The following is a 71,248-nucleotide window of genomic DNA, read 5'->3' on the forward strand; positions in this document are numbered from 1 at the left end:
TTCAAGAAATAAAAATTTAAAAAAAAAATGTCGTTTCATTTAATCAGCTCTATGAGGCAGGCGTTATTGCTGATGTCTATTTTACAGATAAAGCATCTGGGGCGCATATAATTAAGAACTCGCCCACCATCACGCAGTTGGTACAGTTGACCGTGAACCACCCCGAGCTCATGTCCTTGACCTCTGAGCTGCCAAGTCAAAGCTCTGTAGATGGAAGACCATATCCATGGACTGGCTGCGGGCTGCACTGCGTTATACTCACCTTTCATCTCCATCACGCGACTACCACAGGCCCTGGTACTGTGTAAGCCAGTGGTTCCCAACCTTCCTAATGCTGTGACCCTTTAATACAGTTCCTCATGTTGTGGTGACCCCCAACCATAAAATTATTTTCGTTGCTACTTCATAACTGTAATTTTGCTACTGTTATGAATCGTAATGTAAATATCTGATATGCAGGATGTATTTTCATTGTTACACATTGAACATAATTAAAGCATAGTGATTAATCACAAAAACTATGTAATTATATATGTGTTTTCCGATGGTCTTAGGCGACCCCTGTGAAAGGGTCGCTCGACCCCCAAAGGGGTTGAGACCCACAGGTTGAGAACCGCTAGAAGCCTACACTTATCAGTTACTCTAACAAGTAAGGATTATTTTTATTCAATGGTGTTGACTCACTGTTCAAAACTTAAGCCAGTGCGCTGTACTGCTTGGTTGGAGAAATGATGATTGATCTGCAGACACTGGGGGCTGAGGGGAGCGAGGGCCCAGGGGGCGGGCTGGAGGCGGCGCCGGGGCGGGGCTCGGTGGGGCCTGGCGCAGGGCGGGCCCTTTGCTGGGGGACCGGCTTCCCCGGGCGGGGAGGGCGATCGGGGTGGGACCGGCTCCGCTCCGGGCGGGGGGCAGGGAGAGGCGGGACCCCGGCAGCAGCAGGCGACGCTCCCGAGCCCCTGCGCCCGTTCGAATCCCCGTGGTTCCCGCGAACATTCCCTTCCCACAGCGCAGTCCCCGCGGAGGAGGCCTGGACCCCGCGCTCGGCGCGCCCGCGGTGCGAGCTGGGCTCCTGGGACGCGGGGCTGCGGGTGGCGGAGCCGGAAGCCGCGCTCGGGGCTGAGGGAATCCCCGGGGGCGCTGAGGAGGGAAAGGGGGCGGGAACCGAGCTGCCTTCCGGGCCGAGGGCTGGGCCGAGGGTGGGGAAGAGAGGCCCGGGCCGGATGGAAGCTGGTCGGCAGCTCCGGGCCCTGGAAGGACACGGGCCGCCACCCTCCTGCACCTGCGGCCGCGGGGGCGCTGGGCCCTGAAGGGCACAACCGAGGGTGACGGCTGCGCCGCCTGCACCAGCCCCTGGGCCGGGGGACCCCGTCCACGGGGAGCGGAGCCCAGCGCCTGCATCCGGCCCCGGACAGGGAGACCCCGTCCACGGGGAGCGGAGCCCAGCGCCTGCACCAGCCCCTGGGCCGGGGGACCCCGTCCACGGGGAGCGGAGCCCAGCGCCTGCACCAGCCCCTGGGCCGGGGGACCCCGTCCATGGGGAGCGGAGCCCAGCGCCTGCACCCGGCCCCTGGGCCGGGGAACCCCGTCCACGGGGAGCGGAGCCCAGCGCCTGCACCAGGCCCCAGGCAGGGGGACCCCGTCCACGGGGAGCGGAGCCCAGCGCCTGCACCAGGCCCCAGGCAGGGGGACCCCGTCCACGGGGAGCGGAGCCCAGCGCCTGCACCCGGCCCCTGGGCAGGACCATGGCCACGGCAGGGCTGAGCTGAGTGGTGGAGGAGGCAGCGCGGCCCCTGGAAGGGACTGCGGGGAGCGGGCGGGACGGCCCGGAAGGCGGTTCTCCAGGGAGGACACTCCCAGGGGCTCCTTAGGGAGAGCAGCTGGAAGGAGAGGAAGCTCAAGTGAAAATGCAATGAGCTCAGAAGCCTTGTTGTAAGGCAAAGCCCTGTAAACCTTTTTTATTTAAAACTAGAAGCCTGACTTGGACGAAATTTATGCAAGAGTAGGCCTTCCTTCCCCCAGCTGCCAGCACCAGCTTCCCTCTCGCACCTGGACTGACCGGCGGGCACTTGGGACCTAGGCTTCCCTCGCAGCCCTGGCTTTGTCCGGAAGGACATCTGGTCTAATTAGCATATTATGCTTTTATTATTATAGATTATTATAGATGTTTGGAGCCAAAAAGGAAAACAAAGTTATGAGGGAGGATTTTGCATTAACTATTTTAAATTATTGTATAGTTCTATTAAATAATGACAGTATATCAAATAGTGATGCTTTTTACATTTTACCCCGTGAGGAATTTTACTGTGTTTATCTTGGGCTGCTATTACGATAATTGTCCTGCCTGAAGGATCAAGTTTTACCCATTTAAGGGATTTTATATAGAGTTTTGCTCACATATATGATACACAGGATAATAATTCAGTAAAAATGGAAAATAGCTAAAATTCAGGTCTAAAAACCACTAATAGTTGTTCATGTAATATAATCTTAAAAAGAGGAGGATGTGGAACTTTTTAATGACCAAATTGACAAGAAATGTCTGTTTTGGTGTACCTCATCTTAAACAACCATATGCCCCCCAAATTACACTGAGTAATTACTTTAGGGGTTTTATCGACCTTTTACTCTGGACTAGTTGCCACTGCCACTTTCCCGAGTCATGCTCCTCCCTCAGTCTAGAAGGCCTGAATTTCAGATTTCTACTTTCTTCCTCTTTGCCAGAGAAAAGTCTAAACACACTGTCACATACTTTTCCATGGTGTTGATCTTTTTTCTTTTTTTTTTTTTTTTAACAATATATGTTAACATTTATTTTATCATATTTACAGTAAATTGGGGATGATAATAATAATATCTAATGAGGTTACAGTGAAGATGAAATTACTCTATATATGTAAAGCTATGAAAAATGTTCAATAAGTGTTAGGTAATATGATTACCATTGTCATCAAATTATTATTACAACTACACAGATATATTATTTTAAAACAAAACCCAACTAGTAGTAGGGCAAGCACACAATGAAGCTTAGTTGAATTCGCAGAGACAGAGGAGTGACATAAAGGGCTGGAATAGTGTTGAGCTTCAGATGACAATGGGATTAGGACTAGGAGAACCATCGAAATTCTCTTTTCATCTTTCTTTTTAATCTCTTCCCATATGCATCAGTTTTCCCATCTTGGCATGATGGCTTTCTCTGCTTTCCATCTTTAGGGCGGAACCGGGTTGCAACAATCCTCATGTTTACACGTTGTCATTCCAGCCACATGCCATAACTGACTAGCTGACTCTCAAGATCATTTCCAAATAGGATAGAAAATGGGAACAGTCCAACTTGGTTCAGAAATCTCCTCCTGAGCTTGTTGGGATCAAGGAGTTTATACAATTTAAAAAATGGCTTCCATCTCACTCTTGTGATGCTTGGAACAGTTTCTAGAGGAAAGAGGATTTTTTTTTTTTTTTTCGCTTAAAGTATTACAAAGGGTATTACATAAGTGTCCTTTTTTCCCCCCCACCCTTGACAAACCCCTACCCTCCCTTACCCCCCAGTGTCTTATGTCCATTAGTTATGCTTATATGCATGCATACAAGTCCTTCGGTTGATCTCTTACTCCCCTCCCCCCTGCCCCCCAACTCTCTCTGGCCTTCCCACTGCAGTTTGACAATCAGTTTGAGGCAGCTCTGCCTCTGTATCTATTATTGTTCAAAAGTTTGTAATGGTCTTTATTATCCATGAATGAGTGAGATCATGTGGTATTTTTCCTTCATTGACTGGCTTGTTTCACTTAGCATAATGCTCTCCAGTTCCATCCATGATGTTGCAAATGGTAGGAGTTCCTTCTTTTTAACAGCAGCATAGTATTCCATCGTGTAGATGTACCACAGTTTTCTAATCCATTCATCTACTGATGGGCACTTAGGCTGTTTCCAGATCTTAGCTATGGTGAATTGTGCTGCTATGAACATCTGGGTGCATATATCCTTTCTGATTGGTGTTTCTGGTTTCTTGGGATATATTCCTAGAAGTGGGATCACAGGGTCAAATGGGAGTTCCATTTCCAATTTTTTGAGGAACCTCCATACTGCCTTCCATAGTGGCTGCACCAGTCTGCATTCCCACCAGCAGTGCACAAGTGTTCCTTTTTCTCCACATCCTCTCCAGCACTTGTCGTTTGTTGATTTGTTGATGATGGCCATTCTGACAGGTGTGAGATGGTACCTCATTGTTGTTTTGATTTGCATCTCTCGGATGATTAGTGACTTTGAGCATGTTTTCATATGTCTCTTGGCTTTCTGAATGTCCTCTTTTGAAAGGTGTCTATTTAGATCCTTTGCCCATTTTTTGATTGGATTGTTTATCTTCTTTTTGTTAAGTTGTATGAGTTCCCTATAAATTTTGGAGATTAAGCCCTTATCAGATATGACGTTGGCAAATATGTTTTCCCACGAGGTGGGTTTTCTTGTTGTTTTGTTGATGGTTTCTTTTGCTGTGCAGAAGCTTTTTATTTTGATGTAGTCCCATTTGTTCATTTTCTCTTTAGTTTCAACTGCCCTAGGAGCTGTATCAGTGAAGAAATTGTTTTGGCATATGTCTGAGATTTTGTTGCCTTTGTATTCTTCTAGAATTTTTATGGTTTCCTGTCGTACATTTAAGTCCTTTATCCATTTTGAGTTTATTCTTGTGTATGGTGTAAGTTGGTGGTCTAGTTTCATTTTCTTGCATATGTCTGTCCAATTTTCCCAACACCATTTATTGAAGAGACTATCTTGGCTCCATTGTATGTTCATGCCTCCTTTGTCAAAAATTAATTGAGCATATTGGTTCGGGCTAATTTCTGGACTCTCTATTCTATTCCACTGATCTATATGTCTGTTCTTGTGCCAGTACCAGGCAGTTTTGAGAACAGTGGCTTTGTAATACAGCTTGATATCTGGCATTGAGATCCCACCTACTTTGTTCTTTCTCAGGATCGTTGCAGCTATTCGGGGTCTTTTTTTATTCCAGATGAATTTTTGGAGAGTTCGTTCTAGATCTTTGAAGAAGGCCATTGGTATTTTAATGGGAAGTGCGTTGAATGTATAGATTGCTTTGGGTAGTATGGACATTTTAATGATGTTGATTCTACCAATCCAAGAACATGGTATGTTCTTCCATCTGTTTATGTCTTCCTCTATCTCTTTTTTCAACGTCCTGTAGTTTTCTGAGTAGAGGTCTTTAACCTCTTTAGTTAAGTTTATTCCTAGGTATCTTAATTTTTTTGGTGCGATGGTAAATGGGATTGTTTTTCTGATCTCCCTTTCTGAAAGTTCACTATTGGTGTATAGAAATGCCTCGGATTTCTTGGGGTTAATTTTGTATCCTGCTACATTGCCAAATTCATGTATTAAGTCTAGTAGCTTTTTGATGGAGTCTCTAGGGTTTTGTATGTATAATATCATGTCATCTGCAAATAAGGACAGTTTTACTTCCTCTTTTCCAATTTGGATGCCTTTTATTTCTTCTTCTTGCCTAATTGCAATGGCTAATACTTCCAGTACTATGTTGAACAGGAGTGGTGAGAGTGGGCATCCCTGTCTTGTTCCTGTTCTTAGGGGAAATGGTGTTAGTTTTTGTCCATTGAGTATGATGTTGGCTGTGGGCCTGTCATATATGGCTTTTATTATGTTGAGGTATGATCCTTCTATTCCCACCTTTCTGAGAGTTTTTATCAAAAATGGGTGTTGGATTTTGTCGAATGCTTTTTCTGCATCAATTGATATGACCATGTGGTTTTTTTCTTTCAATTTGTTTATGTGATGTATCACATTTATTGATTTACGGATGTTGTACCATCCTTGCATCTCTGGGATAAATCCTACTTGGTCATGGTGTATGATCCTTCTAATGTACTGCTGGATCCGATTTGCTAAGATTTTGTTGAGAATTTTGGCATCTATGTTCATGAGGGATATTGGCCTGTAATTCTCTTTCATTGTGATGTCTTTACCTGGTTTTGGTATTAGGGTGATGCTGGCTTCATAGAATGAGCTTGGAAGCGTTCCTTCCTCTTGAATTTTTTGTAGTAGTCTGAGGAGGGTAGGTTTTAGTTCTTCCTTGAATGTTTGGTAGAACTCCCCTGTGAAGCCGTCTGGCCCTGGGCTTTTGTTTGCTGGAAGCTTTCTGATGACTGCTTCAATTTCTTCCATAGTTATTGGCCTATTGAGGTTTTTAGATTCTTCCTGATTGAGTTTTGGAATGTTGTATTTTTCTAGGAATTTGTCCATTTCCTCCAGGTTGTCTAGTTTGTTGGAGTAGAGTTGCCCGTAGTATTGTTTAACAATCATTTGTATTTCTGTGGGGTCTGTTGTTATTTCGCCTCTATCATTTCTGATTTGGTTTATTTGGGACCTCTCTCTTTGCTTCTTGGTGAGCCTGGCTAGGGGTTTGTCAATCTTGTTTATCCTTTCAAAGAACCAGCTCTTGGTTTCATTGATTTTCTGTATTGTTTTTTTGGTCTCTATTTCATTGATTTCTGCTCTAATCTTTATTATCTCCTTCCTTCTGCTCACTCTGGGGTTTTCTTGTTGCTCTCTTTCTAATTCTTTGAGTTGTAGAGTTAGATGATTGACTACCATTTTTTCTTGTTTTTTGAGATAGGCCTGTAGAGCTATAAACTTTCCTCTCAGGACTGCTTTCATTGTGTCCCAGAGGTTTTGGATTGTTGTGTTTTCATTGTCATTAGTGTCCAGGATGTTTTTAATTTCTTCTTTGATGTCATCGGTAACCCAATCAATATTTAATAACATGCTATTCAGCTTCCAAGTGTTTGAGTATTTTGGGTTGTTTTTATTGTAGTTTATTTCTAACATTATGCCATCGTGGCCATGGTGTTGATCTTGATTTTTCTAGACACTCGGACCCCCACATCTAAGTGCTGGCTGGTTTGCAGAAGTCCCTTCCTCCATCCTTCCTGCATTTCCAGGATTGGTTCCACGGGACTAAACAAACTCTTAATCTTCACTGGACAGCCAGCTGGCTACACCAAAGGTGATCCTTACACAAAACAACAAGAGGATGGTAACACTGAATGACTGCTTTGAGCATATTAATTTCCAGATGTCTTTTGTTTACCAAACACAATGTGAAAAACAAGGGTATTCATCTGCTCTGTAGTGCTGTAACAAAATGCTGCATGCTGGGTGGCTTAAACTACAGAAATTTATTTTCTCACAGTTCTGAAGAGTGGAAGTCCAACATCACGGTGCCAGCAGGGTTGGTATCCCGTGAGGGCTCTCTCCTCGAGGTGCAGACAGCCACCTTCTCACCATGTGCTCACATGACCTCTCCTCTGTGTGAGCACGTAGAGAGAGAGAGGGAGAGATCTTCCTCTTTTTTTTCCTTTTTATTGAATTTCTTGGGGTGATACTGGTTAACAAAATTACATGGATTTCAGGTGCACAATTCTACAACACACCATCTGTACACTGTATTGTATATTCACCACCCCAAGTCAAGTCTCCATCCATCACCATTTATCCCCATTATACCTTCCTCCACCTCCCCTCATCCCCCCTCTCCCTGGCAATCACCACATGTTGTCCATATCCATGAGTTTTTCCTCCCTTTTTTTCCTCAATCCCTCCACCCTACCCCTCACCCAGCCCCCTTTTCCCCACAGCTGTCAGCCTGCTCTCTATCTATGAGTTTTTCTCTATTTTGGCTTGTTAGTTCCTTTTGTGCATTAGATTCCACATATGAGTGAAATCATATGGCACTTGTCTTTCTCTGGCTTATTTCACATAGCATAATGCTGTCACAAACTGTAAGATTTCCTTCTTTTTTATGGCCGAGTAGTATTCCATTTGTGTAAATCACTTTTTTTTTAATTGTCTGAAGTTTTACATAAGTCTCCTTTTTCCCCAATTGACCCCCCGTCCCCAGCCATTTCCAACCCAGGCAAGCCCCCACCGCCCCAGTGTCTCTGTCCATTGGTTATGCTAATATGCATGCATACAAGTCCTTTGGTTGCTCTCTAACCACCCCCCCCCCCCCACCTCCCCTGCATTTGTCTCTGGATCTATTCTTGTTCATCAAATTATGTTGATCATTATATCCCACATATTCGTGAGATCATGTGATATTTATCTTTCTCTGACTGGCTTATTTCACTAAGCATAATGCTCTCCAGTTCCATACATGCTGTAGCAAATGGTAAAAGTTCCTTCTTTTTGTATAGTGGCATAGTATTCCATTGTGTAGATGTATCAAAGTTTTTTTTTTGTTTTTTTATTATTTTTTTTATTCTTTTAAAAAAAATATTATAATAAGTATTACAAAGGATATTACATATGTGTCCTTTCCCCCCCCCAACCCCGCCCTTGACAATCCCCTGCCCTCCCTTACCCCCCCAGTGTCTTATGTTCATTAGTTATGCTTATATGCATGCATACAAGTCCTTCGGTTGATCTCTTACTCCCCTCCCTTCTGCCCCCCAACCCTCTCTGGCCTTCCCACTGCAGTTTGACAATCAGTTTGAGGCAGCTCTGCCTCTGTATCTATTATTGTTCAAAAGTTTGTAATGGTCTTTATTATCCATGAATGAGTGAGATCATGTGGTATTTTTCCTTCATTGACTGGCTTATTTCACTTAGCATAATGCTCTCCAGTTCCATCCATGCTGTTGCAAATGGTAAGAGTTCCTTCTTTTTTACAGCAGCGTAGTATTTCATCGTGTAGATGTACCACAGTTTTCTAATCCATTCATTTACTGATGGGCACTTAGGCTGTTTCCAGATCTTAGCTATGGTGAATTGTGCTGTTATGAATGTATCAAAGTTTTTAATCCACTCATCTGCTGATGGGCACTTAGGCTGTTTCCAGACCTTAGCTATGGTGAATTGTGCTGCTTTGAACATAGGGGTGTATATATCCTTTCTGATTGGTGTTTCTGTTTTCTTGGGATATATTCCTAGAAGTGGGATCACTGGGTCAAATGGGAGTTCCATTTTTAACTTTTTGAGGAAACTCCATACTGTCTTCCACAGTGGCCGCACAAGATCTTCCTTTTTTAAAATGTTTTCTTAATTTTTCTTCTTTAATGGATGGTAGAGACAGGGCTGCAAAGTTAGTCCTTTCTTTGCGTGTACAGGAATGCCTCGCCTTCCTCTTCTCATATGGCCACAGTCCTATTGGATAAGGGCCCCACCCTTAGGACCTCATTTAACCTTAATTATTTCCTAAAGACCCTATCTCCAAAGACAGTCACTTTGGGATATAATAGTACTTCAACACATGAATTTGGGAGAGGTTCACAAAACAGTCCATAGCAATAACCACAGTACCAGGAAACACAGCAACAATATTTGTGGCATGAGAGGTATTTTAAATACCTTAAATTGAGAATACCTATGTTTAAAGATTTAATAATATATCAGATTTTTAAGTCCAGCCATACTGATGGCAAGGAGATGAGTGTTGAACAGTGGCATAATTAATTTTTATATGGTAGGGACAAATAATTTTTATATGTGTATATATCAGTACACTAATGTTAGATTTCTTTAGAGAAAACTCAGTGAGGGTGGAGCTGAAGAAGTGGAGAAGCCGTAACGCACTGGCTATTGTTAATGGGCATAACAAAAATTCTGAGTGGAATGGAGCTCAAGTAGGTCCTCTGAGTAGAGGACAGAAACGTTAGTATTTATTACTACTGTTGTAGTGCTTTAGATTTTATTTGTTATTTGTTTGTTTTAACAGTATTTACTCTGCACTAGTTTGAACATGAATCAAAGCAGCGATGGATGTGTGAAAAAGATTAGCAGCGTGAATCTTGACAAACTTATAAATGACTTCTCACAGATAGAAAAGGTATGTAAAGATATCAAACAGTTGAAGTGAATAGGGAAAAAGTGGAACAGATTTTGCCAGTGGAAGGAGTTGGAAAGAAAGAAAAATGTACAACCCAAAATGAGCAGGATAAAGACAATGGGAATGTACTTTGCTAAGTAAGCCCTTAAAAATCCGTATTTAAAATATATATGGTTTTGGCTCATTTGCACTAATGCATCAAAATGTTTCTGGGTCAAGGCAATAAATAATTGATACAGTTTTGCTAAAGTTAAAGGGAAAATACCTACTTAAATGCCCAAGATGGCCATAAACTCAGGAATGATTTAGTAAGAATTGAAGTAGACTCAGTCCTCAGTGTCTAACCATTATGACTAAAAGGTTTTTTAGTCTTTCCTATTCTACCTCTTCCCTTTCCTTCTCTTTTGCCTACAAGCAGACCCACTTGAAGTCCACCCTCCACAACTCTGGACAAGTTTCATGATATGGTATTTTTTAAGAGTCTTATCTCTTACAGACACATAAAGGTGGTAATATTTATAGATGAAATAAAATAATGTCATGGAGTTGCTTTGAAATAAATTCAGAAGTGAAGACAACAGGGAAGTGGCTAAAGAAGATACGAGACTGGTCATGAATTGATAATTTCTGAAGGTGTTTGATGAGTTTATGGCAGCTGTTATACTATTCACAAAGATATCAGAGAGATATATTCAAGAATGTTTATTTATTGTCTGCAAGGGCAAAAAAGTGGAAACAACACAAATTTTCCTCAATAGTGAACTACTTAAATAAATTGCAGAATATGCATACATGAAACTCAGTGCAGCTATTAAGAGAATGAGGTAGACCTATATGTGCTTATATGACATCATCTCAAGAGAATAGTACTAAGTGCAACATAGTACAGAGCAGAGTATAATATGATCCTTCTCTCGGGTATCTAATCTAATAAAAGAGAAACATGCAAATTGACTGTACCTTTGCTATGCCCCAAGCCACGCCCACCAGTCAATCAGAGCGACTATATGCAATTTAACCCAACCAAGATGGCGGCTGGCAGCCTTGGAGCTGGAGCAAGCAGGAGGCTTGGTTGCGCTGGCGATGGAGGAAGCCAAGCTTCCTGCCTGCCCTGGCCGGCTATGGCCTCTGCTAAAGGCAACAAAGTTTCAATTATAGAAGACAAATAAATCCCAGATACCTGCTTCCAGCCAGCCTTCACTGAGAACTTGGGTGGCTGGGGGCCGTGACCAGCCTGCAAACAGCCATCAGCCCCTCACCCAGGCTGGCCAGGCACCCCAGCGGGGACCCCCACCCTGAAGGGGCTGTGGCCAACCTGAAAACAGCCCTCAGCCCCTCACTCAGGCTGGCCAGGCACTCCAGCAGGGACCCCCACCCTGAAGGGGGTGTGGCCAGTCTGAAAACAGGCCTCAGCCCCTCACCCAGGCTGTCCAGGCACCCCAGCGGGACCCCCACCCTTATCTGGGACACTCTTCAGGGCAAACCAGCCAGCCCCCACCCATGCACCAGGCATATAATAAAAGGGTAATATGCAAATTGACCCTAACAGCAGAACGACTGGGAATGACTGGTCACTATGACGCACACTGACCACCAGGGAGCAGACGCTCAATGCAGAAGCTGCCCCCTGGTGGTCAGTGCACTCCCACAGGGGGAACTCTGCTCAGCCACAAGCCAGGCTGAAGGCTGCCAGCACAGCAGTGATGGTGGGAGCCTCTCCCGCCTCCTCAGCAGCACTAAGGATGTCCAACTGCAGCTTAGGCCTAATCCCCACTGGCAAGTGGACATCCCCCAAGGGCTCCTGGGCTGCCAGAGGGATGTCTGACTGCCAGCTTAGGCCCGTTCCCCCGGGGAGCAGGCCTAAGCCAGCAGGTGGTCATCCCCTGAGGAATCCCAGACTGCAAGAGGGCACATGCCGGGCTGAGGGACACCCCCGAGTGCACAAATTTTTGTGCACCAGTTCTCTAGTATAATCATAAAATATTTGGGAAACACACATAAAGAATTGTTAACCATGGGATTGAAGGTTGAATGGTTAGAAAGAAGGGAGTTCAAGTTATGTCAGATATTAAGTAGTCTGTATTTTCATTAGTCTTTATATGCTTAGGTAAGAAAATCAAATTAACAGCATTGATTTGGTTATGATATATATTGTTTTCTCTACAGAAAATGGTAGAAACTTCTGGAAGGAACAACGTACTGAATATGCAGTTGGAAAAAGCTAACTGCTTATTAAAAGGAATGCAAACAAATGAGGCCTCACTTAAAGAAGGTTAGTTCTTGGCTGCCTGGAAAAATACTAATATCATGAGAGTGCTTTTGGGTACAACAGTGATTAATATTGCACCATGCATTTGTAAAATATTTAAAATTCACACAGCACTTTCTAGACTGTCATTTTATCCTTAATATAGCCCTAAAGGACAGGTAGGACTGATTTTATTACTCCACGTCAGTAATGAAGAAAAATAAGATAAAAGAAGTTAAATAATTTATCTGAGTCCACTCAGCTAAGAAATGGCAAATCTAAGAATCAGTCCAGGCTTTCAAAGTCATGGGGGGGAAATACAGTTGAATTTCTGCTTCACAATAACTCCAAAATAAATACAGTGGGGCCTTGACTTACGAGTTTAATTCGTTGAGACTGAGCTCGTTAAGGAGCTCGTTAACTCAAATTACTCTATCAACTCAATGCAAAAAATTGGCCGAGAGACAGCTGGGATCTCAAAAAACTCGTTAGTCAGGACACTTGTAAATCAAGGCCCCACTGTATCAGGTGGGTAAAAATTTTAGTGTTAAAACGGGCAGTCCCAGTCTGACGCTCTCCCCTGTGTTCTGAGACACCCACGCCTCGTGTTGCTCAGCTCCCCATAGCCGCCCTCAGCTGCACCCACCCTCACTGTGCCTGACAGGAGCCTGGGCTCCCTGCGCTAGGGCTGGGCCCTGAGGAGGTGGCGTTTCTCTGCGGGGCTTGCTTTCAGGGAGGGACACTGGTTAGTTTGGGGGCAGGATGCAGAGATAGTCATTTTTCACTATTTTTGCATTTCATGTGTATTTTATATTTGAAAATATAATTAAACACTTTTTAAACATCCAGTTCTCATTTTAATTCTAATGGCCTTTTGGCTAGATAATACACAGCAGAAGTAAACGAACTAGTAAGATTGACAACTCATAAAGTCAAGTGTGTGCTAATTCACTTAGAGAAGAACAAACTCTATATACAGTTTAATTTGTTCAACAATAAAGAATGAGATCTTGATATTTTATTTTCCACATTTGACACCAGATAAAAAATTTCTTTGCCATTTCAAGATGATAAATAATATTAGTATTGAGAACCAAGTTCTATAAAAATTATTGTCATGCGTAATTGTATTTAACATTTCCAACTGCTTTATGAAATAGGTGTTAATATGCAAATTACTAGTTAATGGTAGAGCCTAAATTTGAGCTCAACAATTGATTAAATTATATAGGATAAGAAGTAGTTTAGTATTCTGAACTATAGTTTTTAAGAGTTGAATATGACAATAGTATTGTTCAAACTATATTATGAAGTCTATTTGAAATTATAATTGGGTAAATGTTTGCAAAGAGAATTGAAAGCTATTATTCTAAAATAATGAATGGTGTCCTAAGGAACAATTCCTTATTGAACCAGTTTCCTTTGTTTAAAAAAAAAAAAATGTGTTGGGAGAGCCGCCTTGTGTTCAAATTGTGAAATGCACATTTTAAAAACACGCAGTATACTTCCAGTTTCAGGACTCGGCTTTCAATTTGCTGGGTACTGAGGTCCCATATTGCATGAATTACTGGGCTCATGCTTCTAAAAGACACAAAGACAAGTGATAGCGGAGCCTATGCCCCCTTAATTTTTTAATTGTAGCAGCTAACATGGTAACATACGCGAAGCAGGTATTGTCACATGTAATTTGACCATCGTCCTTACTGGGAAATAGCAAGAGAGGGGAAAAATGGAGGATGGTGGGGACTTTGTCTGAGTAGATGGTGGGAATGATACCCATCAAAGGCTTAGCTGTTGCTGGTGGTACCCAAGAATTACACTGAAAGCTTCATGCACACATCAGGGCACTAATGCTTGCAAGGCTTTGTCTCCCACGGTGGAGAAGTCACTGGCACCAAAGTGCTGATGCCCTGTCACTCACCATGTTGGGTGTTTACTTCTTTAGTTGCTACTCCCTTGCCCTGGAACTCAGGCATAAAAATACTAAAAGGACAGGTTTGGAGACAGGGAGGAAGTAAAGCAGTATCTCCTCCCAAATGCCACCTCACCAGCTCTGGCTCTCTGTCTTTGAACAAAACTTGATGTACCTCGGCTCTCTGTCCCCGGGATATTCTTTCATGGGAAACTCGCATGGATGCGCTCCTCAAAGTCCCCAGGAAGTCCACGTGTGCCTCACTTCTAGGGCAGGTCTTGCTGAGGTACATGAGCGGCTCCATGTCCTACTGCATTTATTGTGCCTTAGAGACCTCTTTACTAAATCCTGAATTACATTTGACTTTAAGGGTGGTTGTTATATAATTTACTTTGAGATGCCTGATAGCTTTGTTAAGATCTGCTCATTGTCACAAACAGTATTTTATTTTATGTATTTCAACTTTGAGAGAATGATTCCAAAATGAAAGCAAATAATCTTCAAATACATTTATCTCTTATGTTTTAGAATGTGCTACTCTTCATAATATGGTAAAAGGGCTACAACAGACCATTGAATATCAACATAATTTGAAAGGTAAGTTAGACAAAAAATAAATCTTAAAAAATATGATGTATTTAAGCCCCTTTAAAGATGAGAATTTTTAAATTGTTGACAATAAGTTCCCTTTAATTTGGCCTTGTTAAATTTATCAGCAAAAGGAAGGGCACCTTACTACTGAGTAGCAATTATTAAGAAATGAATGCCATGCAGAACAGAACAGTTCAGTCCTATTCTGACAGGAGCATCAGGGTTTTATAAACTATCATAATCATTCTCTTTATTACTTTCAAATGTTTCAAAGTATATTTGTTCCCAGTAGTACTCTTGCTTTCAGTACCCATGTTCAGTTTTGAAGGGTAGATGTTCAATAGTAGTTGCACAGTGAATATTCTACTCAAAAACTGCAGTGATCACCCTAGCTGGTTTGGCTCAGTGGATAGAGCAACAGCCTGCGGACTGAAGGGTCCCAGGTTTGATTCCGGTCAAGGGCACATCCGCAGGTTGTGGGCTCGATCCCCAGTGGGATGCTAGCAGGAGGCAACCAATCAATGATTCTCTCTCATCATTGATGTTTCTATCTCTCTCTGCCTCTCCCTTCTTCTCTGAAATCAATAAAAAATATGTTTAAAATTTTTTTTTAAAAACTGCAGTGATCATTTCCTGCTCAATTCCTCATCCAAGATACTAAAGAAAACCAACTCACTATGAGTATATAATGAATCCAAAAACAATGCACACTTAAGGCTTTCCTCCTGGTCTGATACCAAAGGAGAATAACCAATTATAGAAAAGTATATTGCAAATTTATTAGAATCCAAGAGATTAAAGTGGATTTTGGTCAGAGGAAGATTACTTGTCAAATATCAGAATCAGGTGGACCCTACAGTGACACAAAATGCTATTTGAATTTATAACTACTCTAGCCAGAGCAGCAACAACCTTACACCTTAAGGGAGTAGCCATATGTGTTTGAAAACCTAGTGTTGAGTCTGGTAGGATGATGGGAAAAAGCATTGCTAACAATAACCACATGTCGACTGCACTACAGATGAAAGCCAACATAGAGCCAGCCGAAATATCTATAATAATAAAAGCATAATATGCTAATTAGACTGGATGTCCTTCCGGACGATCTCCAGACAAAGCTGGGGCTGCAAGGGAAGCCAGGGTCCCGGGTGTCAGAGGGAAGCCCAGGTCCCAGGTGCCAGAGGGAAGCTGGGCAGCCGGGGGAAAGAAGGCCTACTCTTGAACGAATTTCATGCATTGGGCCTCTAGTAATATAATATAAAGCATTAAGGAGGTCCTGTTTCTACAGCAGATGGCTTTAGTTCACAACTAAGCATGTGGTGCTATTCAGCCTACATACAGATATGCCAAAGCCAGATAATGTGCAAGGGCTACAGCATTTAGATGGGTTGACCAATTTTCCTGGCAGAGGGAAGACTTAACATTATTAAAATGTCCATTTTCCTGAAGTTAATAAACACATTTAACGCAATCTTAATTAAAATACTAAATTTTGGCCCTGACTGGTTTCGCTCAGTGGATAGAGCGTCGGCCTGCGGACTGAAGGGTCACAGGTTTGATTCCAGTCAAGGGCATGGGTTTCGGGCACATCCCCCGTAGGAGATGTGCAGGAGGCAGCTGATCGATGTTTCTCTCTCATCGATGTTTCTAACTCTCTATCCCTCTCCCTTCCACTCTGTAAAAATCAATAAAATATATATATTTTTAAATACTAAATTTTGGGTGGGAGAGAAGATTGTATACAATACTCTTAAAATTCATTTGACAAAAAAACAAACAAACACACAAGAATAAACAAGAAAACTAAGAGGAAGGAGAATTTCCATTACCAGATAATAATATGCTCTGAATTTGTTAGAATGAAATTGATATGGCATTTGACATAGAAATTGAAAAATATATTCATGGAAAGAATAGAGAACCAGATTCTAGAAAAGGCCCCAATATTTGTTACTATAATATTTCAATGTATTGGAAAAAAGAATGGCATTTCAACATACAGTACTGACACAACCAGCTTTCCATCTGGAGGAAAAGAAAGTTGGACTCTCCCACATCAAAAATAAATTCCAGATGAACAAAAGACTTTAGTGTAAAAGAGAATACAAACTTAAAGGGAAGTCTAGGCTACATGTACAACCTAACGCCATGTGCTACTCTTCATAATATGGTAAAACCACTCTGGGAACCTCAGATGCTATATAAGGGAAAAAGAGAACTAACAGACTTTTAAAAACAGAATGAATAGACTTTTTTAAAAATATATTTTTATTGATTTCAGAAAGAGAGGGAGAGATAGAAACATCAATGATGAAAGAGAGTCATTGATCGGCTGCCCCCTGCACACCCCACACTGGGGATCGAGCCTGCAACCGGGCATGTGCCCTGACCGGAAATCAAACTGTGACCCCCTGGTTCATAGGTCAATGCTCAACCACTCAGCCATGCCAGCCAGGCAGGACTAATAGACTTTCTTATGCAACAAGAGCACCAACAATAGCAACAAGAAAGGACTTGGCATGTCATTTTGTCACACAGAAGTCAAAAAATAAATTATTTATTTCAAAACATGATTTCAAATACTAACGTAATTTAATATCTACAATATACAAAGAGCTCTACAAATCGACTAGCAAAGATAAATGAAAAAAAGTATAATGGGCAAAAGATATGACTGAAACTATAAGAATGTGTATGTATATATGCATAGGTATGATCCAGAGACCAAGAGCATGGAGAAAAACACAGAAGGATACACAATTATACCAGGGGTGTGGAGGTGGAGAGAGAAAAAAAGAGGGAGAGGAAGAAGGTAGAAAGAAAACAAGAGAGGCAAGACTGTGCTAAGAGTATCGCAACATGTATGCTATGATCCTACTTATGTAAAATTATAAAAATGCATGCATAGAAAAACTACAGACTTGAAAGCATGTCTATTTTTAAGAAATAAGTTCTTTGCAAAGTAATATGTATAGTACACTTTTATATTGGTAAAAACAAATGAAACCAGTAGAAATGTGTGATGTGTTTACATATAGTTGTATAAGCTGGGGGAAAGTAGGGAAGGAATACACAGGCTGTAAGCATTGATACCTTCAGTGAGGTGAGTGGGAGGGGAGAGATGCTTAGCTTCCCTTTAACCACTTTTCTTAGTACCACTCTCTCCTGGTCTCTAGACACGTCCCAGTCTCCTTATAGCAGTGGTTCTCAACCTTCCTAATGCTGCGACCCTTTAATACAGTTCCTCATGTTGTGGTGACCCCCAATTTCATTGTTACAAATTGAACATAATTAAAGCATAGTGATTAATCACAAAAACAATATGTAATTATATATGTGTTTTCCGATGGTCTTAGGCGACCCCTGTGAAAGGGTCGTTCGACCCCCAAAGGGGTCGCGACTCACAGGTTGAGAACCGCTGCCTTATAGGATAGTCTTCCTTTGGCCACACCCAAATGTTTCTCAGGAACGTTCTCAAATGCACATAGTAAAGCAGTAGGTTCATTATCTCACTCCTAGAAATCTTCCCCTTTAATGTTTCCCAAACTGTTGCATCTTTTTCACTTACCCAAACCAGAAACCGAAAAGGTGGAGATTCCCCCTTCTCTTTTTTTTTTTCTCCATGCCCCCCTCCCCCCCCCTTTCTCTTTTGCAATCAGCCACTAAGGCTCCTGGTGACTCTCATCTAAATCCTTATCTTTATTTTTTCCTTTGTCTCCTACTGCCACTGACCTAACTTAGGGTCCTGTTATTTCTTACTTGATCTGCCTTTTCTGACATCCATGCCTCTGGGGTCAAAACCCTCCCATCATCCTCTGCACTGCCAAATAATCTTCTTAACTGTAATCATTTCACTTCACTATTCAAATTTCTTCAACGCCTCTGTAAAATTCATTGATGACCCCATAAAATAAAATTTAAAGTCAGACCTCCTACGAGGCTCTGGCCCCAACCTACTTAACACACCTTCCTCAGAGTTTACTCCAACAGTGCTGCACTTCAGTTGTCACTTTCCCACGCGTGCTGCGCTCACCCAGCCCACAGTCTTCTGAAACGCCCCTCCCACCTGGGGTGAGCCTTAGCATTTAAGTCTCAGCTCAGATGCTTCCTCCTCAGTATACTCTCGCCTGACCTCATTCTGGCCTGGGCTTTTGTCCCACAGGTCCCGTGTACTTCAGACACACTGCCACTGCAGGGCGGCCATGGCACATCACAACGACTTACACATCTCTCACCACAGGCTGCACGATTTGAAGAATGATTACATTTTTGTCTCACCATTCCAGTTTCACGTACTCTGTGCATATGCAATAGGTGTGTAATAGATGCTGTTTTCAAGGATTGAGTAGTACATACATGAACGGAAACTTGAAAGGTTACATGTGTTCCCATGTAATTGAAAGGCGCTGTATATTAGGATGCTCTCTGATGGTTTTTACACAGGTAAAAATGAACAACTGAAAAGAAATGCTGATCTTATGAAAGAAAAGTTAAACTCTCATGAACAGGTGAGTGTATGTATCTTTGTATCAATCAAGTCCCTGTAGAGCATTTGTCTTCTAAATTAGAAAAAAAAAGTGGTTGTTTTCATTAATAAAGACAGCCAAAATATAGAGTAAATATATATGTGTGTGAGTGTGTGTGCCAGAATTTGTAACAAATGAAAATTTTTAAAGAAATAGAAATTCTGAGGACTCTAGTCTTCTTGCAGACTGTAATGTACTAATATGTCACTTGTGCTTTTTCTTTCTACCAAAAAAAATGCAACTATTTTGTTACATATTTTTAAATTATGTTAATAGAGTTTTTACTCTAGAGTATACATACTTTATTAGCACTTTTAAACTTTTTTACTACAAAGTAAATGAGTGTTTAATCTTTATGACTTGAGTAATATATTACAGTTTTATTGCACCATTTAAATGAAGGGAGTACTTAACCGCCAATTAATTCTCTCCCAGGGCCACCATACCCTCTGTTACCTTTTCTTTTTTCCCATAAGAACAGCATAGTGTTAGCAACTATAGAACATACACACAACACAGTGACTAGAACATAAAGGTGCTCGGTAAACGTCAGTTCCCACCCCTCTGCCCTTTGGGAAGTTGATCACACTAATTAGTCTCCTCTCCCTAGAGCCAATATGTCAAATTCTGGCCTAAGATTTCCAAAATTCTAGTTGGATCTGTATGAAACTTAGAACTTCAGTTGGAAGGACCATCTCTAAATTCAATCTGGTTCCTCATTTGAGGAGCCTCTGAAGAAACACAGTCTAATTCTAAAGCCCTGCAGAGCTCCTGGGTATTACTCAGATGAAATAACTGGCATCTGGCTGCGCTCTTGGAAAATGTCGTCTCTCATCACTAATTCTGAGACAATTTAAACATCTCTAGAATATATCCCATGGTTTACTTTCCCCTTTCCTTTATCCTTTTTCCTTATTCTTTCCCATCCTTTCCATAGCTCATCTTTAGAGCTCAACAATAGATAGTGAAGTCAGAGTGTAATTGGGGTAAAGAGAAGGGGGAGAAATGTTTGCCTCTTTTCTCGTCTCAGATGTCAAGCCACAGAATACTGCTTTTTTTAGAGTACCATAGGGATTTTCAGAGGGTGGAAACTGATGAGAAAACACCACAGCCCAAGATTCTGCACTTCTAAATTAGCTACTGTCCAAAGCAAACCGAAGATGACCTCAATCCAATGAGAATTCTCTAGTACAAAACCTCCAGGCACATCCAAAACATGAAAAACCACTACCCAGAAACAAACTCAGGAGGTACTTAATAAGCATGTTATGGGACTGGGAGAGATTTTGTAACTTGTAGACAGAGAATCCTTAAGTTTTATAAAAACAAAAATACAACCAGAGGCTATTCCTTGGCATTTAAGGTTCCCAGAAGGCAACCAAGAATAACTTGTTGGGACTTGGTCCCCTTAGAAAGAGGAAGGACTGGCCCAGGCTGAAGAATCCAGTGTGACAGAGCCCAGCCCAAACATATTCTCCATGCCTAGGGATGGGAGTGAAAACCCTGGGTCTTACCAATTAACAGAAGTATTCCACTTTAGTGATGGCATCTTCCGATGGCAAAGTCAATGGGGAATGAAAAGATAGATAGGCTTGTCTCTTGTTTCTCAGAGCAGTAACTACTCCAGTTGAGTCAGGAGTAGTTTATGGAAACCACTCAGTAGTTGCCCACCTTGGAACCTAGATACGTGCATATGAAGAATGGCAGTTCATGAGATTCACCCAAATTCACCTGTACAGCTTTAATCAAAGTCAGTGTTTGGATAGGTTTGGCCATTCCTGCAAATTGCCTGGCAGGGTCAGTATCACAGTATGAATCTGGACTATATCCCCTTGAACTTATGTAACCTGGACAGACAGATGTGCCTCTATGTTTAATCATAGCCATCTAAGCCAGGAGAGCTGGACTTTTTTACCTCTTCAGTATCACTGAATATCTATTAAAAGCTGTGAACCCTCTCTGAGGAGAAAGTTCATCAGTACATATGCACACATATCTATAATAATAAAAGCATGATATGCCAATTAGACTGGACATCCTTCCGACAGCCTTCTGGATGAAGCCTGGGCTGCGAGAGAAGCCCGGGTCCTAGGTGCCAGAGGGCAGCCAGTGTCAGAAGCCTGGGGAAGGAAGGCCTACTCTTGCACAAATTTCATGTATCGGGCCTCTAATATATGTATAATTTTACATACAATTTCAGGAAGTTAATGGATCCTCAAAAGCCCATTTACGGGGTCTAAGCTAAGAATTTCTCACTTAATTTTTTAAATTTATCTTTATTGTTGAAAGTATTGCAGATGTCCCCCCTTTTTTCCCATTGATTCCCTCCACCCTGTACCTGCTCCTTCCAGGCCTTCACCACACTATTGTCTGTATTTATGAGTTATGCACATATGTTCTTTGGTTAATCATTTCCAACTCCCACTCCCACCCCCGCTTCCCCTCTGAGATTCGTTCTGACTTAGTTTTTATTGGCACTCTCATTCATTCAACAAATATATATCAGGAGAGAGACACTAGGAGGCAGACATACAACAGTGACTCAAAGCGAAGCCCCTGTCTCATAGTGTTCAGAGGCTTTTCTTGACCGCTTGCCTTCATTGCTGTCTCTTTCTTACTACCTTCTTCACTGTTCTTCCCACTGTCCTTTCCTCTGCCTACATCTTGGGCCTGTGAGTGATTTCTTTATGTGGGGACATACCACTGGGAAAATTGTGAATTTTATCTTTGGGGACTTTCTCTTTCGTGGCCTACTTAATGCCCCTCTCCACATTAGCATAATATGCTCCCACAGCCTAGGAAGCAAAGCTCAGGCACCTGCTGAGCACGGCTCAAATCCCAAATCCATCCTATCCTAGCCTCCTTTATAAAGCTAATCTTTACGATGGGTAATGCTTACTCTCCTTCTAGGAATTAGGGATGTTTGTATAATTTTTAGATACAGAAGTTCATCCCACATTCATAAGGATTCATCCTACTTTAGGGTAAGCTGGCTGTCTATTGAACAGTACCTACCATTGGCTCTGAAGTATAACTTTGGCTTTTATTGGACCTATTTTAGTGCTGTCATGGTGTTTGTTCATAAAATGAAACAAAATGTTTCAAGCATCTATGAAATGGGCAACACTAGTGTTGAGTACTCAGAAAGCAAAAGTAAAAAGACATTGTCTCTAGATGGTCCCTGTCTCCTCGGACCAGAAATTGGTCCTTCTGAAAGCTGATTGAAACTGAACAATATCTTTCTCTTCTAGATATGATTACATATCAAAAATTAATATAAAATTTGAAAATTTCACCTTTCTAATTAATCAAAAGTAGCATGCACATATTTAAATTGAAGAATGAATATATTTTAATCTTTAGGAATATAAGAATAGCATTGCCAAACTTATAAGTGAAATGAAAATCAAAGAGGAAGGACATAAGACAGAATTAAGGAAACTTTATCAGGATATGCAGAAAAAAGGTAAGTTTTTATTTTTAATTTACTGAATTCTAAGATACAGTGGGGCCTTGACTTACGAGTTTAATTCGTTCCGTGACGGAGCTCGTAATTTAAATTACTTGTATGTCAAGTCAATTGTGAACAAGTGAGACACGTGATGCTGGGCTGATGTTGTGGCGTTCACTGTGACGTTCGCTGCGCCAACTAGTGGTGCGGTATCTGAAGCTGTCTCGTAACCCGAATTTTAGCTCGCAACTCAAAGCAAAAAATCGGCCGAGAGACAGCTGGTATCTCGAAAAACTCGTTAGTCGGGACACTTGTAAGTCAAGGCCCCACGCCCCACTGTATCATAAAACAATTCAAATGCATATATTAATTTTTCTTGAATGAACACTGCCTTGATGTATTTTAATTTAGGTTTTGTACCTAAATTATGTGATATAAATTACAACATGTCTAAATTGGATTCATGGTGTTTACACTTAATATTATTTTCTATGAAACAATGTATAAAATTAATATAAAATGTATAATTTATAACTTTGATATTTATATACTCAGCATATTGAATATCATTTCACTAATGAAATTTTCTGCCTTCAGTAAAGCAGATCTTATGAGCCTATGTTGAGAGTTAAGTAGCTTTATAAGGGTGTTAAAAGTCTTTCCTTTTATTTTATTTTTCTTTATTGATTAAGGTATTACATATGTGTCCTTATCCCCCCCATTGCCCCCCAACCCGCCACACACTCATGCCCTCACCCCCCTGGTGTCTGTGTCCATTGGTTAGGTTTATATGCATGCATACAAGTCCTTTGGTTGATCTCTCCCCCTTACCCCCATCCTCCCCTACCTTCCCTCTGAGGTTTGACAGTCTGATCGATGCTTCTCTGTCTCTGGATCTGTTTTTGTTCATTATTTTATGTTGTTCATTCTTAATGAGACCTTATTTATGTACATTATGCAAAAATCAACTTGAAATAGATGACTGATGTAAATGTAAACCTGCATCTATAAAACTGCAGAAAGAGTGCAGAGAAGATAATCTTTGCAACCTTGAGTTAGGTACAACTTCTTGGAAAGAAACAAAAAGCACAAATAATAAAGAAAAAAAATTCTAAATTGAACTTCATCAAAATTATTAATTTCTGTCTTTCAACACTGTTAGCAAGATGAAAAGACAGGCCATAGACTGGGAGATAATACTTGCAAATGCATACCTGCTAAAGGACTTATATCCAAAATAAAAAGAGCTCTAACAGCTCAATAATAAGTCAAACAACCCAACAAGAAAATGGGCAAAATATTTGAACAGCACTTCCCCTGAGATATACAGATGGAAAATAAGCATTGAAAGCATGTTCAACATAATTAGTAAGCAGCAAAATGCAAATTAAAACTATAATGAGATACCACTTTGAACCTTTAGAAATACTAAAATGTTTGTATATATATATAGAGAGAGAGAGAGAGAGAGCGAGAGCTACTGGAACTCTGAGTCCTTATTGGTGGGACTATAACATTAAGCAGCCACTTTAAGCATACAATTTCTTCTGGCCCTCCAAGAAGCAGATAATTTAAAAAATCTCTATATGTTTGTAAATTATTTCGAATAACCTGTGGATCAAAGTAGAAATCCTAAAGGGTTTTTAACTGAATTATATAGACTACATTTCAAAACTGTGGCCCAGCCCATGTGGCTCAGTAATTGAGCATCAACCCAAGAACCAGGAGGTCACAGTTGGATGCTTGGTCAGGGCACATGCCCAGGTTGCAGCTCAGTTCCCAGTAGGGGGTATGCAGGAGGCAGCTGATCAATGTTTCTCTCTCATCATTGACGTTTCTATTTCTCTCTCCCTCTCCCTTCCTTTCTCTCTAAAAAATCAATTTTAAAATATTAAAAAAACAACTGTGGGCACAGATAAAGCTGTGTTTATGGGTACATTTATAGGCTTAAATACAAATATTGGAAAATGTTTAAATCAATTATCTAAATACCTATATCAATAAATTAGGAGGGAAATATCAAACTAAGCCTGAAGAAATTAGAAGGCAGTCAGATATTACTGAAATTACAAACACATACATAATAATCAGATCCAAAAATTTTGGGGGGAAAAAAAAAATAATGAAATTGATTAACTCCCATCTAGACTGATCAAGAAAAAAAATGGAGCAAGTACAATTAACCAATATCAGAAATGAGAAAGAGAAAATAACTTTAAACTTTAAAAAGTGAATGAACTCCATAATTAACTGTATGAGCAAACATCTTTATGTTAATAAATTTGAAATTTTTGTTGAATTAGACATTTTTGAAGAATCAAAAGCACACCAGAGGAAATAGAACATCTGAATTGTTCTATCTCCATTAAAGAAATTAAATCTATAATACTTTTCCCACAAAAAAACCTCCAGGCTCAAATGGCTTTCCTGGTGAAATTCTACCAAACATCCAGGAAAAGTAAGGCCAACCTTAAACAAACTCTTGCAGAGGATGAACAAACAAAAGAGAGGAAACATTTTCCAGTTCATTTCATAAGGCCAACAGAATCTTGATAACAACAGCTTTCAGGGTAATCCTATATAATAAAAGGCTAATATGCAAATAGACCAAACGGCAGAACAACCGAACAACTGGTCACTATGACATGCGCTGACCAACAGGGGGCACGTGTGGAACATGGTGGGCGTCAGCAGCAGGCGGCAGAGTGCGGAACATGGCGGGCGAGGGCCACAGCGGGATGGTGGGGCAGGTGAGCGGGGGCGCCAGACCAAGGCAGGGCGCCAGTCACTGTCATCAGGGCAAGCCTCTGGTGGTTACTGAAAATTCTTTGGTCCCATGTGCCGTGGTCCCTCCTGGCACTCACACCAGCCCCACTCGCACCTGCTGCTGGCACCAGGGCTGCCACTCACACCTGCTGCTGGCGCCCCGTGCCAGCCCTGATTGCTCAGTGCCATCAACCAAGTGGCAGTGGGTGCAAGCAGCAGCTGCCGGCCCCGATCGCCCCTGAGGGGTTCTCCACGTCCCCCTGCTCCTGAAGGACACTCGGGGCAGCAGCCGCCGCTTGCACCATCAGCGGGTGCGAGCGGGGCCGGTGCCATCAGCACATGGGAGCTGCAATGGCAGAGAGGGGTTCTGGGGCCGCAGCCAGAGGAGCCGGGTGGGGGGCGCGGAGGATGGGCCAAGACCCACCCCTGTGCCCACCGCAGCCTCGCAGCCCACAGTTCCTTTCAAGGTGCACAAATTCGTGCACTGGGCCCCTAGTTGTGATAAAGAAAACCACACACCTGTTCTCTAATATAGTGTCTGAAGATGGACCCATTTCATGTTGTAATCACAGCTTCTATGCATTGTGTCTGCAGCAGTGCTGCCTCCAGGCACACACTGAGTACAGACTGAGACCAGGTGGAGTTTGGATAGCTAAATATATTCTTATGGACTTTGCCTCACCCCAGGCTAAGATGGGGCCTTAGTGCTAGGCCTTGCTCCTAAATCCTGAATATGGGTAAGGCTGACTGGTGAAGATAGGAAAAGAGCCTCTAGACAAAGAGAAAATAAACTCGGAGACATACAGAGGGGAGACATGGGAAATGCTAGGGAATCATAGCTCATTTCCTACCTTTTCTTTGCACTATACAGAGAGGTTCAGCAAGAGAAAGGCCAAAACCTGTGGGTAGGCCTTGAATTGTCCCGCTGGGGAAATGGGAAGTGGTTGAAAGCTTTTGACACAGTGATGGCCATGCTTAGAGGTACACTTTAGGAAGACTAGCCTGGCAACAGTGTTTAGAGAGATAGAGCTAGTGATAGAGAGTCTAGACACAGAGTTCAACTGAGGAAAAGTGAGGCCTGAAACTAAATAGGTCGTGGGTTCATTGTGGATGGAGGCCCCTTATCTGGGGGGCGTGTTGTAGACTCATGGACTCTTTCCTTTCTCCCTAAAGCCGAAAAGTTCGTTGAAGTTCCCATCTTGGATGGTACGGTATTTATAGGAATAGGGAAATTCAGAGAAGAGGAGATTTGATGAAAAATAAAAATATAATGTGAATGTCAGAGAGGCCAATTATAGGGAACAGAGTATAGCAGGTGCTTGGCATGCCTCTAGAGTCATCCAGGAATTTGGGGCCTTTCGACCTAGGAACCTAGGCTTTGTCTCCGTCTTTAACCACTGATCTCCTCTTTAATCTGTAGGCCATTGTTGCTTAAGGATACAAATCAGTTTATTTATTTAAAAAGCATTCAATGAGTGACTTCTATGTTTCAAGCATTTGGCAAAGGCTTGTCAAAAATATCTAAAAGGTATGCTGCACATAAACAGTTTCTAAAATACTGTGTGTTTTTTATTAATAAAATTTACTTTCTCGTGTATCATTTAAAATACTAAAACTATAAGCTTATAAGATTTTTTAAATTTTAAAGTGAATTAATTTTATTTATTTTGTTTTATTCAGTCGAATTAAATGAAGAAAAGAATAAAGAACTGGTAGAGAAAATGGAGATGGAAATTTCAGAGTTAAATGCAAAGTTAAAAATTCAAGAGAAGGAAAAACAAACTGAAATAATCAAACTACAGCTAGAGGTAAATGTTTAAGGCTTCTACATTTGAGGATGCATCCCTTAATTTAGACCGTACTTTGGGCATTTTTTTTTATCACAGTGAGATAAATTCGGAAGTAGCCTTCTCCACAAGTGTCAGCTATGCTGACATTCAACACTTGGCCTGAAGGTGGGGCTCTTCAGTCGTTCAAACATCCTGGTTTCTAGAGAAGTATTGTTTCCTCTGAGGGGGTCAGGTAACGCAGGGATTACCTGCATTTTACAGCTGAGCCCAGGCAGGCTTCATAGGACTGTCTCCCTTCCCCCAGTGGGGAGTGTCTCTAATCCTTAGTATTACTCTCACCTCTGCAGAAATGGTGGAAACATGTAGAAATTTCTTTCTCTTAGGATAAAAAGAGACAAATGTCTCCTTAACAAATGTGTAGAATATCATAGAGGCAGACAAACCAAACTGTTTTTTATTTAAAGCAACTTCAAATAGGGCATCTGGAACGCTGAGGTTCTAGTTTTTGACTGGAAAGCCCTTAAGTAGGTTCCTTAACCAGGTGTCAAAATATAAAGATACTGATGTTTGACAACATATTTGTTCCTTAAAGCTTTTTCTAAATTTTACTAATCTCCCGTTCCATCATTTTTTATCACATCCCCCATCCTGACTCCCACTTTACCTTATGGTGTCATAATTCACCATTAGTTAAGATGACTTACTTTCATGTTCCAGCTAATTTGGTAACCTGGGGGTTCTTGGTGAGGTACAGTGTTGAAACGTGTATAATCATTAAGCAAAAGATAGCCATGTTGACTTCAGAGGCTCTTGGTGGTTGCTACTGCCTTCCATCAAGTGAACCCACACACCACGGAAGGCTGGATGGGCACCTGAGATACAGAGGGACTGCTGTTAACTTCCCACCCCTTGATTGGGGTGTGCATTTTATTTGCCATCCGGACCCTGTTAGCCCAAGTCTGTTGTGTGACTGACAGACAGAACTCTTCCTGCTGTTTATTTTCATCGTCATGATCCATTTCTCTCCCCAAACCAGAACACAGTCTCACAGACAGTTTATTCTTAGTCCACAGGGAGGCTACACTACACTCAACCTGAAGGAAAAGTTATCATGGGAGATTTTGCCAAAAATATGGCCTGTAAGAATGACCTTACAAGGATTTTTTTAAAAACCTGATTCAGCCCAAACTGGTTTGGCTCAGTGGATAGAGTGTCGGCCTGCGGACTCAAGGGTCCCAGGTTCGATTCCGGTCAAGGGCATGTACCTTGGTTGCGGGCACATCCCCGGTGGGGAGTGTGCAGGAGGCAGCTGATCGGTGTTTCTCTCTCATCGATGTTTCTAACTCTCTATTCCTCTCCCTTCCTCTCTGTAAAAAACCAATAAAATATATTTAAAAAAAAAACAAAAAAAAAAAAACCTGATTCAGTTTAATGTCAAATTAGCAAGAGTTCAAACTAAATCAACAAAAGCAAATCCAAATTCTATTATTCTGTCTCAAAGTCTGTACAGAAGGGTATATGAGTTTTCTCTCATGACTGTTAATTAGCTGACATTTTTTTTACAAAAACACTTTGCCCAGCCGGCATGGCTCAGTGGTTGAGCATCGACCTGTAAGCCAGGAGGTCACAGTTCAATTCCCCATTGGGGCACATGCCTGGATTGTGGGCTTGATCCTCAATGTGGGGCGTGCAGGAGGCAACCGATCAATGATTCTCTGTCATCATTGATGTTTCTCTCTCTCTTTCCCTCTCTTTCCCTCTCTAAAGTCAATAAAAAAATATTTTTTAAAAAAGCACTCCAAGTAATGTGAAACGTTATCTCTCTTTAGGTTAACTAGATTCTCAACCCTCTTAACTAGATATCTTAACCCTGTATGATAGAAACACCTAATATTCTAAGAAAAGATGATGCTAACCCCACCCAGAATCTCTAGGGTAGTGCCCAGTATTGGGTACTTTCAAAAAGCTCCCCAGGTAATCTTAGCATGCAGCCAGGGTTAATCTTCTTTGGGTGTTCTTTGCTCTATTTCTTCAATAAAGACTTTTCTATCTTCTGTTACACCTCGAATATACTTAAACTAGAGGCCCGCTGCACAAATTTGTGCACCAGTGGGATCCCTCAGCCTGGCCTGCAGGATCAGGCTGAAACAGGCTCTCTGACATCCCCCGAGGGGTCCTGGATTCTGAGAGGGTACATGCCAGGCCAAGGGACCCCACTGGTGCACAATTGGTGCAGGGGAGGGACGTGGGAGGTTGGCCAGCCAGGGAGGGACCACAGGAGGGTTCCAGGGCGTGTCTGGCCCATCTCACTCAGTCCCAATAAGCCAGACCCCAGCAGCAAGCTAACACTAGCCAGAGTGTCTGCCCCCTGGTCGTCAGTGCACGTCATAGTGTGCGGTTGAGCGGCCTTAGCATATCATTAGCATATTATGCTTTGATTGGTTGAACAGCTGATCCGTCTACTGGACACTTAGCATATTAGGCTTTTATTATATAAGATTACAGATTAAATGTCAAAGGATATAATGGATTGTATTTATATTTATGGAGACAATTGTTTCTTATTGTTTAACTAGAATGTTCCCAATAACTTTCTTTTTAAACTTGATTCAGTTTGATGCCAAACTAGCAAGAGTTCAAACTAAACCAAAATCATATCCAGATTCTACTGTTTTGCCACAAAGTATCTACAGAAGGGTAAGTTTTTCTTCCATCCTTAAGAAAATAAAGTTTCTTAGTGTGTTTCCTTCCATAAAAGTTGTCAATATTTACTAACAATATACTTAATACTTTTTCTTAAAATACATCACACAATCAGAAAGATTCGATTTTGAATAATCTTTAAAGGTCACTTTCAATTTAAATTCGTAAGTCTTAGTGGATAATTAAAATACTAGAGAAGTCCTCTGACTCTGGATGGTCTAAGGAATTCTGTGATGTATTTTGAACTAATGTGGACTGACTTCTGAAGCTTTCAGTACACAGTAGATTTCTTTTTGTTCAACTCCTTCTTTATTTATGCTTTACAATTTCAAGTTCTCTAGGGAGAAGGGAACAAACTAAAACAAATGGTGCTAATGTGTATTTTTGCATCCTTATGCCAATTTTACCCCATTAAGTCCCACAAAAACAAAATTACACTTTTTGAAATGTAAGGTCTTTTTTGAATACCTACTTCTATTTAAACTAGAAGTTTAGTTTTTGTTGTTGTTTTGTTGTTCCTTGTACTTAATCTTATCCTTTTTGGATTACAATAGCAAAATTTTTCTGCTTCATTTAGAAGCTTCAACATCTTCAAGAAGAAAAAAACAAGGAGATTGCAACTCTTCGTAACACCATTCGAGAACTGGAGCAGCGCCTCTCTGTTGGCAAGGATCCTCACCTTAAACGTAGACGGTTTTAAGGACAGCAGTAAATTCATTTGTTGCTATTTAACTCCTTTAAAAGCAGTTGAAAACTTTACTTCTGTTGTTAATATAATAAACTTCCTAAATAATGACAATGTAAGAGACAGCTTTAGACATTTTAAATTGAGTTTATTGAAATAAATCCACACTTTGGCCAACTATATACTGCATTCTTACTTAATAGTATTAACCATAATGGAGTTCAGGTTCATAGGACTTAGTTTACCTAGTGAACCATCATTGACTATGGAAATACTTGCTAAGCAATCAAGAGATAGACAACATTCTTTTCTCTTTCCCCTTATATCTTTCAAGACAGGCATTCTCAAATCTTAAAGAGTTTGATACAATGCAAGGTAAAGAAAACAATAGATAAAGCCTTCTTTCATAGGTGATAATAAAATTTAAGATTTGAGTCTTAGATATAAAAAAGTATAAATGGATATTTAAAATGTAGTCAGTAGCAAGGTACTCATATGTTAAGTAGCAAGAATTCACTTCTTCCTTTAAAGGTATAATCAGTTAAAACTGTAAGATTGAAAAGATAAAGGTAACATTGTTTTGAGAATTAAGAAAAAATGGAAAGCATGTCTTTGTTGTTCTTCCTCCATTCTAAATTGCTAACTATCCAACAGAAACCCCTAGGTCATAGTTTATGTTCCTGTTCTCATTAATGCAAGTAGAATGCTGGAAAAAGAAAAAGAAAGACAGACTAACCAAGCACTGCAATCACCTTTCAGTTGCCCTCTAATGAAAAAAAAAATGGTTTGGGTCAAATTTTTCTTGGGCATAAATCTTAAAATTTGGAAGCCAATATAGTAGATTTCTTCATTTGCACAAATCCAATTCCTAACTTTTACCATTATTTATTAGGTAGTTTATAAATATGCTAACCGAAATTGTGTCTAGACTGACTTGGGAGTATATTCTAGTTTAGATATTTAGTTTGAAGGTCACTGTCACATTTCTGCCTCAGTTTTTCAGCTTCAGGTGGTGCTGGCTTCCGTGGGCTCGAGCTGACCTGCCTGTCAGGCAGCAGGAGGCAAGCGTCACTGTCAAGACTCAATGACGTTCTCCTCCGCCCAAAGCCCCAATCAGCTGCATAAAGAGGGGAGGGCTTCTCTACACCGTCAGGTGATTGCGGACCCTGTGTGCTCAAATACCAGATGGCGACAGTGTCAGCATCAGCTGCTAGCGGCTGACTCTGACTCTCTGGGCAGCTTTCAGAGTAACTGATTGATACACCTCTTTCCTCAGAGTTTCTTCTGTGGAGAAGAGAGAGGTAAACTTTCACTTCCTGGCTCGTCTCAACGCACGGGGTGACCCTGTGTTTGGGGGCTCTCGAGCTTAAGGTGGTGGTGAAGACCTGGAAAAGGGACGCGCTCAGACGCGTTTGGTGCCGCTGGCTGCTGGTCCTCCGGGAGCTGGGCGATGGGAATGTGCTGATGCCCATGCTTGTGATGGTGATGATGATGGTGATGGTGTTGTGGCTCCGAAGCCTCAGTGGTATTTCTCACAGTAGCCAAAGACATATTCTTACAGAAGTCTTCATCTTCCAGTGTCTGAAACAAATTTATCAATCACTCATCAACACATGCATAGATTCAGCGTGAATGCCCGAAAAATGATTTGCAGAGCGACCATGAAACTCCAACTAGTTCACTAGGATGGAACTGGCTTTGTGTTTTGGGAAAGAACTCTCAGTAACGAGTAGAAAACTAATCCCATTTCAAAGTGAATGCCGTGATCCAACTGCAGGATGGCAGGCAGCCCAGACCTTGGGAAAAGCTGAACGCCTCGCGCCCTCGCTCCAGGAAGTCGTTCCCTGGGCCCCGCTCCAGTTCTGGCAACACCCTGTGGTCGCGCTGTGCTGTCTCTATGCTCTTGCGTGAACCACGCTCAGGATTTTACACTGACGTGCCTTTATGTTGGCTGAGTTCTTGGAGCACTTACACTCTCGCAGCATCACTTGCTGGTAACTGCAACATGTGATCTAAGTTGCTTTTCACTCTCTAAACCAGCGGTTCTCAACCTGTGGGTTGCGACCCCTGTGAGGGTAGAGCGACCCTTTCACAGGGGTCGCCTAAGACCATCGGAAAACATATATAATTACATATTGTTTTTGTGATTAATCACGATGCCTTAATTATGTTCAATTTGTAACAATGAAATTGGGGGTCACCACAACATGAGGAACTGTACTAAAGGGTTGAGAACCACTGCTCTAAACTCTAGACCAAAGTGGCAATATGGATCTTGAAAAGATATCTTAAAGAATAGGTTACATGACAGGGAGTGTGTGTGATGCTAAAAATTACTGTTGCAGTTTCTTTTTAGTACGCCAACAATGACTAGCTAACTTGGTCATGAAACATTAACTTATTTTGATAACTCCTCAAAGATCTCCTCTTTTCTCCCAGTAAAAATCATTGAGGAAAATACCGTGAGAGAGCAGTTTCCACATTTCTCTTCACAGTAAGCAATCTTAATGGCCTGCTCCACGTACGGGAACTCTAGGATGGAGAAAGGCAGGCCAAGGTGATACACAAGGCGGCCACACCTGGAAAAAAGGACAAAGATGGCGTCATCACAGTGTTCTCTGTATCGTGCTCTGGCCCCAGTGCAGTAGGAAGAAGGCTGTGTAGGGTCAGGGGCCTCATAACTAAGACAGGTAGGACCTGCGGGAATGGTTCTTCAGCGGGACTCAAGCTCCCTGGCGCTCAGCCAGCTCAGGTCAGAGAAAGATGCAGTGAGTCTAACACTAGCTTTTAGAAATGTTACAGATATATTGCTATAAGCAATATTAAAACTGTAGTTTAGTCATTGTGACTTGGTCAAATACAATTTTGTAATTGACCTAAAAGTTCTACCCATGCCCAAACCACTGACATCACAAATTAATCTCTGCAAATCATATGCGCTGCTCACAGCTGCTAAGGCAGCACGAAGTCCACACAAGAAGTCACAGCCTGACAAAACAACCTAGAGTCTTGGTCAGTGGTCCATTTTCTTAAAAATAAATCTGAAGCAACAAAAATTTCACAATGAAAGACACAGAGTTACAACATTGGGCATGCTCAGAAATGGTGGAGGTGAAATGTCCTTCTTGCACACATTTCACCCAGTATATACGATTTTCTGTGAATAGCAAATACTTATACTTTGCAGTAGGACTTTGAAGTCCTAAAAGAATGACATAATATTAAAAATATTTCGAGAAAGACCAAGGAGGGCTTAGGCCTGGCCAAGTCAAGCTCACCATCTCTGAAGAACCAACAGGAAACAGAGTGCCCACTAGGAACGTTAATAATATCAAATAATGTATGCACTATTTTATTCATGGAATCAAAAGCAGATTCAATTATCCCTAAATAATTAGCACAGTTTATAGTTCCAAAATTCAGGCATGCAGTCTTAAAATTATTAATTAGATTAGAGATAAGCAAGTGGTCTGCAAAGTGTGGTTATTTTTGTTTGTTTTCTTTATTGTTGACACTATTACAAGATGTCCCCATCCCCCCTTGCCAACCTTCACCCAGCCTCTGCCCCCCCTTCCCTCTGGCCATGACCACACTGTTGTCTGTTGTCTGTGTCTATGGGTTATGCATATATGTTCTTTGGCTAATCCCTTCACCTTCTTTCATCCAGTCTCCCCAAAGTTATTCTCCTGCAAAATTCTTAGATTAGAATTGTATGTGATATACAAATCGATCCTCATTTGTGTTTAACCAGAACACCAATTTACAGGGGGGAAAAGTATAGTCAGTTTTCTTTATTTCCCTACTGGGATAGTGAATTTTTTGTGAAAAAAAATTATTTCAAAAATATCAGAACCAAATATTTTAATGGGCTCACTTTGAAACTAAATATTTGGTAATAAAATAAAAGCAAGGGCCTTATCTCAAATCAATTTCTATTAAATTAAATACAAGCAGGCATCTTTAATTTCTGGTGTTGTAAGTGGGTGTATGTGTGTGTATGTACATACCTGTCATATATGAGGAAGTCATCTTTGTTTCCATTTAAGAGAGTCCAGACATCTGTTTGGTTTTCTTCTTGTTGATAAACAGGAATATGTTCTGAAACCTTATTTTTTAGAAGATTATATCTTAATCGAGAAGGGCGTCCTTGATGATTAACAACAAGATAGGAGATGTTAGAAAAACCTTCTTTCTCCAGCTTTACTCGCAGGTCTTCCAAACTAAAATATTTGGGAAAAATACAAAAAAAAAAAAAAGAATAATCTCACTTAATTTTATTAGTGACTTATCTCTTCCTCCTCACTCTTCGTTTTCTACATGAAACATTCTTTTTTTTTTTAATATATTTTATTGATTTTTCACAGAGAGGAAGGGAGAGAGATAGAGAGAGTTAGAAACATCGATGAGAGAGAAACATCGATCAGCTGCCTCTTGCACATCCCCCACCGGGGATGTGCCTGCAACCCAGGTACATGCCCTTGACCGGAATCGAACCCGGGACCTCTCAGTCCGCAGGCCGACGCTCTATCCACTGAGCCAAACCGGTTTCGTCTACATGAAACATTCTTACTATGTTTTACTTACTCATACCCCTTCTTTATATTGTATAAAGGACTAAAACTTTCATTTTTTAAATTATTTACTGAGCACTTGTGCCCAATTAAAACCTTATGCTAAATGCTTACACAGACATGAGTTCATTTTGTTCTCAAATTAATCCTATGAAGTGTATATTTTTAATCCATCTTACCAAGAATTCTACCCAGTCAATATCTGGCAAGTAACCCAACAAATATTTTTACACATATTTGTTATATAGATTTAACAAATGTATGTAAATATACATGCTTGTTCAATGACCCAAGACCTTTGTGGCAAGTCTAGTGTTCCTTCTACTCTGGCGAAGCCTTCATCTTTGTTTGCTACCCTGAAATGACTAAGGTATTTTCAGAGTACATTTCAGAACATTTCCCTTACACAAGTAACACCTATGTAGTAGGACAGTATAAAATACAGGTCCACAAAAGGAAGAAAAAATTGTCACAGTCCCAGGAAAAACACTGTAAACATTTGGCGTATATCCTCCTATTCTTTTTTCTTCTAACATGTTCTATCCAAAGATGTATGGTTTTACCAAAAACGTGATTTCATAAATATATTGTTTCTATTTTTATTTTACTTTGTGTCTGTCTGTATTTAACAGAGTTTCCCTGAAGAAGGCCCAGACCCCAGCAAGTCCATCTTACCTAGAGGCCTGCCTGAGGCAGAAGGATCAGCTGGCTTGCAGAAGGGCGACCAGAACCACGGAGCCGGAGGAGCTCAGCATTGGGTCCTGCTCCCCGATGCTCCAGGCCGGAGGTGGCTTACAGAAGGGGCTTTGCCCCTGGCTCTCCGTGCCTCCCCAGGGGAGGAGACAGAGAGCCAGGGCGATCCCCAGGCTTCTCCACATTGCTGGGCTTGTCCTGAAAAAGAGAAGCGCTTTCTGTCATCTTCAGGAACGGCTTAGTCAGCCATGGGCAAACTACGGCCCGCGGGCCAGATCCGGCCCATTTGAAATGAATAAAACTAAAAAAAAAAAAAAAAGACCATACCCTTTTATGTAATGATGTTTACTTTGAATTTATATTAGTTCACACAAACACTCCATCCATGCTTTTGTTCCGGCCCTCCGGTCCAGTTTAAGAACCCATTGTGGCCCTGAGTCAAAAAGTTTGCCCACCCCTGGTTTAGGTCCTCAGCAGGCATTTCTGTTAGTCCAGTATAACCCTCTTTCCTATAAATATGTAGCCCTGGGTCCCATCGCCACGTTGTTGGTCTCACTGTGTTGGACCTACATGCACCAAATCTTCCTTGAAAGGTGAAAAGGTCAGCCAGAGGCAGGGTAGGTGTTCAAGGACCCCTGAACTGTCCAGCTTAGCGAGATGCTGCAGGCAGCACGCCACGGAGATGCGCCTGAAAGGGAGCCAAACCCGCCTCCAGGAGACGGTGCGTGGGAAAGTTTGAGACTCTGCCGCCATAACTAAGTAACATTCTGTAACATGGTTTGATTTTTGAGATACACCAAGTTCTGATTGCTTCTTTCCACCCTTGACCAATCTAAGAAAGAAAGGGTACATCGGGGATCCTGCACAGAAATGAACAGAGCATGAAACAAGGAGGTGGCTCACGGGAGGCCCTGAGCTCTTCAGGAGCAAACCTTCTCATCTGTAAATCTCTTGGGTATAGCTCCCTATTGTTGCTCTTGTTTTTAAAAGCCTAATGCTCACTCTAGCCGGTTTGGCTCAGTGGATAGAGTGTCGGCCTGCAAACTGAAAGGTCCCAGGCTCGATTCTGGTCAAGAGCACATGCCTGGGTTGTGGGCTCGATCCCCAGTGGGGGGCTTGCAGGAGGCAGGTGATCAATGATTCTCTCTCATTATTGATGTTTCTATCTCTCTTCCTCTTCCTTCCTCTCTGAAATCAATAGAAACATATTTTTTTTAAAGTCTAATGCTCTGCCAATATTAGAGGATCTGAATGTCTTCAGATATAAAGCTACCTGCCCAAATGTTACTACCACATCCAAGATAAGTATGGACCAAGGAAAAAACCTTACTGAGGAGAAATACTGCATAGCCACTGCCCCCTGTGCCATTAAGACTCACTGAAATCTACACTCAATTAGTCTATTGGCTGCAGATACTTTCTGAAAGTTTCTGTGACTCGATGACACATTCTTGGGTAAAAAGTTCCCTCTCTGAGTAGGAAAGTTAAATGCCTGACCGGAAACATTCCCAACGCTAGGGCTAGCTCTCTCAGCAGGCAGCTACAGATAAAACAGGTGACTTGTAGAGAGATGGTGAAGAGAAGAGCACATTCAGCTGAGATGAGCAGAGAAAGAAAAATCCACACCTGATCATTTTAATGTAAGACTAGGGAAAGAGATGGGGACAAAATTCCAGAGCTAGGAAGCTAGTGCCTTTTCTGGAACAGATGTGGGATTAAAAAAAAGAAAACCACTTTTTATTTAAGGGGGAGGGAGGGAGAGAACGGGAAGCTAATGATAAGTTTCCCGGAGTGAGCCCAAAATCAAGAGGCTAAGATCAGATGGATTGGGGCTCAATGCACAGCTAGATATAGATGGGACTCTATAGCACCTGGTTATCTTCCACATTATTTAACACCACAAAATTCCTACTTATATTTCATGATAAGAGCCTAACTAAATGAAGAGAGGGGTGGTTAAGAAAGAATAAATAATTTATTAAGGCCACCCCAACTAGTATAACATTTTAAAAACTCTAATATTTTAAAAAGGAGAAGATATATCTAGGTGAGATCTAGGGGATTCTTTAGTATAGTGTTGGTATTGATGATATAGTTATCCTTATTATAGCTACCATTTATCGAGCATTTAAAACTGGATGCAGGAGTGCTGAGCAATTGCATATATCATGTCAGTTCATCCTAACAACCACGTGAGCATTATTTTGCAGTTGAGGAAACTGTGGCACAGAGGGAGTTTAGGCATCTTGCCCAAGTCCACACAGGCAGTAAGTCCCCAGGAAGACTGGATTCAAACCGGTTTTGCTGACTCTAAAACATAACCTCTTAGCTCCTGAGATTTGGGGTAGTTTGAAGGTAGGTCGCCTGTAATAACCGTAGCAGCCAGGGCTTTTTGTTTGTTTGCCAATGCCCTGGAATGGCAAAGGGGGCATTAAAATCATGCAGGCTGTTTTGTTTCTTCCTGGGATGGCTAGTTTATCCCTACTGCCTAGAATCTAAATTCAGTCAATACAGAGCCTTCAGCATAAAGTCGGCTCTTGGCACTCTCACTTTTCCACAGAATGTTTTCCAAATGTTTGCATAGTGAGTATAAATGAAAAGGCTATTTCACTCCTGTCCCTCATTTCGTTTTTTGATTTAAAAAATAATAATAACTCAAGCCATCGACAGAGGGTAGTGGATTAGAGTTCACACTTTCAGATTACCCTCTGTTGTTGTAACTGACAGGCTGTTCAACTGTGTTTAAGATCTTTTTTTTTTTTTTACATATTAGACTTTTGATTATAATTACAGCTGTCAGACAGTTACATAAAAATAATGAAGATAAATAACCAAATTGCATTTACTGGCATCTGATCCAATAATAATTAGAACGTACTTATAAATGTCACTGATCTCACCACTTTCAATCACAAAACCTGATTTGCCGGCCACAGGCAGACCCACCTTTGGTTAGAATTCCCCATTAAAAACCAGGATATGCAGAACCTTTCCCATCCTCCTCCCTTGAACTTCAGATGGGCATCCGAGGGTCCTTCCTCATTCACCTGAGAGCACCCTCTCACCATTGAACTGCAAACTCTGACCCAAGCACTGATCATGACATGCGTGTACCTCTTGCAGGGGTGACTATTCCTGCACAGTGGACCAAACCTACTCTCCCTTCCTTTTTCTCTCTTTTCTCCAACTGCTCACAATATCCCTGGACATTTCTAATCCCTGTAGAATGGCCTCTACTCTTCAACTATGTGGGCTATTTTTGCCCTTCGAGTCCTCAGGCTGCATTTCAGCGGGAAGTACTTAAGCTTGAACATGCAAAGTTGCCCCTAGAACATCACCGCTTTTGCAGAGTCAAAGTGTGCAATTTCTCCCCCTCCCCTGCTCCCACCTGCAAGCTCAGCTGTGCAGAGCGGCAGAAACCACCAGCGACCAAGGTGCCCACCACAGAACCACACCCGCCACACCCCGTGTAACAGGGCTTTATTCTCTTTCTTCTGTATTTTCTTTACCTACCTCTTCTTTTAAAATCTATTCTAAGAGGAAAGAAATACTTTACCAGACTCAGAATCATCTTATTTACCAGACTCTAAAAGAATCAAGTATGCAAAACACAGAGTTCCTACTTACACAGACAGCCCCTTCGAGGCTGATCTTCCTCTTTGCTCAGCAGCCGCTCAGCCAGGGCCCGCCAGAACCTCTGATATTTATAGTCCTGTTGTTTACCTCCCAGCACCTCCTCCTCCCTCCCCCCTCTCCCTCCCCCTTCCCGCCAGCCACAGTCCCAAGTCCACACAGTCCCAAGTCCAGCTCACTCGGCTGTGACCTTGTCAGCAGAGCACTGCCCTGAGCTGATCATTACAATCACCCCCAAAAGAAAGGATCAGGTACTGCCCTGAGCAACGTGGGGGCAACGTTTTTGGCAATTACTGATTTATTCCTTATCCTCTCTAGTCACCCCAGTATCTCGGATTGAATGGTACAGTCGGGGGCGGGAGGAAGGGCTAAGGGGAAAGAGGGCGTCCAAGGCACGTTTTTTTTCCCCGAACTATCAGAGGGAAAAACATGTGCTGAGCCAGCAAGTTAAGCTACTGCTTTAGAAAAAAAGAAAAAGAAAAAAACAAAAAACCTTTTTTCCTTTTTGCTCTGTGGCTGCGAGCCTAACCCCAACTGTGCACTTTGTTAGAAAAATCACCTGCTGTTTGAAGCCTCCGGGTCTCCTGCTGCTACTGAGCAGCTCCGATTGTTTGCTGTTTAAAACTCGAATCAGCCCTGGCCAGTTTGGCTCAGAGGATAGAGCATTGGCCTGCGGACTGAAGGGTCCCGGGTTCCATTCTGGTAAAGGGCACATGCCCAAGTTGCAGGCTCAGTCCCCAGTAGGGGGCGTGCAGAGGGCAGCCAATCAATGATTCTTTCTCATCATTGATGTTTCTATCTCTCTCCCTCTTCCTTCCTCTTTGAAATCAATAAAAATATATTTTAAAAATAAAACTCGAATCAGTGTGGCTCTCACAGGATCTCTGCTCTTTTTCACTTAAGGAAACGAACAAGAAAATCGGCCTCCTACCTGAGGGAAAGCAAGCCTCACTTCGCTTCCACACAAGCCCTGCTCCCCAAAGACCTGTGTATCCCACAGAATTTTTGCTCTAATGTAAAGTCTTTACAAAAGAAGTACCATACAAATAAATGTTAGTAGTGACAGTGGTTGGACATGGAAAAGGGTGTGGACATTTCAAAACATACAAATAAAGTGGAAATCCCTGCTCTCTGAGAAAGGGGCAAACGCTGCCCATTAGCCTGCGAGTGAGCACACGCGGGCCGGGGAGGAGCAAGGACAAGTGGTGCGTCCCCGGGTAGCGGGCAGCAATGCTCCTCAGTCGGCCTCGCTTGTCACTCCCACGCACTCTAGTCAAACAGACCCCTGTTGGCTGCTGAGTGTTGGCAAGGGCTGTACAAGGTGCAGGAAGTAAAAACGAGGCTCACACCTTACCATTCCTGAAAGGAAACTTATCACCGAAGTAGAAGCTTGACATTTGAAAGCCAACTTCTTCACTCCCACTAAGCAGGGGTCCCAGCCCCTTTGAGAACCCAGGTAAAGGCTTAATTTCTCCCCAGAAAAAAAAAAAGCATACAGATGCATTCTTGCTTTTCACAAAAATATTGTGCACAATTTTTGTGAAAAGCAGATAGTCCCCGCTTTAGTTCACTTTCTTGACAAATTAAAATAGTCATATTGGGCCTGTCTGCAGCAGGAAACAGTATTCCACCATCACCTCCTTTCAGAAGGATCCCCTCCCATGTGCAGCCAGGGTTGTGTGTGCTGTCTCCCCAGACAGCAAGAGAAGATGGGGGGCTTGTGGTGGTTGAAGGGGATCCATTCTTAACAGCCTCTCCTATGCCAGGAGCCCTGGGAGCAGTCAGCAATTTTTTTTTTTAGCTTTTTATTTTTTTATTTGCACAGTCAGCATTTTTAAAGAAGCAGAATTTTAAAACGAACATTCATTGGGTGTTAAATCAAATTACATTAAATCAAGCAAAATCAAATAAAGATTTATTAGGGCCTTATACTAGGCCCTTGTTCTCAACGAACTCAAAAATCAAATAAAGTATACAAACAAGTACGCAGAAATACACGCTGTAAAGCGTCTTAATGTCTGGGATGACTGTGACACAAGGTTCCTTGGGACCTTGGAAATGAAAACAGGGATATTGTAACCAGCCTGGAGGCAGGGCCAGCGCGATAGGCCAGCAAAGTGCGTCAGGCACTTTATCTTCAGTTTGACCCTCTAGCCTCAGGTCACCCTGCCACTGACCACAGTGCTGTCTAGAAAGCTGTCCTGTTTCTCTTGTTATGGTTACAATCCCAGGTTGCTTTAGCCACCACCACAATCTAACCTTACGATTATGACTCTCGAAGTTGAACTTTATCTTAATGACCTCATCTCTTACAACTTCCAACCTGGAGCCAAGAACCTTTCCTCATACTGTCTCATCCTTTTCATTGGTCCCCAGAATGTTTACGCAGGCATGTCACCCATGTTTTAATAAGCATTCTCTCCTTTTCCTGGGTCTGAGGTGCTTTCCATGGAGAGCAGGCCCCTACAAATCTGTGAGTCCGTGATGTACTTCAGAGAGAGAGGGGCACTGAACGGCGGTTTGATAAATCAGTTTATTAGCTACAGCAGGTGATAACACGGCATCAATCCATGAGCACCTCTGAAACACTGATGTCTCAAATATGAGAAGGTGAAAGAGTGTTGCTGCTACAGGAAGGGCCTGTGTAATATATTAACCCCCTGGGCTTAATTGTTAGGTGGTGTTTTACATGCAAAGGGAAATGAAGACTTTCCCACTATCTTGGGAAGTAGTGCCTTTTGGCCTAACTTATTCTTTCTTCCCTTTGCGTATGTCCAAGAAGGTGCCCTGGACCTCATCCTAAGCGTTGTACCAGATATAATATTGCTTGGGCATCCGTGTTGAAAGATATGCAAGGGACGCTTAGGAAAAAGCAAGATGGTCTCAAAGTGAACGAGATAAATAGGAACAATGGCCAAAGGAAGGCTTGGGAACAGCAGCTTGAGGAGATAAGGACTAATTGGGTCCTTGAAACTGAAGCCTGCTTTGAAGGGAGCTTTTCTTCCAGCTCACAAGCTCTCAGATCTGAGGGCTGTTGCATAGATCAATCAGAAAGGCACTTCAGGAGGTAGCCTAATCCTGTGCCAGACTCCACGCAGGGCTGAGCCCATGCAGAGAGGAGCAGACATCAGAGGGATTTTTTGCTGGAAATGGGATGTTACTAATTTTTTAAAAGGAAACATGTGCAAAGCTAGTGCCCACAACTTCTCATGGAACACACTGTGGACACCAACGTGCAAGAAGCATGTTGGGGCATCAAATGACCCCCAAATGACATTGATCCCTGAATTACTGAAACACCCACACTTACAGTGTGCCATCTGTATTTTGACCTACAGCAACACCAGGTGCACATGTGAGTATGTGAACAGTTTGCTAATTGGTAGAAGAATTTTGACAATTTCTTTAATAAAACAGTTGTTAGTTTTTTAAAAAACAATGATATTAATGTTAACGATTTTTTTAAAAAAAAACAGTCATTGCTTGCCCTAGCCGGTTTAGCTCAGTGGCTAGAGCGCCGGCCTGTAGACTGAAAGGTCGCGGTTCGATTCCAGTCAGGGCACATGCCCGGGTTGCAGGCTCAATCCCCAGTAGGGGACGTGCAGGAGGCAGCCAATCAATGGTTTTCTCTCATCATTGATGTTTCTGTCTCTCTCTCCCTCTCCCTTCCTCTCTGAAATCAATAAAAAAATATATATAACAAAAATAAAACAGTCATTGTTTGAAAAAATAAAGAATACAATACTTCAGGCAATTTTAAAGTATTTAAACTAACATTGAATTGTTAACATTAGGATGACATTTTAAGAATTGCCTATCTTAAAAAAATCAATGTTCTATTAACTTTTTAAGTTGTCCTTAAAAATATCAGTACCAGAGCTTCACTCATTGTTTAAGCCTTGAGGAAGTTTTTTTGCACATTTTAAAGCTGAGTCCACCTGACGCTTTGTAGCTGCATTTGGGCTCAAGCACACACAGCTGCTGTGCTTAGGGAGGGGCTCAGGGGTTTCGTTGAGTCCAGTGTAGCCACAGGAGACAGAGAGAGTGTGGACAGTGGGACCCTGGCTCGGACCATCTGCCCTGCACTACAGGTAAGCTGCATCCCACCTACGCAAGTTAATGTCATAGTTCACCAGCACAGAACTAAATGTGTGGCTTTGATCAGGAACTCGTTACGTAGCCTTAATGATTTTTAGAAAACTGGTTTTCGAGAAAGAATATTTCTGGCAAATCTTACACCATTGTTCAGATTGGTATTCGGAGTGGGTTTCGTGGAATTTCTTCCTAAGTGTCCCCATCTAGTTTTCCCCAAATCTAAAATAGAATGCGTGTATTTCCCTCTTGTTCCTAATCTTGTACTTTCTAATAAGTGCCGCTCACCCATTATACTTTTCACGTCCTGGTGAATTGGCTAGCCCGGCAGGCCGTTGAGGGTTCCTGGCGGTAGGCCTGACCAGATTGGCTCAAAGTTTCAGGAGACACTGAAGTCAAAGGACCCTATAAAGCTGAAATCTGAGAGCTGAGGTTTGTAAAAGCCCAAATAAGTCAACAACTAAGGGGAACCTGCGGTGGGGCTCAGAAAACCAGGTATGGAACTGGGGGAAAAGGAACCGAGAGATCGGGAAGTTTGGGATCAAAGCTCAGGGAGCTTGGCCACCTGGACAGGCCTCGTTGACAGTAACTGGCTCTCACACACAACAGGGCAGTGTGAGAAGGAGCAGAGACAGGCTACAGCTGCCCTCAGTCCCATGGGGCTCCTGAGCCACAACCAAGGAGACGTACCAGGCAGTTTCATACAAATTCTTGATTCTTGATAAGGATTTGCAAGAATGTGCAAATGAATAATACATTTTTCCATGAGATGTATAAAATTAGAAGTACAAATTCTGGAGTTACAAAATTTCAGTGAAATCCCTGTGAAATTCCTTATAGTCCAGAGAATGATCCAAACCTAATAAAGCAAATCATTTGTTTGAAATTATTTTTATCTTGGCCATTTCTCGTGGTCCGAGCTGCCATGTTGCTGATGAGGCTCAGGTGAGTATTCCTGGCCTCACGTCTCCGAGACATGGAACACAGGTGTGTCTAAGGAGTTCCTTCTCAGAGCAGATAATGCCTTGGTCTCGCGGCTAAAACATTTACACTCACTTTCCTTAGAGCTTAGAGAGCCTTCTGTTGTGTGTCCAGATGCCGTAGAAGAGAGAGGGTTTCATGGCTGAAACAGTTTCTCCAGAGCTACTCCTTCATCTCAGTGAAATCGGTATCTCAAGACAACCTAGCTAATTTTCTGGCGTCCTTAATTTGCCACTTCATTTTACGTGTGTGGGCAGCACCGAAAGGTCCTCTAGGACTCCTTTTGATGGTTTCTCAACACTGAAGTGTTTTCTGATAGAAACATGAGGAAAATGTTGAGTTTTCTGATGGAATAACCAATTAAGTGTAAAAAGTTCAGACCAGGTAGCTTTATATAATGGTCACTGAGAACAATTCAACTTTTCAAAAGAGGAAATCTGGTTTTAATTTGTATCCCAAACTGTTGGAAAAGGATATACTGGGGGTAAATCAATGTAGTCATTCTCTGCATACTGTTTCACAACTATTTTTAATTTACTAATATGTCATGGACATCTTTCCAAGTCTTAGACAGCTTTCTATGTCAATGTGTAGAGAATTACCTCATTGTTTTTAAAACTTGCACGTTATTTCATTCATCTGAATCTCCAAACATGCCTGGACCCAACCTTGGCTGCTCCAGCTCCCACCTTGCACTTGCCATAAATTGCGGGTTCTGGCTCTGCTCACATTTGGCATCTCCTAATGCACTGACCCTGCTCGTGTTGTTAGCGAACTTGGCTTTGGCCTTCTGGACAAGGTTCTCACTTCTTCACAACCTGTGCCTAGTTACATATCATTATTTTAATCTCGGGACTGAGGAGGCTCTGACCCTGAAGGCATAACCAGGCAGATGGAATGAACCCAAATGGCCTTTCCCTCCTTACGTCCTACCCCTCTCTGTATGACTGCCTCTCCCCCCACCCCCCTGGGTAAACACCATCCCCCTGCCCCTGAGTGCTTTCCCTCTGCTCCCCGGTTCAAATCTAAGCACAGCGTTAGAAGTTCGGGCTCTGGAATCAGATTGCCTGCGTTGGTGGCCAGCTTTTCTACTTATTAACTATATGACCTTGGGCAAGTTAGGTAACTCTCAATGTGTAGGTTTTCTCATGTGGGAAGGGAGAATGATAGCAGTTCTCTGTGGAGGTGCTGCTAAGGAGGGGGAGGGAAGAGATTAACCAGAGAACTTGTATGCTTACATGCATAACCCATGGACACGGACAATAGTGAAGGCCTGCAGGGGGGGCAGGATCCAGGTGGAGAGAATCAATGGGGTGTGGGGAGAGGTGCAGGGCATCTGTAATACCTTCAACAATAAAGATAAATGTAAAAAATAAATAAGTCAAAATAAACAAGTCTCAAATTCTCAGCCAATCCTGCAGCTGTGTGTCTAGAGGACACAGTTCCGACCAATGGGATGGAGTGGGAGACGGAACTTTGCTGGGACTCCCAGGGAAGTATTTCCTTCCATTTATCAGCACGGGTTCGACCTCTCTGCTGGGGCGCCATCGAGATGCCTGCAGTGACTCAGCACTTTGTAGCAGAAGATGGGAACCACCTGGCTCTGGTGCATTGGGAATCCAGTGGGAACCTGGAGGGTTCCTCCAGCACCGTGGTCGGCAAACTGCGGCTCGAGAGCCACATGCGGCTCTTTGGCCCCTTCAGTGTGGCTCTTCCACAAAATACCACGTGTGGGCATACGTACAGTGCGATTGAAACTTCGCGGCCCATGCGTAGAAGCCAGTTTTCGGCTTGGGCGAGTCTATTTTGAAGAAGTACTGTTGATATTCGTCTCTGTTGACTAATGAGTTTGCCGACCACTGCACCTGCGTCAGGTCAGCCCAGGCTCCTGCCCTGGATTCTTCCCTGAGAAAAAATAAGCCTCTGCTGGATGGTGCCACGTGGTCAGGTTTCCATTAACAGCTTTGTGGTTGTGACCGGAAAAGAGCACAGGGTAACAAAGGCTTTTGTGATTTTGATTGGACTCGCATTGACTCTACAGATCCATGTGAGAGGAACTGAATTTTTCCAGGCCATGGAGCAGGTATATAAATGCATTTATTTAGCGGCGCAGGTGTGCTTTAGTGCTTTTCCAGTAAAGTGGTGCTGAAATAAAAAGAAAATAGGTGTGCGCACCCGGCACAATGCCTGACGTGGTAAATGCTCACAAAGTAGTAGCTGTTGTTATTTCAAACCCCAGCGGAGTCCCAATGGCTCTGGAGCCCAGCAGCCACTGCGAGACCTCCCTCCTCAAGGTGCCCTTCACACTTCATTTTACACAACTCACGGCATGTATAAGCCTGAAGTCTCTTCTGCTGCTGTGGGACTTGGGGTTGTTGTTATTGAACTTGTATTTCCTAATTCTGCAGATGGACAATAAGCCGTAGGGACAAGTATGGTGTTGCAAGGTCTTTCCACAATGCTCAGCCCAGGTCTCTGCTTATGGCTGCTACTCAATAAACAGTGTGTGTTCAGGAACATTAGGCCGAACTTTGAAGCATTTGACAGGCTTTCTCACACTTCCTGTTGTTCTTGGAGGTCAGACTCATTAAAAGCAAGGAATTCTCTAGATGGATTAAAAACAGCTGGGAGCTTTGATGATGTCATGGTGATAAACTTCTTTTTCTTCAGCTTTTGACTACTGTGGAACTGATACTCTACCAATGGCAAGTTTTGAAAGGCTACTAACTCAACATAGATTTTAACACTAGTACTAGCTATACATATGAACTTTCTTAGTTATTAAACAACACAGTATTTTAACAAGCTACTCTCACCCAGGAATTGTTAATCCCCACCCACGGGTATTTTTCCATTGATTTTTAGAGAAAGTGGAAGGGAGGGGGATCCAGTGGTTGCCTCCTGCATGCACCCTGACCAGGGCCAGGGATCAAGCCTGTAACCAAGGTACGTGCTCTTGACCGGAATCGAACCCGGGACCCTTCAGTCCAAGGGCCAGTACTCTATTCTCTGAGCCAAACCGGCTAGGGCTCCCCCAGGAATTGAATATAAGTAAACCTAAGGCTGGAAGAGAAATGCACTGTGCACAGGGACCTCTTCATGTCCTGTCCTCAAGCAGATGAAGTTGGAGAAAGGATTATGTGCAAAGTCTATGTGCAAAGACGTGTGGTGAGAGGGCGCACTCAGGTTGAAGGCACTGAATGGTGCAGCTGGAGAGAGGGTAAGCAACGAAACTCGAGACATGCGCGGCGCCAGACATGCCAGGCCATGCAGATTCAGGGGGAGGTTGTGTGACATGATCAGATTTGTGTTTTCAAAGACCACTTCAGTGCACAGTGAGGAACGGACGGGAAGGCAGCGAGAGAGGTAGTGTGTAACTAGAGCCCAGAGAACCTTCTCCAAGGCCAGTCTCTGCCTTTTCAGCATCAGCCTCCCTCTCGCAGGTGCCCACAGGCTCAACAAGGAGCTCAGAGGGCCATTTATAGACTTGCCAGAATAGTTTGGGCTATTAGGAAGGGCCAAACCATTTAAAGCAGTGGTTCTCAACCTGTGGTTCGCAATCCCTTTGGGGGTTGAATGACCCTTTCACAGGGGTCGCCTAAGACCATCGGAAAACACATATATAATTACATATTGTTTCTGTGATTAATCACTATGCTTTAATTATGTTCAATTTGTAACAATGAAAATACATCCTGCATATCAGATATTTACATTATGATTCATAACAGTAGCAAAATTACAGTTATGAAGTAGCAGCGAAAATAATTTTATGGTTGGGGGTCACCACAACATGAGAAACTGTATTAAAAGGTCGCGGCATTAGGAAGGTTGAGAACCACTAATTTAAAGTGTTGTTCTAAAGTTGTTGCTAGACTCACATCTACCCTCCTAACATTCCAGGGAGGCTCAAACTCAGGCCTTGCCATCTTGGTGACCATGGTTGCACATTATATGTGGTTTGTGGTCCTGAGAAAAGGAAGTCTATTTTTTCCCTAAAGTTATGCAATTTAAGGTCACTCTGAAAAGTGAAGAAGTGACTAAAAAGGAAGGTCCTGGTGTGGGTTGGGGAGGATGACAGAGCTGGCATGGCAGAAGCAGCGGCATGACCGGCTTTCAGACAGGTCCCAGCAGGCTCCCGGGTCCCTTGGTGCCCGCGCAGAGCCCAGCCACAGCCCCTCAGGGGAAAGGAGACTCAGTGTCCCTGGAGCTAAAGACTTTACTCAAAATCTTGTTTGCATTTACTCTGAGGAAAAGCTTGGAATTTTCTAGTCTTGATCTTAGTCCCAGGGTGAGGTTTCTGGAAAGTCTGAGAGAAAATCTATGCCTAGCAGTTAGAGGCCAAGAGGGAGGGGAAACAATATGTTTCTTTTTATTTTCCTTTCTTTGCTGGTGAAAGCTGCAGGAAGCAGCTTTGCGATCCAGCTCTCTGGCTTTCCTGAGCCCTTGGAGGGGCACAGTGGCCATTTTGTTCTCGCACAAAAAGTGCCATTTAGTCCAATACTGACGCCACATGAGCTGGGCCTACTGAGCTGGGCCCATGGGAGATGGTAGCCATTGCTTAGCAACAGCACTGTCTGGATTCCTTCCTCCATTGATTGGTTTGTAAATAATTGAGCATCAGTTGAGCTGCCATAACTCGGCTAGATGTTGGAGATTACAGTGCTACTCGCCCGGCGTCTTTGATTTCACTAGGGTGCCACCTGGGTAAAGTCACATGAACTCTGAGATCTGGGTCCCCGGGAGTGGAGGCCATGACCTTGGTCTGAGCCATCAGGTTAGACTGGCCTCAGGCCACATTCTCACAATACTTTGCAGAGATAGGTCTTCCCATTCTGCAGACTCCTGAGAAATATGTGTTGTGGGGAACAACAATGTGAACATTCTTGACATTACTACACTGTAAGCTTATGATTTTGAGATGTCTGCCACCAGGCAGCAGAGAGAAAACAGAGCTGTTGGTGCTGACTCTGCATGGGAGCAACTCGTGGGAGGAAACAATGGAACCCAAGATGCAAGGCGCTGGAGACCGAGGGGGGTTTGCTCCGCGGGGCTTTAGCAGTGGTTCTGAAAGTCAGCTCTGTCCCAGGCCCTCAGGACTGAATAGAGCCAGGCTGCCGCGGGCGGGCAGGTGGGACCAGCCTGTGGAGGAGACTCCAGTCGGGGTGCCCCGGTGTCAGGAAGCCAACCCTCCTGCCCCTGAAGGGAAGTATCACCAAGATACCGCAGAGGCCCAGGAGGGCTTTCCTGCCAACCAGATGTTTTAAAGACAAAGTAGGAATCTCTCTAATTAGGATAAACAGCATCTTTGAGTAACCCTGAGAAACAGATGTGACCACATATTGCATAAGAGACAGATTTTGTGGAACAATATGTTCAGGAATGAGCAACGATAGCAAAATCTTGCTGCAGCTGAGTACTAGTATATACACTGCGTGGCCAGATTATTATGGCCACCCCATCAGTACTTCATTGACACTTCCAAAAATACTGAATATTGAAAACTTCCTAAGCAAATACTCTCAAGGTTTTATTATTATTATTATTTGCATAACTAATTCACTTCATTGTACTGATGGGGTGGTCATAATAATCTGGCCACTCAGTGTATGTTTAGTGCTTTGAGGTGGCCTGTGTGCGATCCCCAAGGCAATCCCTATATTCAGAGACTTGCTGGAAGGACCCGTGGGACTCAGCACACAGTTGGACTCGTGGCTAAGAGTTATTACGGTGATGGAGTGCGGATGCCCAGTCGGAGCATAATGGAAAGAGACGGGCACAATCCAGAGAAACCCATGCTCCCTCCTTCCGATCCAGGCCAGCCCGCCACCCTGTGCAGCAGTGAGAAACACAGTCACTGCGTGCAGGGTTCCTGTGTGAGGAAGCGTGTTGGAAACTCCGCGTTCCACATTGTTATTGGGGTTGGTCACATCTGCGCTCTGCCTAGCACGCACCGAAATTCCAGGCTCCCAGAAGGAAAGCGGGCTTGCATCATAAATCACGTTGTTTGCCCAAACACTGTGGGCACAGAGAACCGCCCTTATCAGCTTTGAGACTGGCGGGAACAGCCAGACACTGGGGAAGGCCAACCCCACCAGCAGGCCCTTCTGCAGATAACAGCCTCAGGCCTTCAACGTTAACTCTTTCCTGCACGCGGCCCACAGCAGAGATGAGTGTTAGCTGGACTGCTACACTCTGTCTCAGGAATTTGACTTGGGGAGTGGGACACAAAGGCAAACAAAGAGAAGGCGTGGTTGAGTCCCATCGGGGCAGTGCTCTAGCAAAGAGGACGAGCTCCAGTGCTGAGGACTCGACAAGAAAACAGCTGTTCGAGTTCTGTTGGTTCTTCCCAAACACTGGCGTTCTTCTTTCCTGAAACACATCACCCCAGCCGTTCCCAGGGTTCCAGGAACCTGCTGTGGTCCTCAGAGCCACATTATTAGTTTATTCTCCCCACATGGTTGATCCTCTCTATACACCTCAACCACTCAGCCAGGGTGTGACCACAGGACCAGCTCGAAACCATCCTGTCCTATTTAAGGAGGTACTGAGTAGCTTTTCAGAGACAACAGATCAAGACCGCAAGTCATGCAGCCGAAGCATGCACAGAGGAGAGAACTTTGACCTCCAGCTGTACCTGGAACCAAACTCTCGTCCCACCTCCTTCCACCACCACCACCACCCACGAAACCAAAGAACCAGAAACGGAGCTTGAACAGAACCCTTCCAGAAGCAAAGGGTTTGTTTTTCAGGACGATCCGATGTTGACGTCCCTTTATCATAAATGGCCAAGCTCCAAAGTCCTCCAATCAAAACTACCCCCACCCGCATTTCTGCATACCTGCTCCCTCAGCCCCTAAAAAACCTGCCCCGAACCCTGGATTGGGGAGTTCGGGCTTTTGAGCATTAACTTCCCATTTTCCTGGGTGGTGCCCTTCATCATAAAATAGCCAATCTTCCCCACTGCGGTGCTTGGTGTTTAGTGTTTGGCCACTCCTCGGGCCTGGTGGACAGATGTCCTTCTGTTCTCTAACAAGAGGAAGTCTTGATATCTTACAAGCTAAGGAGCCCACTCACCACCTGAGACTGACCCAGGACCCCTGCAGAGAGAGAGCAGCCATCAACAGCCTCAAAGGAGGGGAAGGGCTTGTGAGCTAGTCACCAGGCCAGGCTTCCCAAAGCCACAGTTGTCCTCCTTAGCTACATGCTGCCTTCCTTAGCAACTGGACTGTGGGCTGCATTAGGTGATATCTTCACAGAAATGATTGAAAGTTTCAGTCATGGACACCATGAAGATTTTGATCTTTCTGGTCCCAGAACACAAAACAGCTGATGGAGAATTGTGCAAGAGTTCCCAGCTCTATGAAACTCATCTACTTATACCTTGGCCTCATTTATTTCATGTTTAGCTGGACATATCTATGGACATCTTTTTCAAAATGAAGTCATCACATAAATATTCAGTTCAAGTTTTCAGCTGTGAAACTCAAGCTTTAGTTTAAAGGATTAAGTCCTTCATCAAAAGATCACTAGTTTATTCCTCTTCATCTTTCAGGGCTAACACTTTCTTTTCTTTTAAATTATTTATTATTGAAAGTATTGCATATGTCTCCTTTTCCCCCCATTGACCTCTCCCCGCCTGCTCCGACTTACCAGCACATGCCCTCACCCTCCTACTGTCTGTGTCCATGGGTTATGCTTATTTGCATGCATACAAGTCCTTTGGTTTATCTCTTACGCCCACACACACCCTCCCCTGCCTTCCCTCTGAGGTTTGATAGTCTGTTCGATGCTTCTATGTCTCTGGATCTATTTTTGTTCATCAGTTTATGTTCTTATATTCCACAAATGAGTGAGATCATGTGATATTTATCTTTCTCCTACAGGCTTATTTCGCTTAGCATAATGCTCTCCAGTTCCATCCATGCTGTTGCAAATGGTTCTTTCTTTTTTACAGCAGTGTAGTATTCCATTGTGATGTACCACCGTTTTTTAATCCATTCATCTACTGATGGGCACTTAGGCTGTTTCCAAATCTTAGCTATTGTAAATTGTGCTGCTATGAACATAGGGGTGCATATATCCTTTCTGATTGGTGTTTATATTTTCTTGGGATATACTCCTAGAAGTGGGATTACTGAATCAAATGGGAGTTCCATTTTTTAATTTTTGAGGAAACTCCATACTGTTTTCCACAGTGGCTGCACCAGTTTGCATTCCCACCAGCAGTGCACGAGGGTTCCTTTTTCTCCACAGCCTCACCAGCACTTGTCGTTGTTTGATTTGTTGATGATAGCCATTCTGACAGGTGTGAGATGGTACCTCATTGATGTTTTGATTTGCATCTCTTGGATGATTAGTGACTTAGAGCATGTTTTCATATGTTTCTTGGCCTTCTGTATGTCCACTTTCGAAAAGTGTCTATTTAGGTCCTTTGCCCATTTTTTGATTGGGTTGTTTATCTGCCTTTTGTTAAGTTGTATGAGTTCCCTATAAATTTTGGAGATTAAACCCTTATCGGATATAACAGTATAAATATGTTCTCCCATGCAGTGGGTTTTCTTGTTGTTTTGTTGATGGTTTCTTTTGCTGTGCAGAAGCTTTTTATTTTGATGTAGTCCCATTTGTTTATTTCCTCCTTAGTTTCCATTGTCCTAGGAGATGTATTGGTAAAGATATTGCTATGACATACATCTGATATTTTGCTGCCTATGGATTCTTCTAAGATTTTTATGATTTCCCATCTCATGTTTAAGTCTTTTATCCATTTTACCCTAGGAGTGAGGATCTTTTTTTTCCTTGAACCTGCAACTGAGGTATGGGCCCTCAACCAGGAATAGAACCCAAAACCCTTCAGTCTGTGGGCCGACGCTCTAACCACTGAGAAAACTGGCCAGGGCCAGGGCTAACACTTTCTATCATCATTACAAATCATTTCTATCTTAGCAGTTGTTGATTTTAATCGGGGGTGGGGCACATTTTTCTGCCAAGGGCCATTTGGACATTTATAACATAATTCTTGGGCCATACAAAATTATCAACTTAAAAACTAGCCTGCTATATTTGGCCAAACATTTAACTAACCCACCCCTAATGCTTTGACAGGGCCAGACCAAATGATTTTGGGGGCCTTATACAGCCCGTGGGCTGGACGTTCCCCACCCCTGAAAATAAACAATAGAATCTTAGAAACGGAAGAGACGTCACCAATCATCTGAAATTCAGTCATCTGGTTTTAAAGATGAGACACTGTGGGCCCAGCCAGATTTATAGGCTTATCCGAGGTCTGCAGGCTTCAACCACAACAGCACTAGAACTCTGAGCTCCGGGTTCCCCGGCTAACTTATTGCCACCCCAGGCTCTTCATCTGGTTCTTCTCCTGTGCAGTGAAGGTCAAGCTCCAAACGTGTAGCTAACATCTGACTAGTTTTGCAGCTTTTATCTTTTTAAAATCTGTTGGTATTTCCAGAAAATATTAACATTCACAAGGCTGTGGACTTGTGATTGTGCAATCAGTAAATAACACATCATTTTCAAATGTGCTGATGTTTGCAGATTAAGATCACATGTTCCTAAAACACAGGAAGCTGCCCGCTAAGTTAGTACTTTTGAGTCTCTAAGTCAGCACCAAATATTGTTCACCGTGGTTACAATTAAGAGAATCTAACCAGCATTCACTCATTTACTATATTTTTATTAAAATATGGTTGGCACACAATATTATATTGGTTTCAGGTGCACAACATAAGTCTGTTAACCATCCATCACCATACAAAGTTATTAGGCTATTATTGATGCTACTAGAGGCCCGGTGCACAAAAATTTGTGCACTCGAGGGGCCCCTCAGCCAGGCCTATGCCCTCTTGCAGTGTGGGACTCCTCAGATGATGTCCACCCCAGTGGGGACCCTCACCCCATGGAGGTTTGGCCAGCCTGGGTGAGGAACTGATGGCTGTTTTCAGGCTGGCCACACCCCCTTTAGGGTTCCCACTGGGGTACCTGGCCAGTCTGGGTGAGGGGCTGAGGGCCGTTTTCAGGCTGGCCAAGCCCCCTGGTGACATAAGCTCCCAGCCTCTCCTTTTTTTCTTTTTTTTTTATACTGTGATTTATTTACCTTCCATAATTGAAACTTTGTTGCCTTTAGTGGAGGCCTGCGGAAAGCTTGGCTTCCTCCATCACCAGGGGCAACCCACTCCTGCTTGCTCCAGCTCCATGGCCACGGCTGGCTGAAAGCAGGTATCTGGGGTTTATTTAGTTTCTATAATTGAAATTTTGCTGCTTTCAGTGGAGCTTAGAGCTGGCCACAGCAGGCAGGGAAGCTTGGCTTCCTCCATCACTAGAGCAAGCAAGCCTCCTGCTTGCTCCAGCTCCGTGGCTGCTGGCCGCCATCTTGGCTGGGCTAATTTGCATATAGTCGCTCTGATTGGCTGGTGGGCATGGCTTAAGGCATAGTGAAGGTACAATCAATTTGCATATTTGTCTTTTATTAGTGTAGATTCCCTGTGCTGTACATTATATCCTCATGACTTATTTATTTTATAAGTGGAAGTTTGTACCTATTACTCATTAACTTTAAAACTATGTCACGACTCAGAGAAGGTAAATGTTAGCTATACAACAACTTTACTCAGAAGGTAAGCATCAGTTAATCTGTCAGTAATCAATGAAGAGAACTAATTAGCCATTATTAGAATCCCAACACTGTTCTGGGGTTGGGTGTGGGGGAGAGAGGCAAAGCAACACAAGTTAATATGCAGAACTCAAAATGCAGAAAGATATTAATAATGTGCAGAAAAATGTTTAAAACAATAAGCACTAACTCGTACAGTAAATCTTATAATGTCCCAAGAACTCAAGATGAGAGATCGGTTATGACTTTTTACGATATGCATTTTTTAATATAAGAGAAACCATTATAGGAATCAAATTATAATCTCTAATTTCTAATGAAGAGAACTTCAAAATCATAGCTTTAGAGCAGATATATATGTATCTGCTATGTAACTCTGTATAATTTCTATAGAAAAAAAGGAAGATCTAAAGGAAATATGACAATATATTGACATTTGTTCATTCAATAGATGTTTCTATTATTTTTTGTATTTTTGAAATATTTTACAATTAAAAAGAATAGCTTGTAATGCTTTCAATTGCTCGCATATGCTACAATCACTGACCCTTCACTAAGTAAAGAAACAGAACTAGGAGAAGTCCGTTGTCCCAGTGGGGCCTCACCTCCAGAAGCCGCAGTAGATGTGTTCCCGCTTCCGTAAGGAACGTGTCCCCATCAGCATCTGAGCTTTGAACTCATGAGTCAGGCTCATGGGAGCTGTCCCACCTGCCCCACCAGGCCACAGTGACCTCCAGGTTCCAGTTGGAGGTGATCACTTACATTCTCCTACAAGAGTCATCTTCACTAGACTTTCAAAGTCCTTCCCAAGTCTCTGTCAGTCTATGCTTATCATTTCCATGGTCTGATTGGGCAGCTTCCGTAACTGATACTCATGTGACTGCATGGTCATAGTCATACCTTGTCACTGTTGTAAAGATAGGTTACCACGCTGCCTGGCCATAGCTAAGTTTGTTTGTTTTGAGGGGCTATCAGAATCCTTTAATAGCAGTCTGACCCCTTCAATTTACAAAAAGAAAAAAGAAAGAAAGAAAGAGAGCCAGAGAAGTCAGGATAGATAACAATACTATCTACACTAATAAAAGATAAAGATGCTAATTGACCGTACCTTTGCTATGCCCTAAGCCACGCCCGCCAGCCAATCAGAGCAACTGTATGCAAATTAACCCAATCAAGATGGCAGCCGGCAGCCACAAAGCTGGAGCAAGCAGGAGGCTTGGTTGCCCGGGCGATGGAGGAAGCCAAGCTTCCCACCTGCCTGAGCCGGCTGTGGCCTCCGCTCATGGCAACAAAGTTTCAATTATAGAAGACAAATAAATCCCTGATACCTGCTTCCAGCCAGCCTCCACTGGGAGCTTGGGTGGCTGGGGGTGGTGTCCAGCCTGCAAACAGCCATCAGCCCCTCACCCAGGCTGGCCAGGCACTCCTATATAATAAAAGGGTAATATGCAAATTGACTCTAACAGCAGAACAACTGGGAATGACTAGTCACTATGACACACACTGACCACCAGGGGGCAGATGCTCAATGCAGGAGCTGCTCCCTCGTGGTCAGTGCGCTCCCACAGGGAGAGCTCTGCTCAGCCACAAGTCAGGCTGATGGCTGCCAGTACAGCGGTGGTGGTGGTGGGAGCCTCTCCCACCTCCTCAGCACCACTAAGGATGTCTGACTGCAGCTTAGGCCTGCTCCCCGCTGGCAAGTGGACATCCCCTGAGGGCTCCTGGGCTGCCAGAGGAATGTCTGACTGTCAGCTTAGGCCCAATCCCCCAGGGAGCAGGCCTAAGCCAGCAGGTGGTCATTCCCCAAGGGGTCCCAGACTGCGAGAGGGCACAGGCCGGGCTGAGGGCGCCCCCTCCCCCCCCCCCCCCCCCCACCGAGTGCACAAATTTTTGTGCACCGGGCCTCTAGTATTATATAAACTTCAAAGTTGCCAAGAAACTAGATCTTATTTGTTCCAACTACAAAAAAATAAATGGTAATTATGTGATATAACAGAGGTGTTAGCAACACTATGGTGGTCATCATATTACAATATATAAATGTATCAGATCAATACCTTAAACTTACACAATGTTAGATGTCAATTATATCTCAATATAAATAAATAAATGTGCTTTTGTAAACTACATGCTCAAGTAATTTTAAAAAATAAATAGAAGTTTATAGGGAAGGAATAGATAGATCCTTAGAATATCTCCATTCGACTTCAAAAGCTTCAGCAACTGTACTTTGGAAGACAACCCACATTTCACTGTGTACTTGCCAGTCTATCAGCGGAGAGGGCAGGTGGGCGGGCTTCTCATGGCCTCAGCCAGCACCGCCGAGGCTCAGATTTCCCTGCCAGGCACCTGTACTTCTACCTGGGAGAACAGCTGTGCTGATGGGACACAACGTGACACTCATTGCAAAAGAACGCAGTTCCCCAAAATGGCCTTTCAATTCCCCCGAACTTGTCCGTGCTCTGTTCACCATCCACCCTGATCTAAGCCAGAAACAGAGTCCAGCTGTTGATATTACACAACAGTGAACTTGATCTTACGGGGAAAACAAAATGTGGGCAGACTTGATCTACACGTAAGAGTGCACACATGCCATTGTATAAGGTTTTACACTCTACATTGTACCTATGTATAGATACCTAATCTGATTCTCTAATTTATCTGTAACTTGCTTGTTATTAGTGCTAAGGATGACACATTACCCAAACATGTATCCAAATGATTTGTAAACCTACTTTGTTATAAAATATGATGGTTGTACATTACAAGGAACATGGTGGTTGCCTCCCCTTCTTGGGTAACTGCCCCTATTCCATCTGGGCATTCATGCCTCCCCCTGGAGTCTCTATGCTTAGAGCAGAAGTCCTCCCCAAGGAGCTATTGTGTCCCCACCCTAGGGACACGTGGCAGTGTCTGGAGATATTTCCCGTGGTCACAGTTGGGATAGAGTTGCTTCTGGCAACTCGTGAATAGAGGCCAGGGATGCTGCTGAACACCCTGCAAAGCACAGGACAGCCCCTCCCATCCAAGAACGACCTGGGGCAAAGGTCACCACCTCTGAGGGGGAGAAACTCTGACTTCGAGAGAAATGAACTCCACTGCTGTTTCTCTCCCTGGGACACGTGGTTCAAGCCCAGCTTAAAAATCACAGTCCCACCTCCCGGCAAGAGACATGGGGTCAGGTGAACACCTGAGCGTTAGTGGCCGATGAGCCTCAAGGAGATATTCCTGAGGCTTTCTGGGAAAGTGAAGCATCCTTACTCTTGGGAGAGAGGTTTGGAAAATGACTCCTGATGGCTCACTTCCCAGCCAAGGTGGAATAGCAGGGACCAGCTTTACGCTCTGCATGTATCAGTGGTTTCAAACATTGGACACCGGTTGTGCTGGACAATAAACCCTGAAAAGGGGGGGAAATAAACAGTATCAGTGAGTTGTGGAACAACTTCAAGTAGCCTATTTCTATGTTATTGGATTAACGGGGGGCGGGGGGGGAGGGGGGATAGGACTAGAAAAAATTTTTGAAGAAATAATGGCTAAAAATTTTTCCAAATTTGATTCAAAAATAAACAAAACCTCAACATCCAAGAATCTCAATGAAGAAAAAAGAAGGGAGAGAGAGAAAGAGCTTACCATTACAATAAAAGTAATTTAAGTCAATGGTGGAAATCTGCATTTTCCCTTAAAGCAGGTCTGTGTGAGGTTTTGAAGAAGCTGTTTTTTAAGTGAACTGCTTTTCTCCTCTAAGTCGCTATGGCAATGGGATCTGTTTGGTTTCTGCTTAGCAGACCTCGAAGCTGGCTTGAATGTGTGAATAGGTCTCATCGTTCTGCTAATGTATTATTTGACTTGGGCGCGTTCAGGACAGACCACGCTCAAAAGGCAGCTGACCATCCCAGACCACTGAATGACCTGCTTTCACCACAGCTACAACCCTGTGCTCCTCTAATGCATGTGTTAGGGCTCGATTCCCACTCCTTTCTCTATTGAGACAGCCTCAAAGCCAACGTAGTCTACTTCTTTTTTCACTTAATTGTTCCAAGCTCCACATACCCCTCCTGTCCAGAATCTCCTCCCCTCCCACAGTACACACCCCACTGCCAAGAGCACGAGGAGTTTCCAAGAATCCAGTGATGAAGGAGAGAGAGCTGGGAACACTCACCAGTCCACTAGCACAACGCTTGGCCCTGCTCCATCTCTCTTCTCATTGCTGGTCCCTGCTCCGGTTTTAGTTCCCAGGTTTCAGCTCTTTCATTTCAGGCCCCATCCACCCTCTGGTGCCCAGCCACCTTTTTTTTTTTTTTCTGTAAGAGCTTGAGACTATGCCAGGGTAAGTGCGTCATCAAGACAAGTTCCTGCCTTCAGCTCACACTGCCCTGGAAACAGCCCTGAGCCCAATCCCTGGGCCCTGCGTTGAGCCTGGAGTCTCCATCCTCCGAGTGAGGTCTGCTAGGCCCACGCTGTCCTTTCCTTTAGACTCCAGCTGGGCCTGGCAGGGTTCCCTAGCCCACCTGCCAGGGAGCAGGTATTAGGAGGTGCCGTTCCTTTCCTGCAACAAGGTCCATTCTTTATGCGACTGGTCTGCCTTTCTCCAGGACTCTGTGAGTTTCCACCAGGAAGGGGGCTCTCTTTGTCAAACACAAAAGGTTCTGGTCCCCTTTGCCCCAGGAGAGCAGCACAGTCTAATCCAGTGATGGCAAACCTATGACATGCGTGTCAGAGGTGACATACGAACTCATTTTTTTTGGTTGATTTTTCTTTGTTAAATTGCATTTAAATATATAAAATCAATATCAAAAATATAAGTCTTTGTTTTACTATGGTTACAAATATCAAAAAATTTCTAGATGTGACACGGCACCAGAGTTAATTTAGGGTTTTTCAAAACACTGACACACCTAGCTCAAAAGGTTCACCATCACTGGTCTAGTCTCATCTTTGATAACTAACAGGCCACTCAAGGGACCTCATCCAGAAACGTGAGACAAATGTCTGCCCTACGGTGATTTTCTCTTCCTATAAACGTGGCATTTGCTTACACAATATTTTTAAATTCTGCTTCAGCTGCTCAGCCCATTGTTCAGAATCTCCACCACACTAAGAAAGCTGAGAGAATTCCAAGGGACACTTACCTGGAGGTGGCAGAAACCACGTGGTTTTTGTTTGTTTGCTTTAATGCACCGTGGTCATTATTAGTGCACTGTGTCTGTGTTTGCCATACAGGCTAAAGGGGAATTTCATGTTGGGGGGCCAAGACCTTAACATTGTTACCTTTGCCCTGTATCCCCAGTGCACCTCTCCAGGGTGCAGATTCATCATGCGCCCAAGCAGTATCCACCCAAGCAGTCCCTTAGAAGTAAGAGCTTTTGCTATAACCTGAAAAATCAGTCAGCACACTGTACAAGTTGGGTTACTCCATGAAAACAATCTGGTTTCAAAGTCCTGGCTGTATTGCTTACGAGATGAAAGTTGTCTAGAGATCTAGTAAATATTTGCAATTGATGGTGCCAGTGACATCAATGGTTTCTCTGGCTGATCTTTGGCCGTAACCCTTTCCATCTCAAAACTCAGCCCACCAAGCCTGCTACCCTTCCCAGTTTTACTCGATTCAAGTCCCCAGTTCTACTGGGGAAGTACAGTCATGTCTACAGCTGCAGATCAAGCCAAAATGAGTTTTTTCTGCAAGTCAAGATGTTTGGTGCTAATCGTAACCTTCTAGGTATTCCCTCACCTTCACTCCTGTTCACTATGCCCGTTTCTCTTCTCTGCCTTTGGATGAATCCCTTTTCCTCACTTACACCCACTGTAGCCTACAGGCCTGAGGACCACCATCTGTGTGTGGCATAAACCCCAGGATGCGCTGAAGCAAGGGTCCCTATCATTAGATCCTCATGCTTCCAGGATGGTCTCCCCACCTTCAGAACTTGCCAGAAAGAAGAGGATTTTATTGTCAAATTCTCTTTCTCCACTTCCCAGTATTCAGGGCCTCTCTCACCCCCAAGTCATTGATCGAAGGGCCTGGGGGAACTTGAAGGGGTCATGAGCAGGGGGAGCCGTGACTACCAGCACTGGCTGAGAATCTGCTGTTGGCTACACACGGTTCTAAGTGCTTTACGTGGATTGTCGGAGGGAACCCTCGGAATGCAGGAGGATTATTATTCTCCCCATTCACAGCCCAGGAGACCAGCGAGTTGAATCACTTGCCCAAGGCACACCTGGTGGTGGAGAGGCACCCAGGCCCAGCCCCGGGCAGCAGAGAGTGTGCGGAGCAGCACACAGGCACCCAGGCCCAGCATCAGGCAGCAGAGTGTGAGGAGCAGCACCCAGGCCCAGCATCAGGCAGCAGAGTGTGAGGAGCAGGCACCCAGGCCCAGCATCAGGCAGCAGAGTGTGAGGAGCAGCACCCAGGCCCAGCATCAGGCAGCAGAGTGTGAGGAGCAGCACCCAGGCCCAGCATCAGGCAGCAGAGTGTGAGGAGCAGGCACCCAGGCCCAGCATCAGGCAGCAGAGTGTGAGGAGCAGCACCCAGGCCCAGCATCAGGCAGCAGAGTGTGAGGAGCAGGCACCCAGGCCCAGCATCAGGCAGCAGAGTGTGAGGAGCAGCACCCAGGCCCAGCATCAGGCAGCAGAGTGTGAGGAGCAGCACCCAGGCACCCAGGCCCAGCCCCGGGCAGCAGAGTGTGTGGCTGCTACAAGGCAGAGAAACTAGAACAGGAAAAGGATGGTCGGTCCCACCATCAGAACAACTGGGGACGATGATTGTAGACAGGAAGACATTAGTGCTCTTCGCCCCACCCCCACCCCCTCCCCCCACCCACCCACCTGCCATCCCCAGAGGCTGTGCTCCCTGTCCTCCTTCCTCTCCGGTTGCCCAGCTGTTTCCATGGCCTGGTTTTCAACTCTCAGTAGCTAAGTGGGTTAACACAACTCAAAGGGGACAAGAGAGGAAAGCTGTGTTCTGGCATTTACTCCAAACAGCACTTTTCCATGCACTTCTCCATTCATAAAACTGGTACCTTAACCCTCAGTTTTAAAAAGTATGTGCCATATGCCCAGTCGTGGAAAGGAAAAGTCAGCAAGCCTCCACCTGCCCGCATGAAGGCTGGTGCCTTGCTAAGGAGCCAGAAGACGGCAGCAGGGTCACGGCTGTCTCCTCGGAGCGCGGAGTGCCTGGCTCCTGCCTGTCCCCAGTGACAGGAGGCAGCTCTCCCACACCCGTGCTGCGCCAGAAAGGACAGCCCTGGGACACTTACACTCTTCGTGGAACAGCGTGTGTACCGATGTTTTGCCAACACTGGCCCTTTCCCACTGGCCCGCCGGAGCCCTTTTCTACAAAACACATTTGAAAAGCACAGTCTTAGGTGAACGGAAGGGCAGCAGCTTCTGAAAACAGACCAGAGCAGCCTGTTCCCAACAGAACCTCCTGATCTTTTTGTCTCGCTTGGTGTTTGTAAAACCACCTTCCAGTTTCCCAGGGGCTCCGCTCGGGTGTGGGAGTGGGAGTGGGAGTGGGAGTGGGAGGGTTGCTGCCAAAATGTGTGCTGGCTCCTCCTTTCCCTTCACCTTGAAGAAGTGATGCTTAGAGAGGGTCTCTTGACCACTTCCTTTCTGCCTCAACGAAATGATCTCATTTCAGATTCTTGGGAAAACCCAGCCAGAACCCTGGGCTCCTAAACTCTGAGTCACATGTTTTGTGCACATATTTGCTGGCATTTAAAAAAAAATAGACAAATCTTCTGTGACCAAAAATAATTCTTTCCATACTTTTATTTTCTTTTTAAGAATTTATCCCAGTTTTTCCTGACAATTCAAGTGGCATTTCCATTGGAGATTGCACTACACTGAGGATGAAATTTCTTGTCCACGCGCCCCCGCAGGCGCTCTCCAGGGGCTCAGAGAACAGGCAGGCCAGGGCTTCCTGGGACCTGCCTCCTGCCTGCTGGAGGCCCCCACTCCCAGTAGTGGGGGTGGGGTAAGCACAGGAGGTCTGGGGGCGAAGGAGTTAGGGCACCAGCAGTGACTACCACACGGAGTATTTGCAACGTTCTCAGTTTGTATAGTGTGTGGAGAAATTTTTTTAATATCTTTTTATTGATTTCAGACAGGAAGAGGGAGGGAGGGAGAGAGGGAGAGAGGGAGACGGGGGGGAGGGGGAAAGAGAGAGAGAGAGAGAGAGAGAGAGAGAGAGAGAGAAACATCAATGATGAGAATCATTGATTGGTTGCCTCCTGCATGCCCCTTACTGGGGATCAAGCCCGCAACCCCGGGCATGTGCCCTGACTGGGAATCAAACCAGTGACCTCCTGGTTCATAGATCAATGCTCAGCACAGATTTTCTTGAGGTGGTTCTCAAACAGCTTCCAAAGCCCATTTGGAAACTGGGGTTGGGATAGTCAAGCAGAACTCTAGTTTCTGCCCTTCTTTCCTCTTTGTTTACTTTACATATTGAATTTCCAGGTACAATTATAACTAAACAACGAGTTACAAATTTTTATTTTTTTTAAGATTGAAAACCACTGATACTTCATGGAATGTAAGTGCCTGAGGTCAAGGTCCTTGTCTCTTTGGTTCACCGAGTACCCTGAAACCAGGAGGGGGGCTGGGGGGGGGGTCACAGACTAGGCCTTTGATAAATATCTGGTGAAGAAAATGAATGGGACTCTATTAACCCATGTGACCCTCACAGCAGCCATATAGAAAGAGGAAGCACTGATGTAGGAGGAAGCAGCTTCCGAGACGACCAAAGGCGGCCGGCCAGTGCCCACCTGAGTTTGCTAATATTCCTGCGTGGGGGGCTGAGATTTCCATGCCCTTCCTCCCCACCATGTTCCAAGGTGCCCAGAAAGGAATAAACAGCAAAAGTGACTTCGAATATTGGAGTATTTCATGCATCGAAGGAATAAATCTCACGTTTGTAACTTGGTGTAAAAATAAAATACCCTCCCATCCGACTTGAGGGCACCCAGTGGACAAACGTATGGGAACAGATGTGACTCTGGTTCCCCTTTCACTGGGCCTGGGACACCGGTGCCCTAAGTGCAGAGCTGAGGCTCTTGCCCCAGACCCTGCTGGGCCGATGGAGTCCCTCTTTTCTGCCCCAGATTTCCAAACACCTGAGATATAGGATCCCAGGGACGCCCACTCCCAGCTCCAGCTTTGAGAAGTGCTGAGCCGACCGGACTCAGGGGGCTGGTTTCCTAGAAGCCACCCTCCTCCTGTTCTTCCTCCTGGGGACAGCTGAAAACAGGAAGTGGGTGGACACAGGTCTTGGTCTGCTGCTGGGAACGCAGCCTGGAATCAGGTGGGCCGGGCCAGCCCAGGCTCTGATAAGCCAGGGAGCTTGCACACACAGCTGACCGCCACACATCCTCAGCCTCCTCCTCCTCGGGAACCGGAACCGAAGGACCAGCCTGCTTGGGTCCCTGGAGGATGAAATGAGAAAGCATTTGACACAGCCTGCGGGTGCCCCGACGGCAGAGGTGCTCAGTGCTGCCATCAGAAGTCACGCAGCTCCAGGTGCTGGGGAAGCTTAGGGTCCAGGCACCTTCTGAGAAGGAAAACGTGAAGGCCATTGGCTTCCGGTCTTGGGTAATTCTATCTGAGGTCTGCTCAACTCAAGGTCACACAGGGGTCAAAGGCCAGAACACAACAGAGAGCTCAGAACTTGGAGTCCCTCTTGGCTGTTTTATCAAGTTTTCTTCACGCACTTGACCCCCTAACACAGGAGGGAGGAGTGCTCCGGGTCGGCAGGAGGAGCACAGACAGTGGCAGGCAGAGTGCAGCGGAGCCAGAGCCGTCTGGATGGAAGCAGCCTCCTGGAGGCAGTGTCCCTGCTGGGATAGGAAGGCTCCAATAACAATAATCCTCATAAAATGACTCCAGACTTTTAAAAAAGGAAGAAGAGCGAGAGAGAGAGAAGAGGAAAAACAATCCTGAAAATTATTCGATATCCAATTACAGCAACAGCCATAGAGTTAACAGAACAAAACCAAAGCTCCTGCAATAAACTGGGCTCTGGGCCACTGGCAGGGTTCAGGCTGGAATCCCAGTGGCCGCTCTGTTGACCAAGATACACATTCACACTTTTTTAAAAGTATCATAATCTTATATTTAACCACCCAAAGTACAAAAAGGTGCTCTCTTTTAGATGTTTTCAAAAGGAATGAAAGCGGGGGGGACCTCAATGTTTATTTTAAGGACCAGAGCCAACCACTTAAGCCATTTAAAATTCTGGTGTTAGATCCAGAAAGAGATAATCTGGCTTCATAAAAAAATGTGAATTCAGCATTTAGCCCTTTCCGTGAGAAAGAAGGACAGAGGAGGAAATGAAAGAGAAAATGCCGTCCTCACACTGAGCCCTTCTCCAGGATGTCGCACAGCGGGGTGTACTGGGCATCTGACATGAAAGCACTCTGTAGGCCTGTGTCAGTGAGCTGTGCCCGGGTTCCATCTTCCTGCTCCTAAGTACGAAATGTGTGTGCATGTGCGTGTTTGCACATGTGTGCATATGTGCCATCGTGTGTGTGTGTGTGTGTGTCTGTGTGTGTGTGTGCATGCGCGCATGCCTGTGTGTTGAGAGAGAGAAACTGAGGACTGTATCCAGGGCTTTCCTAATGGCTTACTTCCCCTCACTGGAGAGAGACCCGCATCTGTGTATGGTGTGCATGCGAGTGGGACTGGGGAAGTGAGTAGGAGAGGGGGCTTGGGCGCAGGAATGGGAAAGCATCGAGTGGAAAGCAGAAAGATGGAAATGTTTCTCTTAGCTCTTGCCATTAAGCTAGCTCGTGGTCCACCACCAGCCAAGACCAGGCCCAGCCCAGGCAGCAGCAGCAGACAGGCCAACTCTGACTCGAAAAGGGAAGTCTCAGCCTAGAAATGTTGATTGGAAGTTTTCCCTGAGGACTCCCCTGGGAAGAGTCCCTCCAACACTGATGTGGCCATAAACTCATCTCCCAGCGGTCAAGGTCTTCTGTCTAGACTTTTATGATCTTCAGGTGCCAGATAGTCAGACACTGGCAGGGCGATCATCTTGAATTACCAGGGCCCTGAGCTTGACGTGTACCAAATGACCCAGACACACACCCGAGAAACAGACTAGTGACCTAGGCCGAGCCTCCTGATCTCGGTCTTCAGACACCAACGTTCCCTTGAAAGTGGGGATCAAAGTCTAAGAAGTTTCTTAAAGATTCTGTTTGTTAATATGTTTTATTGATTTGAGAGAGAGAGAGAGAGAGGAAGGGAGAGGGAGGGAGAAAGAGAAACACAAATGAGCACACACCCCAACCAGGGAACGAACCACAAACCTAGGCACAAACCCGAAATCTGGGCATGTGCCCTGACTGGGAATCGAACCAGTGACCTTTCAGTGCACAGGTTGACGCTCAACCGACTAGTGGAGCCACACCAGCCAGGGCAGGGTTCTATTTTTGAAAAAAACTGTCTTCATTTGCCTATGCTAATACTGCAAATGCTTACTAGACTCTCAAGTTGTTGTTTTTTGTTGTTGCTGCTGACGTTGCTTTTAGCTGAAATTATGTTTATTTTAATAACACAGGTAATTTGTGATTCACCAGCAAATCCAATGTGTGAAAAATGCAAACGTAAATAGTGGCTCCTTTCCTGATAGAAGCACTTTCCACTTCACCAAAGCATTCAGTGTTGAAGTATCCGTGTCTCCTCCTACATGTCACCTGAACCTTTTACTACGTATTGACTCACAGTAAGGTTACAGCCCTGGTTCTGCCATGGCCCCTGGAACTGTGTTTTCAGTTCAGTTCGGACACAAAGGTGTTAACAGACAGCTGTTCCGGGAGACTGCCTGGCATCCTTTCTGCATGTTGAGAATTTAAATGAGGGTAAAATCTAAGTCGAAGATGACCCCGTGTCTGCGTGACTAAATGGGCATCGCCCTCCCTTTTTATTGGGATTAAAACATTTTTAAATGGATCAAATGATGCTGTTTATTAATGTCTGAAACATTTGTGGATGAATTTTAAAATATATATATATTTATTGATTTCAGAAAGGAAGGGAGAGGAGAGATAGTTAGAAACATCAATGATGAGAGAGAATCCTTGATTGGCTGCCTCCTGCACCCCCCCTACTGGGGATTGAGCCTGCAACCTGGGCATGTGCCCTTGGCTGCAATCGAACCTGGGACCTTTCAGTCCATAGGCAGATGCTCTATCCACTGAGCAAACCAGCCAGGATGATTAAAAGATTGTTTTACCTGCATGGCCAGCCCAGGAGACTTCGGGTTGTTGTTTGTCCTCCATTTATTAGAATTGGCGCATCAGCGAACTGGGAATTGTTCTGAGTAGTAGCTTTGGCTGCTCGCCTCTGGGCCGATGGAGAGCAGTGGGGGTGAACCTGTCTTGTGCAAATGGCTGCATCCTGCTCCCAAATGGCCTTGACCTACTGCAGTGATGGCGAACCTATGAAGCGTGTCACCTCTGACACGCGAACTCATTTTTTTGGTTGATTTTTCTTTGTTAAATGGCATTTAAATATATAAAATAAATATCAAAAATATAAGTCTTTGTTTTACTATGGTTGCAAATATCAAAAAATTTCTATATGTGACACGGCACCAGCGTTAAGTTGGGGTTTTTCAAAATGCTGGCACGCTGAGCTCAAAAGGTTCACCATCACTGACCTACTGAGAAGTGGGAGGTCCTAATTCTCCAGGAGAGAAGGTGCTATGTGGATGGTGGATCTTAACTCCTTTTTTTTTTCTTAGAGGAAAACCCCTTGTGATGTTTCCAAATCCGTGGCTTAGGAAACTCCTTTCTGGGAAGCAATGTTTTCTAGTGCATCTCTTCTGTGGCTGGTGGTAACGTGCTTAGTGAGGGAAATAAGGAAACGCTGGCTCTTTGTGGATCCACAGCACAGTGAGACCATGCACACAGTGTCTGTGGACAGCACGGGAGACCGAAGAATCCTTGATCTTTTCTGGGACTTCACAGTCTGATTCAACAGGATGATCTCGATGGAATTATAAAACCAGGCTGACTCACCCAGTATTCCCTTGAACCCAGACCCGGAGTTAAGCACCTGGTGCCAGGAGTTTGTCTGAGAGGTGATACCAAGAAGCAGGAGCCAGCGAGCTTGGAGGGGGGGAGGGGGCGGGGGGAGTTCCTGTGAGGAAGCATTTGGAGGTCCCTGCTGGGCCCTGGGTGCTGAGTTCTGCTGGGGCTTCTGAGTCCTATGCAGAACTCCCCCCCCCCCCCCCCGACCCCCAGTGGTTCCCCTGGAAAATGGAAAAGGGAGTAAATACTCCCACACCATTCTCCAGGGCTTCCCAGGGGCTATAACCCTTCTGCACTTCTGAGCTGCACTCCCCATCCCAACCAGCTGGCAGGCAGAAGAGGCCTGGGCTGCGTGTGGAGAGACGCAGGAGGCCTGGGCCAGAGCCCAATCCTCCCTCCTTTCTCTCTCCTTTCAGGGATCACTCGCTGGGGTGGGGGTGGGGGCCTTCAGCAGCAGCCCTGTGGAGAGACCCAGCTGGGGAGGACCCGAGGCCTCCATCCACCACCACGGGAGGGAGCCCAGAAGAGGACCCTCCAGTCCCAGTCCAGTCTCCAAAGCCCTCGGCTCCAGCTGACAGCTGCCCAGACCCTGGGCCAGACTCCCCAGCTAAGCCACCGAGACTCGGAAACTGTCGCATAATCCTCTTCAATTCTGTTTTGAGCTACTCGTTGTGGGAGTAATCTGTAGCGCAGCGGTAGATAACTGTGTCCATAGAGTATTTTCTATTTATTATGTGGTAATAAAATATCCGATTTTCAAGGAACACGTTTTGTCATGAAAAAGTGATGTGTGGACACTCTTAGGGGAGAGCAGCAGGAAGCAGGACCACCTGTGCAGGGTGTGCCCACATCTGTCCTTTTTGTCTGATCAGCACATCCTGCCCTCCTCCTGCGCTCGAAACTTCCCTTTCTCAGAGGAAATGGTCCCATGTGCTCCAAGTGGTGCTGACTTCAGCCCAAACCCATCCAAAACGTGAATCAGATGAAATTAAAGCACCTCATTTTCTCGGCACATGGAGCCTGGGCTTGTGGCTGACCCATGATCACTGAACCCCTACCCTCTACCCTGTAACCTGACAGAGCCCACTGATGCCAGCTCCCGGCAGCCAACCTGGGCACCGCCTCTGCCAACCTGCCAGAGCTCCCCGGTGTGACTGGGATGCCTGGAGCCCCCACTGCCCTGAGTGGCCCCGTCTGCTTGCAGGACTGGCCTGCACCCTCATCCGGGAGATGGAGAGCCTCCTCCAGGTGTGTGGCCGGCATTCTACACCGGCTACCTGGCCTCTCATAGCTGCCTCAGTTAACTCGCCCACCTGGCGCATGACCCTGAGAAATAATGTACTTGTCCAATTTTATTTCTTAATCAAAGTACAAAATGTTCAGTGACAGACGTCACGCACCCCTTCACACTTGAGTTCTCCTTCCCAGATGTAATCATTTTTCATCTTTCAGCTTTTAGTCTTTCCAGTGTTTCTCTACAGCTCTGAATAATGGGCGTATACTAGAGAATTTGTCACAGATGCCTGCTCTAGCCTCTGGAGATATACTCACTCTAAATTTTTGGTAATTATGTCATGACTTTTAGATCTTTCAGTGAGTGCCCAGAACTTTAAATAATATGTCCTCACTGTGTCTTAGTACTTCAACTGTCTAGATCAGTGGTCGGCAAACTCATTAGTCAACGGAGCCAAATATCAACAGAACAACGATTGAAATTTCTTTTGAGAGCCACATTTTTTAAACTTACACTATATAGGTAGGTATATTGTTATTCACTTAATTAGGGTACGCCTAAGGCTTAGGAAGAACCACACTCAAGGGGCCAAAGAGCCACATGTGGCTCGCCAGCTGCAGTTTGCCGACCACTGGTCTAGAGTATCCAGAATCCCCATGGTGAAAAATGAGGATATCTGAATGGCTACAGTTCCTCTCCACCTTCCCATCCCTTCTTCTACCTCTAAAGCTTTTATCAGCCACAAGGCCAGCACCTTCATTTTATTTTTCAGGGGCAGTCTGTACGTTCACTATTTACTCTTGAGAAATGTGTGAGCATTTCCTGGGCATTAGTGAACTCAGGGCTCCCAGAGTTGTTCCTTCACAGATCTGACACCCGGCCTACAGTGACACCTGGCGTTGCGATTGGGTTTAGCAAGACATTCCCAGGAAGATGTAAAAATGTGCTGTCTCCGTCAGCAAAGCTCTACAGCAACCTAGGTGCCGGGGATCCCCTGGGAGTAGAACCTGTTGCCATGCAGATTCTAATTCAGCAGGTTCCTCTGCCCAACTAGCGGGCCGAGTGAGGCCTCCGAAGGCGGCCAGGAAGCACACTGCCGCTGCAAGGCCCGAGGAAGTGCTTCTCAACCTTGGCTGTGCCCTTGGCAATCACCCCTAGCGTCACGTCTGTCTCACTCTACCACGAAACCTAAAACCCTGAAAGGAGATACTCTGTTAATAACACTGTACTAGTTAATATACTTTTGATTGAAAACATGTTTCCAGTGTTGTTTTATACCATGAACTCACACTTGCTATGCACCCCCCTTCATTACTCAGGGTGTGAGGTACCTGGCCTGTTCCAATGGCTCCGCCTGGTGGCAGCATCAGGAACTGTTTGCCTTGCGACCAGCCACTGAAGCAGGAACATTACTGGTCTCTTTTTCCTCTAGGAGATTGCAATGAGCTGCCTAACGGTGGTCGTGGTCGGCAAACTCATTAGTCAACAGAGCCAAATATCAACAGTACTTCTTCGAATAGACTCGCCCAGGCCGAAAACCGACTTCTGTGCATGGGCCACGAAGTTTCAATCGCACTGTACATGTGCCCGCACGTGGTATTTTGTGGAAGAGCCACACTCAAGGGGCCAAAGAGCCGCATGTGGCTCTCGAGCCGCAGTTTGCCGACCAGGGGAAGAAGCATCTGTGGCGGGTTGGACCAGAACCTCTCCTTAGGGGCAAAGAGTGAGTACTTTCTTGTCTCGAAGGGGAAGAAGGGGAAGCTCCTATTGAGGTTTGGAAGCTGGACATATTGGGAAGGTATGAGTGGTTCTGAGCGGGAACAGCGGGGGGGGGGGGGGGTGCTAACAGTTTTAAGACACGAACTTGTGC

General features: G+C 44.2%; 2 protein-coding genes across 10 annotated transcripts; one reads left to right on the forward strand and one right to left on the reverse strand.

Annotated features, from left to right (window-relative positions):
* The first annotated feature begins 911 nt into the window (after window positions 1–911).
* Window positions 912–31,272, forward strand: CCDC152 (coiled-coil domain containing 152). Of its 9 annotated transcripts, none has more exons than XM_070411860.1 (10): window positions 912–1,054; window positions 6,890–7,027; window positions 9,737–9,847; window positions 12,014–12,119; window positions 14,536–14,604; window positions 19,042–19,106; window positions 22,488–22,590; window positions 27,022–27,149; window positions 29,745–29,828; window positions 30,412–31,272. In XM_070411860.1, the coding sequence occupies exons 3-10, from the start codon at window positions 9,761–9,763 to the stop codon at window positions 30,532–30,534; spliced, it is 765 nt and encodes a 254-aa protein (XP_070267961.1). In that variant the 5' UTR covers window positions 912–1,054; window positions 6,890–7,027; window positions 9,737–9,760; the 3' UTR covers window positions 30,535–31,272. The 9 variants fall into 9 exon arrangements, with proteins under 9 accessions (XP_070267961.1, XP_070267963.1, XP_070267962.1 ...); XM_070411862.1 differs by having other exon boundaries at window positions 9,754–9,847; XM_070411861.1 differs by lacking the exon at window positions 6,890–7,027.
* Window positions 30,647–39,488, reverse strand: SELENOP (selenoprotein P). The gene is made up of 5 exons (XM_070411858.1): window positions 39,411–39,488; window positions 35,766–35,981; window positions 34,527–34,739; window positions 32,981–33,098; window positions 30,647–32,100 (listed from the first exon to the last, which is right to left on the reverse strand). The coding sequence occupies exons 2-5, from the start codon at window positions 35,966–35,968 to the stop codon at window positions 31,480–31,482; spliced, it is 1,155 nt and encodes a 384-aa protein (XP_070267959.1). The 5' UTR covers window positions 35,969–35,981; window positions 39,411–39,488; the 3' UTR covers window positions 30,647–31,479.
* Window positions 39,489–71,248: the final 31,760 nt, after the last annotated feature.

Source organism: Myotis yumanensis, unplaced genomic scaffold (assembly GCF_028538775.1).
Source record: "Myotis yumanensis isolate MYYU_CA2020_CCGP unplaced genomic scaffold, mMyoYum1.0.hap1 SCAF_4, whole genome shotgun sequence".
Taxonomy (NCBI): domain Eukaryota; kingdom Metazoa; phylum Chordata; class Mammalia; order Chiroptera; family Vespertilionidae; genus Myotis; species Myotis yumanensis.

Coding starts and splice junctions, on each gene's coding strand:
- CCDC152 (XM_070411859.1), top strand. Junction 14,605..19,041: donor ATATCAACATAATTTGAAAG/GTAAGTTAGACA, acceptor GTTTTTACACAG/GTAAAAATGAACAACTGAAA. Junction 19,107..22,487: donor AGTTAAACTCTCATGAACAG/GTGAGTGTATGT, acceptor TTTAATCTTTAG/GAATATAAGAATAGCATTGC.